Genomic DNA, 72,089 nt, shown 5'->3' with positions numbered 1-72,089 from the left:
GTCTTGTAGTTAAGAGATGGGGTAAAAAGTGAAGTGATGCCCATGAATAGTGAAAGGATGAGACAGTATTGAGACATGAATGCGGATGGCCTTAGTAGATTGTGAGATCCATATTTAGAATGACGTGTAGGTTACAATTGGTTTAAAACTTTCTATTTTTAGAATTAGTCTAATTTTAATGGACAATTCAAAATAGTACAATTGGTCTATATTTTGTGGGTGGATGTAGTATATCCTAGCCAGCTAGTTAATTGCTTGATACTAAGAATATATCGAAAAAGTGCGTACACTTTAGGAGGCAAGGCACTTGGAAGATTATTGGATGCATTGTGGAATCCAATGTTAATTCTCTGGAATTTCTTTTCGACAATAATTCACAAATCAAAACTTGTCACATGCAATTATAAATCTACTCCTAATTTCAATAATAGACACAATATTATTGCTTCATCTACTGCTTCTCAGTACAACTTTTTGAATGTGAAAAATATCAAATTTTCTTACTTAAGATTTTATCCCACTGATTACCCAACACAGTCACACTCTCTGCAGCATACACAATATCAGGTGTACTTCAACATGTTACTGCACATTTTCTTGGTTTCTAGTTTGGAGGCAGTGGGGCTCCACACCATTTTAACTTGCTATACCAAAAAATATAGAGATAGTAATTTATGAATTAAAGAATAGCACAATCTAATGTCAAAATTTCCCATAGTTCCTCCTGCCCATTTGGGATATTCTCATAAGAATAAAATCATTTACGATAATCTTAATAAAAAAATATAATAAAATCAAATCTAAGGTAGAATAAGTTAAGGGATATAAAGCCAAAATAATAAACGCTGTTGTAAAAAGATGATAAATTATCTCAACTTAGTAAATCAAAGGTACAAATAGTGGTACTGGGTCTGGAAGTGCAATTAACAATATATGATAAAAGATTAAATGATTTTTTTTAATTCCAATTTTGCACATACCAGATAAAGTCATAAAACTTGCTAATTTTATTTAGGAAGGGGACAATTTAATTTTGAATAATTAATTAAGTGAATATGATATGAAAAGGATGCATGAAATTGAGGCCCTGCCACCAACCACCGTGGGTCCTTTATTTTAGTTATCCAATATGCTATTATTATTATTATTTTCATTATCATTAAATAAATCCGTACATTATTTCACATTATTCCTCATACAACAATGTCGTCAATGACTGAAATTGTTTTTTTCCAATGCACTCACAATATCTAGCTACACTGACAAAGACTTAGCATAGGTTATTCCTCACCATTAGCTCCAAAAATAGTTAGTGTTCAACTGTTCAGATATATAAAATTTACTTTATGAAAAGTTATTTTATTAAAAAACGACTTTTATACAATTAAATTAAAAGCCACAATGATTTCTGAATTAAAAAAATGACACTCTTTATAACTGAGTATTTATTGATTTTAATAAAAATTGAAAAAAAGAAATTCATGATAAAATGGACGGGTCGGTTCATTTGATCACGTTCAAGCCTGCAGTGCGGCTCAACTAAATATCAGCTCTTTGTTCATACAACTATAAGATAAATGAGTTTTGAGCTATCTATCTTGTCAAACTGCATATAAAAATATTAAAACATGTTGAATTCATTTTCTTGCAAATTTGTATAATTAGATTCATATGAACAAATAATTTAAAATAAACATATAATGAGAAATTATATCCTTACTATATATTTTATTTGAGCATCATCCTTGTTCAATGCTTGTTTAACATTGTTTGTATTATTTTATATATTTAGTTTGATTTTAATATATTAAAATATTATTTAAAATTTTTAATTTTATAAAGTTCATAAAAATCTAGAATTAACTCGTTTTCTCTATAACTTTAAATAAATGAATAAAATGACAAATCGAACTTTTTATTTTTAGGAATTCTATAAATAAAAAATTTCGATAATACTTTTTTAAATTTTGTATATGAAACAGAACATAAAATGTTAAGCAGTCACATAAAGAGCTCACATCACATGATGTATATATGTATGATATCATTTCCCGAATAACACATACTTAATCGATGCCAAATTAAATAATATTCGGGATCCAATTAACATTGGAAAAGTTTAAGAAACAGTTTCACTCACCTGAATAGGTAAGTACGTAGGTACTTAAAGCATCCACAACGGTGTCCTTGTCGACGGACGTGCTCTTGCCGTCGGCAAGGACAAGCCCTGTCCGCCGTTGTGCTCTTGCTGACGGCAGGGCGCTGCTCTATGCATAGAGCACGTCCGTGCCAACGGCAAGAGCACAAGGCGTCGACGTGGCATGCTCTGATTGATCCGTTGGTTTATCATTTTTTATTATTTTTTTTTTAAAAAAATCTGAAAAATTCAGATTTAATAAAAAAAATTATTTTCCCACTTCCTAATAAAATATATCCATTTTTCCACAATTTTAATTTATTTTTTCATTATTTTTACCCCAAAATTCATACTTTCATCTATAAATACTCTCATTTCAAACACAAAAAAATGACACTATACCAAACAACTCTCTCAATCTCAATTTTTAGGATTTTAATTATGTAATTTTTAATTTTTAGGATTTTAATTATGTAATTTTTTATTTTTTTTATAATTTGTAATATTATTCCGGGTAATTTTAATATTGCGGAAATATTTTTATTTAAATTGAATAATAGAATGGTGGGACCCTTGAGCTTGTCCTTGCGGAAGAGCACAGATGTGGATGTTGTGCTCTTGCCTAAGAGCAGGGAGTAAAAGTGGGTCCGGGCCCACATCTGTGCTTGTTGGCAAGAGCACGGATGTGGATGCTCTTATGGCTTTAAATTCGACATGATAAATATAATTGAATTTGTGCCTCCTTTAGTACGTGACAGTTTAAGACCTAAAAAGAACTGTTAATTACCATAGGATATGACAATTTAATATATATAGTAGTATGTGACAATCTTATACAATTAATTTTAATTTAAAATAATTTTCTGGTCATTTTATAATGGAGTAGTATAAAATTAGGTTTGAGTAATTTCTTGTTTTCAGCCATAGAATCGAACAATTCATGGTAGTTTCTTTTATCTGAGTTTAATGTTTCACACGACTTCTCGCCATGACATGATATATATTCATCTTATAGTGATTAATTTCTCTCATATATGATGATACCAATATACTGATAAAGTGATAGTCTTAATTGTAAAATCATTTATGATATTCAAACTGTGGTGACAACAGTTTTATCAATATCAGTCAAAGATATATGCAACTATGTCTTATATCGTTACAAGGCTAGGGTTGATATTGCATAAGCATAAAAATATCAACGCATTTCTTACATTGTCATAGTTTATGATTGTTTTAGAGATGATTAACCCATGTTTTTATTGAATTAAGGTGTTTATTATATGTTTTCACCCATTTAGTTATCAATTAGATGAAATAATGAGTTTGTTGGAGTTTTGAAGTAAAAACATGTTAAAACGGGAAAAACGGAGCGAACGAGGCTGATTCCAGAGAAGAAACCCGGCCGGGTGTTTTCCATTTCCCAGAAAACCCGGTCGGGTGTTTTCCACGTGGTTACGGGCTCCAGAGAGGAGACCCGTCCGGGTGTTTCTCCATTTACAGATCACTTGGCCGGGTGTTTTGACTAATCCCTCATTTAACCCTGACTTTCACTCCGGATATAAAAGGGGGACTTCACACATTTGAACCCTAACTCCCACACTACCAAATCAAGAGCTGAAACAAGAGAATGAAGAGGATTTGAAGGCCAATGAACTTCTCCTCTCAAGAGATTGAAGGAGAAGACTCCCCACCATCAATCCCACCTATAGGGAGTTCTAGTTTATCTTTCTATTATGTTATTTTCCATTTCCTTTGTATTTCCTTTTGTTTTGACTTTGATCATGAGTAGCTAGATTTCTTTAGGGATTTGGTGAAGTTTTTATGGAATCCATGGGTTGAACCTAGATTTATGCTTATATATCTCATTGTGTTGGTTTTGTTGGTTATTGGGCTTTTATTATCCAATTGATTAGCTACCGATTTGATATATCTTGTTCTAATTGTTGACATTGAGAAATGCATGATTAGAATGATTAGGTAATCAACAACTCCGTTCCTTATATGTGATCGAGAGATGCATGAGCTAGAGAGGGCTTGGGTCCGTTGTTTTAGGGAGTCAATCTCGAAATGTATGGAGTAGACTCCTACACTAGAGATTGATCCACGTGTTAGATGCACCCGAGAGGGGGTCTAACCAATCTTCCCGACTTTCCTAGCCACACATGAGATCCAATAGATGAGCATGATTCCTAGGTGACACCCGTGATCCATACCGACGGATCCATATTCCTACCTTTCCCAATTTGTGTGAAAATCATCTTTTATTTGCTTTACTTAGTTAATTTTCCTTTATTGCTTATTTGTTCTTTGATCTTAGTTAACAAAATCAAAAACCCCTTTTATTAGTCTAGATAGTGTTCAAAGTTGCATCATAGTACTCAAACTAGCTTTTAGTCTTCGTGGATCGATAATTTTAGTTTGTCACGTGCTACTTATCTCGTACACTTGTGGGTGACACTTGTGATTGCAAAATTAGCATGAGTCAATTAGCGTAGTAGTATCTATATATCATCACAGTGTGAAACATACTTAGAAACGTATGCAATTAGGACATAGCTGGAATTCGTATAAATTTACCTTTAGTTAATTTGATATATGTTCAATAGGGGTGTGATCAATTGCTAATTCACTCCTTAGTTGCTAACTACAACTAATTTAAGACCATAGGAATTAAAAGATCTAATGGCATATAATTTGTCATGTGTAATTTCGTTTTTCATATTTTAATATTAAAAATATAAGATTAACACCACATTTAGGGTTTTGAATCGCAATGTCAATATAGTGTATTAAAGTTATCAACACAATGCATTGAATATGTCATCACAATTTAGTATTGACATTGTACACATATTATGTTGACATATTATGTTTTCTATATTGACATTAAGCTGTATGTTGAAATTATATAAAAATTTACAATTTTTTAAAAATTTTGACATCGGAACATATGCATGTAATATCTCGTTGGAATCTTTATAAAATTATCTTTAATTTGATATATGTTGTGTGAAAAAATAATTTAAATTGAGATAGTTATAATCGTTTAAAGTTTAGAGATAGTTTTTAAAAGTTAGTTATAACTACATTTTTGTCAATTGACATTAATACCTTTAATTGACATTTTTTATACGTTTTATTGATATTCGTGGTTGTATGATGGTGTGCCTTGTTTTAATAATCCAAAGCTTATTATTTAGTTATAGTTAGCAATTTAAAAGTGGGTTAGCAATATAACACATTCCGTTCAATAAATCATAATTTTAATAGAAAGAATCATGTAAAATCTAAAACTTTGAGATATTTCTTTGGTGAGATAAAATAGTCAATTTTAATTTATTACAATATCTTACATTTGCATAAATGGTGTTTTGTTACATAGTACTATAAATCAATTGTCCTATAAACTAACTACCACAAAATAAAAGAGGAAAAAAAGTCTTCCAATTACAAAATGTATGATGTATTTTTCTTTCTATTTCTTCACTGAAATATAATATCGCAAACTCAAATAAATGTTACAGTACAGCATATGTTGGTCCTTCAATATGACAGTAATGTTTACGTTGGGCATCCTTTCGAGCTCAAACTTACCTGGATATTAATTCTACCAATCAGCAAATTAAAGTTCATTTCTGTAATCTATGGCAAGAGTTTGAATTCGGTCTTTAACAAATTTGTTTCTAGATTTATATAAAATTGGCTTTGCAAAACATGCCAAAAAAAACATAAATTAGGGTTGGTGGGAATATGAAAAAACCTGAGTTTCAAAATACAAAAGAACATATATGTAAATCAGGATTGTCTCGATAGTCACAGATTTAATTCGACTTAATGAACATTAATTTTGTTTCATAATTTTTTAGTCAAGATATAGAGTACACAAGCAAATCGACTTAATGATTATTAAATGGTTGGATGATAGTAAAATTAAGTATATATACAATGGTTTATTTTTTAATTTACAATTTTAAGAATCACTAGATGAGAATGGTTTAATCGTTTTAATTTATTTGTTACTGTTACATATAAAATTTATCTCTATTTCATGATTTTTGAATCAAGATGTATAGTACGCAAAGAAATCGACGTAGTGATCGTCAATTAGTTGGATAACTTTACTAAAAAAAACTATATATACTTGTAATTGTTTTTATAATTTACAATTATTAGAATTATTTAATAATATAGTTGAACGTGAAAGACTATTATACTTTTAATATATTTTTCTATTTCATAACTTTTGAGTCTAGATGTAGAGTACACAAGAAAATCGATGTAATGACCATCAATTAGTTAGGTTAGAGTACTACGAAATTAAGTACTCCCTCCGCCCACATTAACGGTCATATTTTGTCATTTCGGTCCGTCCCACAATAAGTCATATTTCAGTTTTACCATAAATGGTAATTAGACCCCACATTCACCAACTTATTTCACTCACATTTTATTACTATAAAACTAATATGTATAAGTGAGACTCATATACCACTAACTTATTCAATCCACTTTTCTTTATATTTCTTAAAACTCGTACCATAACTAAACATGACCCATATTGTGAGACAGATGGAGTACTATATACAGTCATTTTTATCATATAAAATTTTAAAATTGTTGAATAATAAAATAGTTGGACGTGAATGATTATTATTGTTATTATTTTATTTTAATTTTTATATATTAATTTTATTTTTGTTTCATAATTTTGTGTCAAGATATTGATTACACAAAAAAATCGATTTAAAGATCATCAAGTTAGTTTGATGAAAGTACTATGAAATTAAGTGTATATACATATGGTTATGGTTGTTTTATAATTTCAATTTTAAAAATTATTTAATATTATAATAGTTGGATACGAATGATTGTTTTATTTTATTTTTTATTATTTTATATTCATTTCATGATTTTCTAGTCAAGATGTACAATACTCAAGATAATTGACGTAATGATACTTAATTAATTGGATGAAAATAATAATTAATTAAGTATATTTACTAAGTACTAGTTATTTTTATAATTTATAGCTTTTTACATCAGCATAGTACTCTCTATATATCATCACATTGTGAAACATATATCATTATAACACTAAACATTGAAACGTATGCAACTAGGATATTGTAAAAATTCTCATAAAATTCCCTCTAGCTTGATATATGTTTTGTGAAAAATAATTTTAGTAGAGAGAATCATGTGGAATTAAAAAGTTTATGATATTTCTTAGGTGAGAGAACGTCTGTCAGTTTTAAATTATTACATAAATAATTGCCCAATTTTTTTCATGGTAAAAAATATCCCTTTGATGAGACATTCGCAAGCTTTCTGTAATAATATTTGCAATATAAAACGTCTGACCTTTCATTTTGTTACATACTATAAATCAGTTGTCCTTAATTAGAAACTAGCTACCATAAAATAAAAGAGAAAAAAAGTCTTTCAATTACAAAAAGTAAATCTTTTTTTCATTTCCTCTTTGAGATATACTACTATATTGCAAACTCATTTAAATGTGACAGTAATGCAGTACTGCGTTGGTTATTCTTTCGAGCTCAATCTTACCTGGATATTAATTCTACCAATCGGCAAATTCAACTTCATTGTTGTTATCCATGCCAAGAATTTGAATTCAGTCTGTAACAAATTTAATTTGTTTCAAGATTTATATAAAATTGGCCTTAGAAACAATGCTAAAAAACATAAATTAGGGTTTATGGGAATATGAAAAACCCAACTTTCAAAATACAAAAGAACATAAATCAGGGATATTTCCATAGTCACGTATCTCTGTCACTGGAATTTAATTTATAGTGAAATTGATCTAAAGATGTGTTTTATCATCTATCTTTTTTTATTTTTTGATTAAGAACTTGTGAATAACCATTCATATAAATGATCTTGCAATTAGTGAATTTTCTCAAAAAAATAGTAGTTGATTGTTGTATTTAATTTGGAGTAGATAAAGAAACAAATCAACTTTTGTATATCATACATTTTCCGGTCCATGTATACCCATAATATTTTATTGATAACAATGATAAATGGAAGCTAACCTAGTTCTTATCAGATCTACAAGATGCTAAAATGTTATAAGTAATTATGTAATTAACATAATCCTAGCTATACATAAAGGAATTAATTGACTGCGCAATTTTTTCTCACATAATTATATGTAATTGAATTATGCGATTTGCTTTGGAGACAAAGATGTGTAATGATTATTTTCATGAAATGTAATTTTATTTTCATTCTCCTAGTCAATTTTGTTGTACAGACGTAGAAATTATTTATGAAATCCCACATATATTTCAAGGAATAGTATTCGAACTAAAATTTAAAATAGATACATACGTCAATTTTATATAAATGAAATATAATTAAGACGTCATAGTATAAAGCAATAGAGAATTTGAATTGCTCCAACGTCATATAGGTTTTCTCACCAGACTCCAAAATATTAATTTAACTGAACTAATATATATATATATAGTCCTCGAATTCTGCTTTTATAAACTAGTACTCCCTCCATCACAGCGTAAGTGAGATGTTTCATTTTCGCACCTATTTTGAAAAAATGATGATAAATAGTTAGAGTGAAGATAAAATTAAGTAAAAGAGAGAACAACGTAGAAGAGACTCTCTTCTATATTATTCTCTATCTTACTTAATTTTATCTCCATATTTATTTATTATAATTTTTTCAAAAGATGCCAAAAAAATGAAGCGTGTGGTTTAGGCTGGGATAGAAGGAGTATATTACTTTTACTTAAATGAATATCCATAATTATACTCAGTTATAATATTATGCAAATTTTACGAAACATAATAAAAGTTTAGTGACCCCAACACACAATTTTAACTAGTTGAATGCAACTGTAGTTCTTAATTAATTGGTTACATTAAATAATGCGTATATAGTTTCTTTTAATTAATTACTCAAACGAATGATAGTTTCTTCATTGACTTTATTATCACACTTAAATTTATCTTATTTTATACTACAATTAAATACCATCGAGACTTATTATTAATATCATTATTGTAGTTATTACTATATTAATTAAATTAAAATTCCCATGTCCATATATAAAATTTAAACAATATTAATTAGATTAGTACTACATAATATAAATGTTCTTGTATATGAAAATATCTTGTCACACACATGACGCATATATGATATATACATATATATGTATTGTGTAGAGAATATGAATTAGTTGAAGAGTTGAAAATGGAGATGGTCGATTTCTTAGTAAAAGATGAAAAAGGAAGTCTTTGAGGGACGATGTCATGTTTCTTTGCCACTAAATGCACCTCTCTTCAAAAGTTGGTTGCTCTTTCCGACAAAACTAGCCGTAACCGATCCAACCTTTTATTTCTTTCTCTACCAACTATATATCACCACTTTAATAAACCAACATTTTACTTTTTTCTTCTGCTTTTCTATTCAAGTAAGGTGCAATAAATTTTATTCGACGTTTGCTCATTCAAGAGTTTTCATAAATTCCAATCAGAAGAGAATGGAATATCAAATGTGGATCTGTAAATCAATTAACTACTTTGGATGGAAATTGTCAAATCCTGTCCTATTTGAAATCTTAATATACTATAACTAATCTTTAGTTTGGCAGGGGCAAATTATTCTGTTTTTGGGATGATAGTTATATTATGATGTATGGCGTCTAGCCTTATTAACAAAATGATTTTATAATAAAATATTGGATAACATAAGAAAAAAAGGACACATCACTTTATCATATCTCAACCACTCATGTATATATAATGACTCGCCATTTATATTATAAACAAACTTAATTACTTTAGAATTCCTCCGACGAAATGCACAAATAAAATATTTCTTCAGTCTTTGCAACATTAGGTATATTTATTTGATTATCAATATATTTATGTACACATTAGCTATATCTCATTTATAGTACACAATAAAGTATATTCTAAATGAATTATTAGGGGATCGATGCATTTGATTTAAGGGGATGATGTTTACTTGTAATAATCAAGTGGATATGTACAATTTACATCTTTCATTCCCTGATGTGACCACCCCATCTACAATATATACACAAATACATGTATATATTTGCAGTTAAAAGAAAAGAAAATAAATAAATGTAAAAGAAAAGAAAATAAATAAATAAACAGAAACTGCCTCATATTTAGCCAACAGGGCTCCATGTTTACTGTTAAAAATGTTGCAAGGAAATTTGTAGTGTTTGGACGAATTTTATCTGGATATGGACAACCTTGACTAACTGCGCATTTTATTTAATTATTTAAAAATCTTTTTTACTATGACTGCCAAAGACGAGCTGACGAAGGTATGTTTGTCTTCAAGTGATGATTAAAAGATACGAACACACTATATGGGACGTGGGCTCATCTTCTCTCTCTATGTATGTGTACATATACATGTATTTAGATGTTTTTGTACATGTGTATATAATTCTGCATGCATATTATAATTATAATTATTAATTATTCTATTTTGAATTCAATTCTTTTTCCATTTCACAGTTGGCTTAGGAGAGAGAGAGAGAATGAAAATGGTGTGGATATGATAGAAGACTCTGAGTAGCATCTTTTTCGAAATCCTCATATTTTCACTGAAAGCAAGGGAATGATAAAATTAGGGGAAAATCCATTTCACAACAGTCTCACATCTCTTCTATCTCTTAGCTTCAATTTTATATGTTGATTTATCGATTTTTGTAGCTATTATCTCTTCAATTCATCTCTGATAAATCTCGGATTTGGAGATTGGAAAGAAATTAAACCCTGAAAATCGAAAGCATGGCAGCTTCTTCTTCATCAGCTTTCCTTTCATTAAGAGATGAAAACGAGTCGCAGCAGCAGCAGCAGCAGCTTCCTCCTCCTAACAAGAGAAGGCGGAACCAGGCCGGAAATCCAAGCAAGTATCAAAACCCCCTTTCCTAAATCTGCATGAATATAAAAAAATTGAAATTAATTGTATTTATAACACGCAACAGATCCGGATGCGGAAGTAATTGCGCTGTCGCCGAAGACGCTGATGGCGACGAACCGGTTCGTGTGCGAGGTCTGCAACAAGGGCTTCCAGAGGGAGCAGAATCTGCAGCTGCACCGCCGCGGGCACAATCTGCCGTGGAAGCTGCGGCAGAAGAGCACCAAGGAGGTGAAGCGGAAGGTGTATCTGTGCCCCGAGCCGAGCTGCGTGCACCACGACCCGTCCCGGGCGCTCGGGGACCTCACTGGAGTAAAAAAGCACTACTCAAGGAAGCACGGCGAGAAGAAGTACAAGTGCGAGAAATGCTCGAAGAAATACGCCGTCAATTCCGATTGGAAAGCTCATTCGAAAACCTGCGGCACAAGAGAGTATCGATGCGACTGCGGCACCCTTTTCTCAAGGTTCCTTTTCTATTTTTTGCATTTATTTCAGATTTAGTTCTTAGATTTAAAAAAAAATTTGGATGCACAGTTACTAAAAATGCTTTTTTCTCTCTCTCTCTCTCCATCCATCCTTACACACAAACACAGAGATACAAGCACTTGGATTCCTATTTTTATTAGTTTTGGAATTTTGCTTTGTTTTTCGCTAGTATTTCGTTTTGTTCTTTGGAGCTTTGCCTGTCGAAAAAATGGCTCCACGTGAATTCTCTCTGGAAAACGCCATGACCTAAGAGTTTTTTTTTTTTTTTTTCAAAACCCTCTCACCTCTTTCTCTCTCTATCTTTGGAACATCCGTCCTAAAACTATTACTGAAACCCCTTCTTATCCGACAAATTGATGATCTTGACCTCCTCTATAAATGCCCCTTATAAGGCCTTTTTAATTAAGGAATGATTGGTCAATTTCTAATGTGGTATCAGAGTAGGTTCAAGTCAATAATGAGTTTCTTTGTTGCAAGTGTGGAAGTCTGATCATTATTCCAGCCCACATTGCTAATGGTAATGATACTCTTTCTTGTCCCACATCGACAAAATGGTGATTCTAACTTGAGCGACCCGATTTCTTAACACGGAGAGAATTAAATTTACTCAAGATGATTTGGTATTTTTACCACTTGGAGTTCACGTGGTAGCCATAAAAATGTTTTTAAGATACCAGGTTTGTTCTCTTGTGGGTTAGATAGATGTTATTACCTCTGTACTTATTGCAGGTATCCATTTTCATGATAATGTTTTTTTGAGTGTCCAACATCCATTCCCACCTATCACTTCTCAATTATTTGAACAACACTGCCTATCCATGTTCTCCTTGTTGGGGGACTGTTTTCATTTCAAAACTTTACCAATTAATTTTCTTATTCATGGTGGTAAGCTATGTGATTTCTTTATTTATATCTAGCTCTTATATAAATATAGGTTCATTGTTTTGGTTGACATGTGAAAGAGGGTTTTTGCCATATTAGAGGGCACTGTTCTTGATGAATGCAGTTGATCAAGTGTTTGCAAAAGTGTTCATTTTTGTGATTTGATGCAATGATGAATTCTTCCACCTAACATTTTCAATTATCTATACATATGCCCTTGTCTCTTTTCTCCAAATTACCTTGTGCATTCCCTCCTTCAAATATATCTACCAACTACTATTATTTCTATTCGGTAAGATTCCTTTGCTCACGATTACACAACAAAATAGTCCATATTTTTATTGTTTTGGCTAACCCCATTTCCATAACCACCTAATTCTCTTCCAGTTTCTAGATGTATTGCAATTTTATACAAATAACACAACATTCATTACTATATCCTATACAAATACCACTTGCTGTCTTATAACACAATTGATATTGAGAAGTAATAAACCATAACTTATTCATATACATGTTGCAGGCGCGACAGTTTCATCACTCACCGAGCCTTCTGCGACGCGCTGGCTCAGGAGAGTGCGCGGAACCTGAACCCGCCCAGCATCGGAGGCCACCTCTTAGGGCTCTCCCAACAAGATAAGATGAACCAAGGAGCCCTATCAAGTCATGACATACTTAGATTGGGCAGGCCCAGCCCCCGATACGAAACCCTAGTCAGCCCGGGAGGCTTCAACCCTTCTCCGCGGCCCTCATTCGTCCACCCGAATCACGACCACGATCATCAAAATCAACCTTCCTATAATTCCATGTTTCCCAACAAATCATCACTGCAAGGCCTCATGCACCTTCCCCAACTCCACATGAACAACACCTCCCCCAACTCCTCCACCGGCCTCTTCAACCTCAGCTTCTTCCCCGGGAACACCAACAACGCCGCCTCCACCATGGAAGGCGGCCCCCACAACTCCACTTCCGGAGAAGATTCCACCCTCTTCTCATCAGGTACAAACAAGGGTTAAACCCTATATGATGAAAACTAGTACTCTTTTTTGGACGTCCCATCTAAATTGAATCATTTCCTTTTCTAAGCAGACTAGTACTCGCTCCGTCCCACAAAATTTGTCACATATATCCGTCCGTCCCACAAAATTTGTCACAATTCACCTTTTATCATTTTTTGCAGTGAACCCCACATTCCACTAACTCATTCTCACTCTCATTTTATTATAAAACTAATATTAGTACTTTAAAGTAGAAGTCATATTCCTTTAACTTTTTCAACCTACTTTCCATTACATTTCTTAAAACTTGTGCCGGTCAAAATGTGACAAAATTGAAGGGACGGAGGAAGTATATAACCCAATTACTCTCTCGTACTTTATTGTTTTTCACTTCTCTACTTTAGTTTTTCTAAACATCAATTTCTTAAATCTCGTGACTGAGCAGGTAACCTCATGAGCATTGCGATCCCATCGCTGTACAGCACCTCGCAAGGCATGCAAAGCCCCAGCGGAGGAGCTCAGATGTCGGCGACGGCGCTTCTCCAGAAAGCGGCCCAGATGGGCTCCAACACCAGCAACAACGGCGGCGCGTCTTCGTCACTGCTGAAGAGCTTCGGGAAGTCGCCCGACCACCACAGCTTCGGGGATGGAAGCATATACAATGGAGGAGGAAACCATATGCAGGAGTTGATGAACTCCATTGCGGCGGCGGGAGTGGGCCCGGGGGCGGCGCCTATGTTCGAGCAGGTGGAGTACAGAGGGTTCCATGGAGGGAACAGCAATGGATTGAGCAGCTTGGAGCAAGCGGGGAGGCTGACCAGGGATTTTCTTGGAGTTGGAGAGATTGTGAGAAGTGTGAGAGAACAACAACAAAGTGGGATGGATCATCTCGGAAAACAAACACAGCCTTTTGGAGAGGGGAGTTTTCACTGAATAATCCTGACTTTAGACTGCGAATTGATCGTTTTACAGGTACCTACGTTCCACTAACTTTTTTATAATCATATTAATACATAAAAATACGACCTACATTCCACTATCCTTTTCAATCTACTTTTCTTTACATTTCTTAAAATTCGTATCTGGTCAAAGAGGGACACATATTAAGGGACGAAGGTAGTAGCAATGCGTTTTTAAAGAATTTAATAGTTATATGTGCATGCATTACATAAACCAAAAAGTTACTATAAAATAAAAAGTAAGTCTAATGTAAAACCTCATTCTTCTACTCCTAGTTTTTGAGTTGAAAAATAATGGTAACTTTGGTGTGCATGCAGGAGATCAAGCGGATTGATTGAAGAAGATGGCTAGCCCCTAGCATGTGTGTATATGGATCCAAATCAAAAAGAAAAAGAAAAAGTTTTTTTTTTTGCTTCTGCTCTTATAGTTATGTTAGGTGAACTAGAAGAACTGAAACTTGTTATTTTAAATTTTGTAGTTTGACAATTTTTGTTCTTTTGAATCAACATTTTTTTAGACAAACGAAATAGATCAAAAAAACAATGCAGAAGTTCAAACGCACATTTCGAGTGAAATTAGTTCTATGAATGAGGTAGCAGGCTTATGATTTTTTGCTAGAAGCATAGCGGCTAGAAAAATTATGTAAGAAAAATCTGAAGTTGCAAATAATTTTTCAAGGGATTATTTGAATGTGGTTTAATTTGGTGTATAACTTAGGTTTATAATGAGGGACTCTACACATCATATCTCTATACTCTCATACGAATGTCAAATTGTATTCAAATCAAACTAATATTTACTGTATAATTTAAAATTATAAGTATATTACTGAAACCCGTTAATGTATAGTTTAAAATTCAAATAATTTACTCCTATATGATAAGAAAACTAATATATAGTAAAAAAAGGCATTTGAACTATTATTTTAATTTAAAATAAATAATTTTTGATACTACTAGCCAACAACTTGTTTATTTAAAAATAATACTCCGTACTATAGTAGTGAAGTCATTTTGTCATTTTAGCACGTTCCAAAGTAGTGGAATCATTTTTCCTTTTTAGTAGAAGTCAACACATTTATTCTCACTTACTTTACTCTCTCTTACTTTATTTTCTCTTCATCTCTCAACCTTTTTCACTTTCTACTTTATTTTCCTTTATTTAATTCACTTAACACAATTTTTTTAAATCGTGTGCCGAAAAAAATGTCTCCACTACCGCGGAATAGAGGGAGTACTATATAAATATATATACATTGAACTTTTGAAATACAAGAAATTGAAAATTTAGCAAAATATTAACATGTCGCACGTCTAGTGTATGTTGTTGGAATATAGAAAATATGTTGGAGGATTAATTTGGCTTGGAGGAAATATTTAGGAGAATAATTTTGGTAGAATATATGAGAAATATATTGATGTGGGGAATACTCTTTTTTATACACACTACACTTATATTTTTTTTGTGCTCACTGATACATCCTTCAGCAAAGGCCTTGCCTATATATAAGAAAATAAGTCGGTTATTCTACCGACATAAATTTTGCTAGAGTGTTCTAGCACTAGATTTTTTACCCTAGTACAATATTTAATATGCCTAATTACTTTGACATGCTATACTAGGTCGGTGGAATGAGCTAGAGATGTCTAGCAAAATATCTATTCCTCTTTGTTTCTCTTGGCTCTTCTAGAAGGTGGAGACATCAATCAAGTTTATTTATTTCAACACCCCCCCCTTAAACTTGATTTGTCATTCCGAGCAACATTCTTATCTTGATAAAATCTTTGAATTTGAGGGGCTTTGTGAAGATATCAGCGACTTGATCTTGTGATTTCACATACTCGACTTGAATCTCCCGATTCGCAACACATTCTCTGATGTAGTGGAAGCGAGTGTCAATGTGCTTGCTACGGTTGTGGAATACTGGATTCTTGGAGAGTGCAATCGCCGACTTGTTATCTACACAAATAGTTGTTGGCTCCTTTTGTGACCACCCGAGGTCCGCCAATAAGCTTCTGAGCCAAACCGCATGACAAACACTGAAGGTGGCGGCCACATATTCGGCTTCGCATGTTGATAGTGTGACAATTGGCTGTTTCTTAGACATCCAAGTGAAGGCAGTGTCTCCCATATAGAACACATATCCACTTGTACTCTTTCGGTCATCATTGTCTCCAGCCCAATCACTATCGCTATAGCCAACAAGCTTGTAATCATTAGTGTGTGAATAAAATAGACCATAGTCGATCGTACCTTTGAGATAGCGGAGTATCCTCTTTGCTGCCTTAAAGTGGGAAGTAGTTGGATTTTCCATGTAGCGACTTACGAGCCCAGTAGCGTACAATATATCTGGCCTTGTGCAAGTTAAGTACCGTAGGCTTCCAACCAAGCTCTTGTATAGTGTCGGATCCACCTTTTCTCCTTTGTCGTTCTTAGATAGCTTGACCCCGCACTCCACTGGCGTGTTGATTGGCTTGTAATCCTCCATTTTGAATTTCTTCAGAATCTCCTTTGCATAGTGTTCTTGTGTGATGAATACTCCATCTTCAAGTTGCTTTACTTCCACACCGAGGTAGTATGCCATCAGCCCAATGTCCGTCATCTCGAATTCGTCAGTCATGGCCTTCTTGAATTCCTCGAACATGCTTGGATTGTTTTTGCTGTGAAAATGAGATCATCCACATACAAGCACACTATTAAAATATCATTTCCTTTCCTTTTCACATAGAGCGCATGTTCATGTGGGCATTTGGTGAAGCCGTTATCTTCAAGATACTTGTCGATCCTGCTATTCCACGCCCTTGGTGTTTGCTTTTGCCCGTACAAAGCTTTCTTCAATTTCAGAACTTTGTCTTCTTGGCCATTCACCACGTAACCATCAGGTTGTTTGATGTAGACTTCTTTATCAAGGAATCCATTCAAGAAAGCCGACTTTACATCCATTTGATAGATCTTCCATCTATTTTGGGCTGCAAGAGAGAGTATTAGTCTAATAGTTTCTAAGCGAGCGACAGGAGCAAATACCTCATCATAGTCGATTCCAGCTCTTTGACTATATCCTTTTGCGACGAGTCTTGCTTTATATCTTTCAACTTCACCATTGAAATTCTTCTTAATTTTATACACCCACTTAACTCCAATGGCCTTGTGTTCCTTTGGTAGTGTCACCAACTCCCACGTATCATTCTTCTCTATAGCCTTAATCTCTTCATCCATTGCGACTCGCCAATTTTCACTTTCTGCAGCTTCTTCATAGTTGACTGGTTCACAATCAGCAAATAAGCAGAACAAGGTAAGATCTTCTAACCTTTCAGTGTCGTCATACACTTCAGCCAAATTTCGTGCGCGTTGTGTGGCTCTTTCGTTCAAGAAAGATGCCCGCGAGCCTCCAACAGATGTAGCAGGAGATGCAGGTGGAGTTGTTTGTTCTTGTTGCTCCTCTCTTATTTGCTCGTCTATTCTTGGATCTCCAAATGGAGGTATGGAAGTGGTGTCATTGTCCGAGCTGAAATCCCATACACCTTCTTCATCGAACTCCACGTCTCGGCTAATCATTGTTTTCTGCGAAGTTGGATCATATAGCTTATAGCCTTTAGTGTTAGAGTCGTACCCGATGAAGATGAATGGCTTGCTTTTGTCATCGAGTTTACTCCTCGTTTGATCTGGTACATGCGCATAAGCTTTGCTCCCGAACACTCTCAAGTGAGCGATCCCTGGCTTTCTTCCACTCCAAGCTTCTTGAGGAGTCATTCCCCACACACTTCTAGTTGGAGACCGATTAGACAGGTATACAGCGCACGCCACTGCTTCTGCCCATAGCTCCTTGGGCAAATTCTTCGTCTTTAGCATACTCCGAGTCATCTCAATGATAGTCCTGTTCTTTCGTTCGGCCACTCCATTCTGCTGGGGGGATCTTGGAACCGTCAATTGCCGCCGAATTCCTCTTTCTTTGCAAAATTCTTGAAACTCCCCGGATGTGAATTCTCCACCTCGATCGGTCCTCAATGCTTTGATATCTAGACCGCTTTCTTTCTCTACGGCAACCTTGAACTTCTTGAAAGCATCAAATGCTTCTGATTTCTGCTTCAAGAAATATACCCACGTTTTTCTTGAAAAATCATCGATAAATAGTAGGAAATAATTATTTTTACCGAGGGAGCTTGACTTGATTGGTCCATACACGTCTGCGTGGATTAACTCCAATGGCTTCTGAGCTCTCGAACTCGACTCCTTTGGGAACGGCTTTCTGAAGTGCTTCCCAACTAAGCATCCTTCACAGAGTTGATCGAGGTGCTTGATGGACGGTAATCCTCGTACCATTTCTTTATTTGATAGCAATTTTAAGCTACCAAAATTCAGGTGCCCAAATCGGAGATGCCACAACCAAGACTTATCTTTGTAGCACGCTTGAAGACACTTCACCACATCATTTTGCACATTTAATAAAAACATTCTATTCTTGGACATTGGCACTTTGGCGATCAAATTATTTTTGCCATCTCTTATTGAAAGGCTATAATCTTTCATATGAATATTATAACCTTTCTCTAAGAGTTGTCCAAGACTCAATATATTATTTCTCATATTGGGCACGTAATATACGTTAGAAATGAAATCATGAGCTTCATTCTTCAGCCGAATTAGAATCTTGCCTTTTCCTTTAACTGGAATTTTAGATTCATCACCAAATGAGACATTGCCACTTACTGATTCATCAAGCTCCACGAACATGCTCTTGTTCCCGCACATATGGTTGCTCGCTTCTGTGTCGAGGTACCACATATCATCTTTTCTTCCAACTTCTCCTTTATAGGCTAGAAGAACACATCCATTTTCTTCATTCGTATTCTCCACGTAATTGGCCTTCTCTTCAACTTTTGATTTTGTGTCTCTGCACTCGGAAGCATAGTGCCCATATCTATGACAATTGTAACACTTTATTGAAGATTTATCGTACCTCGACTGTGGGGAACTCCTTCCTCGTCCCTTATTTGGGAACTCTTTTCTTTCTTCATTGTTCGGAAAATATCCTCGTCCACGTCCACGAGCATATCCTCGGCCACGACCACGATCTTGTCTTTGTCCGCGACCTCTTCCTTGTCGACCACCACCATTGCCCGAACTTTCTTCTTTCTCCTTTGAGCTCACTTGCAACTTTAAAAGTTGCTCCACAATTTCATGTTTCTTCTTTTGTTTCTCCTCATATGCTTGTAGCGATCCCAATAAGTGATCGATACTCATTTTCTCTAAATCTTTTGTTTCTTCAATTGTAACTACTATATGCTCAAAATTAGGAGTTAGAGAACGCAATATTTTTTCCATGATTCTAACATCCTCTAATTTTTCACCCTTTCTTTTCATTTGATTTGACACCGCTAAGACTCTTGAAAAATAATCCGAAATTGACTCGGACTCTTTCATATGCAAAGATTCAAATTATCCTCTTAAAGTTTGGAGACGTACCTTCTTCACTCTCTCTGCTCCAGTACATGAGATTTGGAGCTTTCCCCACACTTCTTTGGCAGTGCTTGCACTCGAAATCTTCTCAAAATCGTCGTCCCCTAGAGCTTGATAGATGAGATAGAGAGCCTTCTTGTCTCTCTTTCTCGCATCTCGCAATCTATCCATTTGTTGTTGGGATAGAGTGGTCTCATCTTGCGGCTCCTCATAGCCACTCTCCACGATCTCCCAAACGTCATGGGCTCCCAATAACGCTTTCATCTTAATACTCCAATTATCGAAACTGCTCTTATTGAGCATGTGGACTTGAAATGATGGCAAGTTAGCCATACTATAGGTAGGAACTTATGGCTCTGGTACCACTTTGTTGGAATATAGAAAATATGTTGGAGGATTAATTTGGCTTGGAGGAAATATTTAGGAGAATAATTTTGGTAGAATATATGAGAAATATATTGATGTGGGGAATACTCTTTTTTATACACACTACACTTATATTTTTTTTTTTGTGCTCACTGATACATCCTTCAGCAAAGGCCTTGCCTATATATAAGAAAATAAGTCGGTTATTCTACCGACATAAATTTTGCTAGAGTGTTCTAGCACTAGATTTTTTACCCTATTACAATATTTAATATGCCTAATTACTTTGACATGCTATACTAGGTCGGTGGAATGAGCTAGAGATGTCTAGCAAAATATCTATTCCTCTTTGTTTCTCTTGGCTCTTCTAGAAGGTGGAGACATCAATCAAGTTTATTTATTTCAACATATGTGTCACATCTGGGCTCTAATTGGCCGAGAAATTCGAGTAGAACGCAAGCAAGAGTTGCGGTGTTTTCAACTGGAGAGCCGACGACACTCTCCACAACGAGTGGCCTCCCGCCACACCTCTATCCCTTGCCATTTCTTTATTCTCATATTTTTCTACTGTCATACCACAACTTTCACAATGAAATGCTCTATTTTCATGCCTCTTCCCACACTTCTCACATTAATTTACACTATTCATTATTTTAGTGGCAAAATTATGAAGGAACAACATTGAACGTGGAATTACTTCATCAAAACAAAAGAAGTTCGTCAATGCTGTAAAATATTGGTGCATTTTCGTCCGGGATCGGATCCATTTTTCTTGTGAGATAAATTTTGTGAGAGATCATTAAAGAATGATAGTATGAATTATGTTTAGGGGAAAACGTGGGAAATTAGAAAAGGCAAGCCTTTGGCCTTTCATCTAGTTTAACCTCTAATTGGTTTATGATGTCCCTTAATACTAAGACCTTTGAGGTGGTTTCCCCTATCTTATAAGTAGATGGATTTGAGAGATGAGAAAAGACAACAACAAAGCATTTATCTCTTATCTCTTTTAGCTCTCAAGCATTCTAGTTTACATTTAGGAGCATACATTGCTTGGTTCTTTCCTCCAATAGAAGTTCGCCAGTGCCTACGAGTTTGAGGTGCTTCAACTCGATAAGAGGAAAGTTGTTTCATCTTTGTGGACGTTGCGTCAGTCCGTGAGCACTAGTCGGGGCGTATCTCATCTTGCGGGGAGAGAGATACCTCGACTCGACGATAATAGTTTGCATCTTGTCACTTTCATTGTATCTACTTTGTTATATTTAGATTCTAGTTTTTGGTTCTTTTGTAATAGCAAGAGTTTGCCAGTGACAGTCTACAATATTACGAGATACGCTGTTAAGGATGAAGTTCCTTAACTCGTAGATTTTGCGTCGAACGTCGCGGGAGCTTTTGCCCGTCGATCAGTCCGGCGTCAAAATTATGATTTTGTGCGTTTTGCACGTTTGAAAGGAAAGAGAGTAAGAGAAAATAAAATAGAAGGATAATTGATATTTCTTGAATGAATAATATGAATAACAATGTCCACTATTTATAATAGTGAATACTAACTTAATGAGCAAGATAAAAGATATGAAAAAGATATGCAAATCCATAATTAACTAACTAAATAATAATAATAATAATAATCATCGTATCAACTCCCCCATGGTTGAAATCCACCTTGTCCTCAAGGTGGGAACCATGAAGCAACGATGAGCGTAGAGGAATCCTCCTGGGTCAAACATACACCGAATAGTTGAGCGTCTCCCTGGATCATCTCCATCAAAAATCACAAAGGGATGACCCTTATGGACACGATAATTCAGTTCTAAAATCTTCTGAATGCGTCCATGAATTCTCAAGCATAGAGTGTCATTTTGCGGAGGAATCAACCGGGCATCGGCATCGAGTGATGTTAATCGATGATTCATATTTGCAACATTCTTAACATGTGATGAATCACTCAATAATTCCATTGACGTGTTGTACCTCATGGAAATACCCAAATCAACCTTAGCCGAAAGAACCTTGATTGGAAAATCATTCAGTTGCAGCGAGCACTCAAACTGCCCTTGAACTTGTTCCTCCTCGCGCTTGTGATCCTGACTAGGTTTCGTCTCATTCTCAGCCTTTTCAACTCCACAAAAACCAGCATAAGAATCAAGAATCCTCTCGGTGGAATAATCAAATCCATCCTCAATGGAGCCATCCTCCTCGTCTATCACCTCAATCGGAGGCAATTCTTCTGTCCGAACCTCTTCCATGATCAGCATCTCTACGTCACTGGAATCAGAGATAGGTTCACCGAAAATCTGAAATTGGGCATGCTCCGGCGGACACGGCAAATGTTGGATTTCAACAAACCCATTGGCAGGGGTTGAGATCGGGACAACAACAGTGGGCAGCGGCGTGGCTGTCGGTGGACACCAGCAGGACGGTGAGTGTTGCGGGGGTGGTTGTGGCCAGTCGAGTGGGGGCTTCCTGGTGCAGCGCTGCTGTCCAACGGGCTGGTAGTTTTGGTGGGGTAGGTTTGCGGCGGCGCCTGCTGTCAGCGGTAGTTGTTGATAGTCGATGGGCTGGTGGTCGTGGTGCAATTGGTCTCTGTCCGGCTTGTATGGAGGCAGCGGTGGATTCTGAGGTCCGTCATAAGGACTTCGCAGCAACGCGTGCGAATTCATGTAGGTGTAGGGCGGCTGCGGGGCTGCGGGAGGGTTGAACTGGTGGCGGTAAAGCTCAGGATCATACGCCGATACAAGACCATAGGTCGGGACTTGCTGGTTGGGACGGGGCTGGACGTAGTTCCACGGTTGTCCGTTAGGTGGGTTTGGTGGGGGTCGCAGCAGTGGGCGGCTGATTGGAGGCGGCGGCTGGTAGCAGGTGATCTGGAATTGCTGCTGTGCGATGGTGTACAACGGGGGGCCACCCGGTGGGTCCGGTTCGGGTTGCAACGGAGGGAGCGTTGCTGCTACCTTGCGCTTATGCTCAACCAATCGGGTCTCGAGTCGGGTGAGACGAGCGTGGATATACTCCCACGTTGCTGCTGTTGAATTCAGTTGCAAGCCTTCGGATGCTTGCGATATCTCTGGCCATGAATGAAGATTGACTTCGGCCATGAGTTCGAGAATGAAAGCACCACTTGTTAAGGATGAAGTTCCTTAACTCGTAGATTTTGCGTCGAACGTCGCGGGAGCTTTTGCCCGTCGATCAATCCGGCGTCAAAATTATGATTTTGTGCGTTTTGCACGTTTGAAAGGAAAGAGAGTAAGAGAAAATAAAATAGAAGGATAATTGATATTTCTTGAATGAATAATATGAATAACAATGTCCACTATTTATAATAGTGAATACTAACTTAATGAGCAAGATAAAAGATATGAAAAAGATATGCAAATCCATAATTAACTAACTAACTAAATAATAATAATAATAATCATCGTATCATACGCCTAATGCCCCGGCTAGTGCTCACAGATTGGCACAACGTCCGTCCTCAAAGATGAAACGACTTTCCTCCTATCTAGTTGAAGCACCTCAAATTCGTAGGGACAGGTGAACTTGAATTGGAGGTGAGAACCGAGAACTAGAATGCTTGAAAACTAGAAGAGATAAGAGATAAATGCTTGTTTGTTGTCTTTTCTCATCTCTCAAGCCCACCTATTTATAGGATAGGGGAGACCACCTCAAAGTTCTTAGCATTAAGGGACATCATAAACTAACCGGAGGTTACACTAGATGAGGTGCCAAAGACCTTTTTTAATTTCCCACGTTTTTTCCTACGATATACTTGTGTTTATTGAGTTTTGAATTTGAATAAAAAGAATTAATTATTCCCCTGAGGTTACACTAGATGAGGTGCCAAAGACCTTTCTTAATTTCCCACGTTTTTTTTCCTACGATATACTTGTGTTTAGTGAGTTTTGAATTTGAATAAAAAGAATTAATTATTCACCTCCGAAACCACCCCCACCCAGATGTATGGTGCGGCAGCTCACTCAACGTAGCGCCCATGCCTCTATGGGCTTTTCGCCCGTTACACTGTTGATGCTCAAAGGTGTCACTTGTTTCCCTCCATATTCGTTAGTAACAACTCATATCTAAGTATTTACGAGTAAATATAAATTAATGCGTAGTTATTGAAAAACTAATAACTCCGCACAAACCAATAGATTAATCATCTCAATAAATGTAATACACCAAAATAGAAAGTCAAATACAATGGTGTCCTGAATCAAATTGCCACTACCACCAATTTTTTAAGTGAAGCGATAATAGATTGACTTAACCCCTATATATTGCAACATGGAGTAGTTTTTAAATTTAATATTGTATATACCAAAAAACAATTATTTTATTCTTAATAAACAAATTAAGCCGTTGGCTTCTTCGCAATACCAATTATGCAAAGGTCTTTATTATTAATATAAAGATCAAGTGAGTACCTTTAATTTTTTTCTCGAAAGCTTTTAAGATTTAGATAATGTAGTCATCTGCTCATCTCGTTAATCGGATATATGAGATTGTATATAGCTGATTTAGAAACGAGTTTTATATCAACTTGTCCTTTCGTATAGATTTGTGGTATTACTTCCTTTAACTTAATTTTAATGAGTTACAAAAAGTTTCATACACAAGTTTACCTATTTTTATAGGGAGTGTTATGTTGTTAACTCAATATTTAATTATTAATTTTAATTAAATAATAGTCATTAGATATTCAATTCAAGGGTCTAGATCATCAACTTCGGAATATCAATACGATAAAAAAACGTCAATAAGGATATTAAGGTCAATTTACAACAAATTAGTTATAACTAAGTTTTGGAAAATATCACATAACTTTAAAACGCATATAACTTTCTCGATTTAAATTATTTTTTCGCACAACATATATCAAATTAAAGATAATTTCATAAGGATTCTAATGAGATCTCAGTTGCATATGTTCTGATGTCAAAAATTTAATGAAATTTTTTAATTTTTTCGTACAACAACAAATGTCAATATAATATATAAAATATGTCAATATAATACATGTAGAATGTCATTCTTAAAGCAATGTGTTGACATTCTCAAAGCATTGTGTTGATATTTTCAAAACACTATATTGACATTTTCATCTTAAACCCTAATTTGGTTTTAGATTTAATTAATAAAAATGAAAATCACACGTGATAAATTTTAGACCACCAGATTTCTAAAATCCTATGATTTTAAATTAATTGTAGTTAGCCATTAAAGAGTGAGTTAGCAATTGATCACATCCCTATTTTTTATATCTCATAAAAATTAATTAATTGATCTACTTTGGTCGTGTTTCTTGATTTTCTTCAATAGTTCATTCAAATTGTGCATTACGCTTTTGGGAAATATAAAGGAAAAAATGTAAGAGAAAAAAAAAGAAAATAAAACTATTACTTCAAATTTTTATAAATATTTTAACAATATTAATTTTTTAGTACAAGATGTTGGAGACATAACTTAAATTTAGCATATTTCATTGTATTACTCTTCACATTAAATCCGCTAAACTAGAACTATCCTTAATTGCATGCTACCAAAATAACATTAGGTTATATTAGTCCATACATTAGGTTATATTTAAATTAAGTTTATGGAAAAGTGACATAAGGGCATTAAGGCATAGAGACATTATATCTCTAAATTAATCACTACCCTACATTTTTATAGAGTTGAACATTGGCCGCCGGTGAGGCTACTTCAGATCATTAATGTTTCTATCTATTCTTTTAGGGGAGCAGATCCTCTAAATGCTGTGCATAAAACGCAGAAAATAACAAATGAAACGCATGAATAGTCCTTCTCCGCTAATTACATTACCCTATAACAGAGCACTAATTCAATATTCAAACACCACTACCACGATCACCCCACTTCTCCGCATAATTTTACCCATACAATATGCTAATATATATTTATAAAACTAATCAATATTTTTGTCATTAATTATTGTTTTTGTTTTTCATTAATATTTTTAGTTGATTTCAGTAAAGCTGATTTTGATTGAGACTAAATAAGTATATAAATTATTGATATTCCAGGTGAATAAAATTTCGTTATAATAATGATTCCTTTATGATAATAATATAATTTTATATACTACGATAATATTTAGTTTTATCACAATTACACCCAATAATATTTAGTTTTTTCACATTTATACCCATTTGCTATAACTCTGATTAATAAAAATTCATTTTTAGTAATTCATGACAAAAAAGCGAACCAATTTTATATAAATATATTTTAATATTATATTTCACTTTCTGCTATATAAAACAATGCAAATTCATCCTTAACAACCGGTGACTAAAAATGTTGCTATAAATAGTATCAATGCAAATTCATTTTTAATAATTAATGACGAAAAATGTTGGATACAACTTTATAATTGTACTACAATATATTGTGTGTGAGAGAATGGATCGGTGAGGTGGAGGTAGTGGTGTTTGAACAAAATTAATTAGTACTGTTATAGGGTAATTAGCGGAGAAGGCCTATCTATGCGTTTCATTTGTTATTTTCTGCGTTTTATGCACAACATTTGGTGTTGTGAATTGTAACACAGCAAAAGATCTGCTCCTATTCTTTTACTAATAAAGACAAAATTAATTAGTACTGTTATTGGGTAATTAGTAAGAGACGTTTCATTTTCTACACTTGTTTTGAAAAAAATAATACCCCTTCCGTCTCTCTGTAGTAGAGACGTTAGTAACTGAGAAAGAGTAAAGTAAGAGAGAAAATAAATTTAACTATTTATTGTATTATTTTTTCAAAATGAGTGTAGAAAATAAAACGCCTCTATTAAGACGGAACGGAGGAAGTACTATTTTGCATGCTTAGATCGCTGAAATATTATTAAATTACCAATCATGCTGTGAATATTTCGTACTCATAATTATGTTTATTTCTATTTAGGCTCCTTCGAAGAAACTTCCTTAAGAAAATGTCGGTGACCACAATCTTATTTAATTTTATTAAGAAAAGAAAGGCACGCAAATTATAATTCCACGTGTCATCTGGAAATATAATTCTCTTAAAATTTATGTTCATTTTGTTTATAAAAATATTAAATAAATTACAAAATGTTGAATATAGGAAAATCGTTTGGAGCTATGAACCCCCACCGACAGCCCAAACCATGATCATTGGATTGATCCAGAGATGATGGGCCTAGCCCACAAAGCAAGCCCAGCTTTGCTTAACCTAGCTTCGCTTGGTTAAATCAACAAATCAGTTTCAAACTTCTTTTCCTTTCACAAACAACATTTTATAATCATTTTTGTAGAGAAAAGATTCCGTCATTTTTTATGTCCTTCAATATTAGTCATTTTGTACTTTCAAACTTTTGACAAAAATATTCATTCTAACAGGACAAATATATTCATTCTAACAGAGCTACTTAGCTATATCAAAGTGTAAGAAAACGTTAAAAATCAATTCAAAATGAAGACAAATATTTTCCATTGGACAATTTTAAAATCACTTTTCTTCTTTCGTCTTTTTTGAAAAATCAATGCACTGTTTTTTGTCAATATCGAAGAATATAACGACTTTGAAAATTAAATAAGTATTGAGTGAACGAGGTTTCCTCGTGCCCATAGTTTAAACTTTTATACGGAGTATATGAAAAAGTTGCGTTACAAAAAAAAGGTAGTAGTTTATTATGCAAAGGAAATTAATCTAGTGATTCAACAGATTTAGCTTTTAAAAGTGTATCAACTTTTATTTTGGAGCTTTAAAAGAATTGTAAATTATTCTATGTACAAAGAATAATATGCAATAAATGATATGGCTTTACTTTTGATATCTTTGTGAATTACTACTGTTTAATTGATAGCCAAATTATACCAAAATAAAGTAATAATTCAACTCCCTTGATTAGTAACCTAGTATTAATTGACTAATATGCTAAATAATTTTGAAAATATCATCACAATAAATAAGTTTTGAACACTGACTTTATTAGTGAAAGCAAATTTCCCCAAAAGGAGAGATGAAGATGAAGGTGGGCCTAACTCAAAGAGATAGAGACGAATAAATTAATGTTTAATTTTTGAAAATGGTATTGTATTTCTCTTGGAATTGTCAAAGGTTGTTTTGTATCATATGGCATTGTTTCAGTTATATAGTCAGCACAGCATCTATACAGCTTGCAGTGTTAGTAGTGTTAGTGTTAGTGTTAGTGTAAGTGTGTGTAGTGTGTGTTAAGCAACAGTAGGAAGATTCAGCTATGGAGAAGGCATCACTTCCACTTAAGGCATGGTGGATAAGCTTACTGCTTCTGCTTACCATCACTCTTACCGTTCGTGCTGATAGACGGAATCTGCTCGCTAATGGCCTCGCCGCTACTCCCCCTATGGGGTAAGCTAGCTACAATATTAAGCATTATGTTGAACTGTTATGACAGTAGCATTGCATGCACTAGCTTATAAATTTGTTTATGTTTTTCAGGTGGAGTAGTTGGAACCATTTTGGCTGTTTTATCGATGAGAAAATTATTAGAGAAACTGGTATGTGTTTCTTGATTTATCGTTCTTCCACGCTGTTTTTTGTTGTTCTAACACTAAGGGAATGTAACCTTCTATGTTTATCTATCAGCTGATGCTCTTGTCTCGACTGGCCTAGCAAAGCTCGGATATAAATTCGTTAACATCGGTAGGTTTTAAGGTTCAGTGTTTCGTATTCTCACGGCTCATTGCCTTTGCTGCTCAATTATCTGATTCAGAAACTCTGTCTTCAGATGATTGCTGGGCTGAAATCTCTCGAGACGAAAAGGTTCACAACTTTTTGAGTGTTTTCTAGTACTAATTCTGCGGCTTTCTTGTTTACTTACGGAATTGTGTTTCAGGGTAGCCTAGTGCCTAAGAACTCCACATTTCCTTCTGGTGTTAAGGCTTTGGCCGACTACGTCCATAGCAAGGGACTTAAGTTGGGAATATACTCTGATGCTGGGTAATTTCAATTTCTTAAAATGATTTGTGTGTGTGTGTGTGTGTGTGTTGTTATATAAGTGCATCTGATGCAAATGCAATTTCCTGCAGCTATTTCACATGTAGCAAGAAAATGCCTGGTTCACTTGGGCATGAGGAGCATGATGCCAAAACCTTTGCTAAATGGGTAAAAAACACAATTTTGGTTTTTTGTTATGGCGATTTCTGTGGGACGTTGAGTTCTTTGAGCTTTCTTGTCTATACAGAAATGTAAATAAGTTCCCTATTTCATTCAGGGCATAGATTATCTGAAGTATGATAACTGTAACAACGACGGATCAAAGCCAACAGTCAGGTAACGAAAGCACTTCACACATAGCACACGTCATCTTTCGCGTGCTTTTGCATCCTTGCTGAATGTTGTTGGTTGTCCTTGTCTAGATATCCAGTCATGACAAGAGCTCTCATGAACGCTGGCCACCCTATCTTTTTCTCATTGTGTGAATGGTATATTTCTTAATTATATCTCTTCTATCATATCAGTTCTGCTTCCTTGCAAAGCTTAAAATTCTCCTATCATTGAACTAGGGGAGACATGCACCCGGCCTTGTGGGGTGCGAGCATGGGAAACAGTTGGAGAACCACAAACGACATTGCTGATAACTGGGATAGGTATGATTATTGTCTCTTTAATGTTGTTTGATTCTCTGATATTGTTCTTTACATATTCTGATTCTCCTACAGCATGATCTCTCGAGCAGACCAGAACGAGGTCTATGCAGAATATGCCAGACCGGGTGGCTGGAACGGTTAGTACATACATACATTATACACAACCTATAGATTATGTTTGTTTGAAAATGGCTTTCTTGTCTACAGATCCTGACATGCTTGAGGTTGGCAATGGAGGAATGACCAAAGATGAGTACATAATCCATTTCAGTCTATGGGCTATTTCCAAGGTATTTTTTCTCAATCTAAGATGAGTTTTTTTCTCCGTGGTAATTTCCATACCGATGTCTCATGTTTGTTCTATCGTTCCTAGGCACCACTTCTCGTTGGTTGTGATGTGAGAAACGTGACGAAAGAAACAATGGAAATTATAGCAAATAAGGAAGTGATAGGCGTTAACCAAGGTAATAAAAGTCATTAACCTTAGTTCACAAACCTCTGTTGGGCAAGTTTATGCAGATGGTGCCAATGTTTGCAGATAAGCTAGGTGTTCAAGGGAAGAAGGTCAGAATGGAGGGAGATCTAGAGGTACATTCTTGTTTGCATACAGAAACGAGCCGCGTGTTTGGAAGCTCGTAAAATTTGTATGTTTGATAGGTATGGGCAGGGCCTCTTTCGGGGTACAGAGTAGCGGTGGTGTTGCTCAACCGGGGGCCTCAGCAGCATAGGGAGATGACTGCTCGTTGGGACGACATCGGTATCCCTCCAGGCAGCACTGTGATGGCAAGAGACCTGTGGCAGCACAAGACATTGAAGCAGAGATTTGTGGATGTATTGACAGCAACAGTGGATTCTCATGCATGCAAGATGTACATACTCAAGCCCATATCTTGAGAGATGGATGTCTTAAATAATGGAGTATGCCATTTGTGTGTGAGGGGCTTTGAATAAGGGCTTTCCAGAAACATTTGTTGAAACTAGTAATTCATTTGGCATGTTGGATCACTATCTTTACTTTGGTGACCTAGTTTTTAAATCTAAGAGCTATTTCAAATGAAAATATGAATTTTATTCATTTTTTATAGGACTCTAGGGCTATATGGACTAGAACCGTAGACATTCTCGGTAAAACAAACCAAACTTTTTTTTTATCAAAATGATGTGAACTGTTTCAAAGACCCAACATGCATTTTTTTTGCATTGGGCTCTTTCATTAACTGATAGAAATATCAGCCAATCAATCATATTTTTTTCTTGACAGAAAAAATAAGGAGATGGCTCCATGTTTTGACCAACTGTTTTTACTTTTTATCAATGTTTTAAAAACCGGACCGGACCGGTCGGACCGCTAACCGGTAGGTAGTCCGGTCCGGTACACCCCTTTAAACCACCATTGCATGGAACCGCCGTGAACCGGTGGAACCGTGAACCGGAAACCAGTTTTCTATTTTTTTTCAAAATTTTTTAAAATTTGTTGTTGGTAGAGGTTAAACTCATGATCTCTCTTCTAGTTAAGAAGACCTCTACCACTCCACCACATGGGCTCATTGAACAATTTGAACATTAAATATTTTTATACATTAACCATTAATTTTATCTAAAAAACTAATAATTCATTTTAATTTTATTATTCTTTAATATAATTGTTAATTATAATATATATAATTATCATCCTTTATATTTTAATGATGCTCTGCTTACCACCTATATTATTATTAGTACCATATAAGATTCATTATTTACTAGTATAAATAAATTTGTTATATTACATACTTAATTTATATACCCTAGCTATTGACATTAATGAATAATCTTATCTAAACTAATTAATAAGTACTTAATTCGTACTTAATTATATATTATTTTACGAAATAAATTTTCTTAAATTAATATAAACATTATCTATTTTAATACATGAAATATTAAATTTTTTATCTAGACTAACTAATATTAAATATATATATATATCTGAATATATTTACTAAATTTTAATATTATTTATACATCACTAATTATCTATAAGGTTTAATGTTTTGTGATATATTATTAATTGTAAATCATTTACTAAATTTAATATATTTTTATATATATTTGCAACAGTAAAACGGTTAGACCGGTGGTTCGACCGGTTGGACCGGTTGAACCGTGAACCAGTAACGTCGTCGGTTCGCTTGCCGGTCCGGTTTTTAAAACATTGCTTTTTATGTTTTGATAAGTAGAAAGGCGGTAGGAACTAGAATAAATAGTACAGCAGCAATAAATGCAAGAATAATTACTTTCATATTTTCATGAGTTTTTTACTTTGCAATAACTCAGGATTTAATTCCCTAGAGATGATAAATATATCGTCTGTAAATTCAATGAATGAATTATCTCTTGATGATTTATATAAACTAGATTAAAGGAGTATGTCATTCTAAGATTAGGATTCATTTATTGTCTCAAATATTCACTAAAGGTTATTTTTAGTCCTAAACATATGACGATTTTATGATTTTGATCTAGAACATTATCTTTTGAATTATTGCATCCTCAACAAAGGAAAACGGTCCGGACTTGATCCATTATGGACGAAGCTGTAAAAAATATACTAAATCCGGACCATTTTCATTTGTTGGGGATGCAATAATTCAAAAGATAATGTTCTGAACCAAAATCATAAAATTGTCTTTGTTTAAGACCAAAAATAACCTTTAGTCTAGTACGAATGCTGAACTACATTTATTTTATGAGCCAAGGTCACAATGAGTTGTGGACAGAAGTGAGAAAAACAACCCATGAATTTCATATAACATCTCCATATCTTCGTAGGATACAACAAAATATCGACCAATAAAGCACTATTTATATAGAAGATTGGTAAAAGTAATTGCTCGAGGATACAGCAGATCTTTCTTAGTGGTAACCGCAAAAATAGATGTCAAAACACTGGCATTACCAAAACACTCTTACATCATACAAAGAAACTAGCTATGTGCCCTTTCAATTGGAGCATAGCTCATTCCATAACAAAGAGCTACACTACCTTAAACAGCAATCACGTTTGTACAACTCTCTCTAAACTACAATCAATTCATCAACTTCACTCGAGAATACCAAGTTGACAATCAGGTTAAGACAACAAAGCAGTAAGAATGGATCTGCTTCCACTGATGAGGCTTCAGCCACTAATTGTTTTGAGTGGCAGCCACAAGGGTTGTCCATGCCTAACTTTAAGTTAAGATAAAGAATCGGGTCAGTAATCCCACTGAGCACGAATTTACACGAGTTGCCAGCACTTTCATCTTTCAAGCATACCAAATGACGGCACTTCCACGGATCCAGAATCTGCAGTCCCCATAAAGCAAAACCGTATGCACCTGTCAGTATAGTGCCCATATGTTGTGAACATTAGACACTCAAGAAATTTCCTGCAGCGCCAGATTCAGTTCCTGTGCTGACTTGCCAATATTACCTCCTCTTCTGCAAAACAAAACATCAGATAGAAATTGGGATATTGCACCAATCTGAAGCAGTATTTTCATTAAAAATACCTTGAAAGAGCAGGAAGGGAGCATTTTAATTTCTCAAGTTCCACATAGCAGAGATTGCAGCGCTCAATCCTTAAGCCAAATAAAGCAATGGTAAGATAGTATTAAGATAATAATCACAATAATATATGCAAATAATAGTAGCAATAGAACAGTAATTTGCAAGAATAAGCTAAAGGGAGTTGTGAAGAAGAAACAGCCAGACCTTTGCTCCGCCTCGATGTCTATACCAACAGGTGCATGCGCCGACAGTGAAGAGTAAATCACAGAACCAAATACTCTCACCAATTTTATGAGCAAATCCAATGCAATATCTTGATGCCTACAGGATTAAAAGTTGTCAGTTTTAACAAGACCATCCGCAGGAGTCTATGTTCTTATTCACAAGAACAATTGTACGGTGGTGTTCGGTTTCCTAGATAAAATAGTAGAAAGATATAATCTAGGATTAAGTTATGAGATTATTTAGTAGGAGGGGGTTGGCTATGACTAATTATCACAAGACTATGAATCTAGGATTAAGTCATGAGATGCAATCTCATGAACCAAACATAATACTACAATTTTAATTATGGGATATAATCTTGCAAACCGAACACCCCCTACGAAGATTAAATTTTCAAGAAATGTCATCATAACCTTGTAGCCCCAAGTGTAAAAGAGCCTGAAAGTTTATCTCTTATTAACAGTAGGGAATAAAGTTTTTAAACCATAGGTTAGTATTTTTTCTCTACTAGTCAGATGTAGATATCATAATAAATAAATGAATACATAAATAAATAATTTTCTTATTTATATAAATAAATGAAGGGACAGAAGAACAAAATGATATAATGTGGTTTGGCTAGGATAAAAAACATAAAGCGAACTACACTTCCGATTTCCACATAAAAGTGAGCTTCGATTTGTATAAGCCGTGAGGTAAGGTAGAGGTGGTAAATGCGAAAGAAGAAATCACTCCAAATTCCAAAATCAAATCAATAAAATCATAATATATATTGGGAATCATTATGGTCTTCTAATTTCTCAAATAATTAATCTCGAGTTTCAAAAATATAACCCTGAAACAAAGAAATGATGCCATATCTAGAAAAACTAAAGAGGATCCAGTGGATAAGCGTGCAATGTTACAGTTTTATTTGTTTTGTCTTCCTAGACTTCGACACAAGAAAAGGAATTTTCCAAACCCCCCTTCTTGTGTCGAAAGAGTAATCTGTTTGTCAAGGTTGACAGCACCAAGGAAACAAGGGAAATTGTACATTTGTACTTGGCTCATTCTTGCTTAGTACCTACTCTATCATGAAGATTCATAAGTCAATAAGTCATAACACTAATACCATGCTTTTCTATCCTTCAAATGGTAAGAAACATAGAAAAGGTTTGCTTGCATTTTGCAGAAACTACCATCTGGTGGCATTCCAATTAGTAGACAGATCCGATGAAATATACTAGTTTTACCATTTTGGGTCGTCCCTTAAAATTAGACTAGTTCTAAATAAGGAAAGTTTTGAACAACTAAACCCTCCTTCTCTCTTACTTTACCAATTACGTATCAGAACCAATGCTGTTTGAAGATGTGCTATATTTATGGGACGGAAAGAGTATTACTTTATTTAATTATTTTCTGTCATTTCAACAAACAACAGAAATCAGTTGCTGATACTCTTTGAGGTATATTACTGACAAGTCAGAGCATCAGAGAACAAGATTAAGATGAAGTCAGAGTGCTAAAAATTAATATGGATCTGCTCACCTGTCAATATCACTTTCCACGAGTCCCGTCAGGAGTGGCAAAAGACATGAACAAATATCTAATGTGACAACATCAGTTTTTTCTGCCAAAAGGCTCATGACATCAGCAAGCACCTGCAACACAAGGAGAGGGATTAGAAAGAGAAATAAGATGAGTAATCTGGCAATTGCATAACAGCCGAAAAAGTCGCATTATTCGTCCCACAATCATAAATGGAAGTATAGTACTCACACTTTGGTCACCCATTTTGCTTATTGCACTAAGAGCCCCTCTAATATCATGTCTCCGCCAGTAGTTAAGGACAACCTGGGGATGAAGAAAACCAAGCATGATTAACAATTATATAGAACTTTTCAACTGCTAACCTACAATAATCTCAACATGACAAGGTAGTAAATATGCATTACTATAAACAGTGGCACAGTCTATGTGAGGTAATCTCAAGCAGATGATTCAAAAAAGTTCAAGCCTTGAGCTGAAATAGTGCATAATTAGTGATCTAAGTTGCTAGAATCCATGCAAGGTAGTCTTTGGCAGAAAAATCAAGAAGTAATCAATGTGCTAACCACTGAGATGTCACATGAGCTTCTAGAGGACTAAAAATTACCATTTGTTTATCTATGGTTCTATGAGTTTTAATGTAATGTGACAGCTTAACAGCCTCATAGATTGCGTCTGATCATATATTATGAACAAGCATATTATATTCCATAGTCATGCATCACTAATACAAAATATGGGAAATCTCTACTTGAAACTATTAGGAAATGCAGCAGTATTATGAGGCCTAAAATAAAAAGTAAGATAATAATGCAACAAAATACCTGCAGTTTTCCTAATCGAGATCTCATTGAGCCAACAAACTGATCATGTCGTTCTATTAAATCAGCAATAGTATCTTCATCGCTGGCTGAGACCGACTCGTTTTCATAAGGTGAAGGATAGCTTCTCTGTTATGGAAGATGTGAATGAATGTCACAGTCAATTATAGAAAATCTTGATAATTAAGCATCTCAAGCTGCTTATGTAAGTATATTAAGAGAGTGAATTACAGAATTCTGTATAGAGCCATCAAGAGCTGAACCTAGATGGACTAAGGAAGTTCTTTCAAGAGTTTTTATGGTTAAAAATGTTTCGCATAGCCCCAGAATGCACATGTCAAGCATGAAAAGTGAGACTTTAGGTCAGTGACTCAGTGCATCTGCAAAACTAAGGTACTACTCCTTCCATCCCTTAAAAATAGACCACATTTGCCATTTTGGGATGTCCCTTAAAAATAGACTAATTCTATTTAAGGAATTTTTATTCTCTCTATTGAGGTGGGTCCCATTCTCCACTAACAATATTCTAATCACTTTTTCTTTCTATCTCTCTTACTTTACCAATTGTGCATTAAAACTCGTGCCTTTTCAAATGTTGTCTATTTTTCAGGGACGGAGGGAGTATAAAATAGGTGGTGATCACAGTTACAGGAGACCGAGATTACAAGCTGTGAAATTAGATATTGACAACAACATGGTAATATTAACATGTGGGAACAAAACCAGTTTAATTAGCAGAACATCAATATATTCGGTAATTGGGAAACTGATCAGCAAAAATGTCTGAATGTCAATTAGCTCCCAATTCTTATAAGAACAAAGAAAGCGACAAAGCAAAACACAGCTCCTGCCTCCTATCAAGATCACGATCAGATAAAAAGAATAAGTGTTCTTGGTTTTAAACAGAAATTGATAAACAAACCATATGGGTGCCAAAGATCCATAGGAAAAGTGAGTGTACTTACAGCATTTAATCTCCCAGAGATATTTCCAGAAGCAAGACCAGGACGGTAAGAATTTCTTCCTTTCTGTTCCCAGTTTGAGAGAATCAGATGTGTTCTACCTAGTTTTACATAAGAGTAATGAGTTAGTGTTCATAATGCAGCAGAACCCTGATACATAAGTATTATCAAGCTGTTAGTAAAGCACGCACTACATAATGTAGTAATGTAGTTATACCTCCTCTTTGACCTTCTACATGAGATGCCTCCGTACTCATATTATTTCCTCGAAATTCATCTGTGATCAAAAAGCTATATCAGTGTAGCCAAGAACATTAGGAAGGTACAGACTCCTTGAAGAAGTTTCTTCAACGTATACCATAAAGTAAAATCAGATCCATTTCTTATTTTCAACCATTGAATCATAATTACTGCGCTAACAGTTGACATAAAAGCACTGGACTCATTAAAATGGTTTTTCTTCTGCTACAATTATAGATCAGCTTCAATCTGAGACATTACTGCAGCTAAAAAACGCAGCCTCTCGAACTAGAATTGTGTTTCAGATTGCGTAAAATGCTTAAGAGCTTTTAGATTTTGCAAATGATAGCAGATTCTTATCCAACAGATTCGGAAATACAAAAGTTAGCTACTGCGTGTGGAACATCTACAAACCCACCAAAATAGGCCTCCTTCACCATAATTCATTTTCATTATCCAAGGAATCAATATAAATCTAATAATATGTGAACCACTCAACCAGTGTTGCTTCTTTGTAAATCTACTCTTAAAAACTTATTCTCATCTCACTAAACGTCCACATTAGAGTTCACTAAGATCCTAGCTACAGGAGGAAATGCTACTCCAGAACAGGAAAAATTTGACATGAATGTAGAAATCACTCAAAAATGATAAGAAACAAAATGTGAAAGGAACACATACAACTTTCATGTTGATATCTGACAAGGGTATCAATAGCAGCATTTGTATCAATTCTTCTTGAAATCATAGGTTTATCATCTCTGGCTTTTCTGTCTGCAACAAGTCCACTAATTGAGTTCTTGACTGATGTACTAAAAGTTGTATCCGGGGCATTCGAATCCATAGACTTTGGGGGCTCATTATCAGACTGAGTAGGAACATTTGTTCTTTCCAAAACATCTCTGGTGTTGATAATTTTACGAACATCAGAAGTTTTGGATAAATGTAAAGGTGCAGCCTTAACTGGACCATCTTCTTTTCTAAATTCTGTAACTTGCTCAGCTCTAGGATTATTTCTTGGCACAATCACAGGTATTACATCAGATCTGTTGAATAAGATATTCGCTACTGATTGGGGCTTTGCAGCTTGCCGCTTTGGATTTGTTGCACTGGAAACTGCTGGTGCATTAATCTGCATTGTCTTTGGAACAACACTGATATTTGACTTTTGATGAGTGCTCAGAGTAGCTTCAATCAGTTGGTAAAAAAACATCTAGTTAACTCAAAACTGAAATACAAATTTTTTTTGTTTGGGGGGGGGGGGGGGGTTACAGATCACAATATAAGGCTTACATGCACTTGATTTAGAATCCTTATCTGAATTCTGTGGGACAGAGAGCCTCGTGAGAGATCTGGTTTCCTTCACCGGATCAGCATTATTTGAAATAGAAAGCCTGCCCAAATTTGCCTTCACATTATCGTCTGATGAACCACTAGAATTCGATTTTGCATCAGTATCACCAGTTATTCGAGCAGTTTTTCCAATTGCATATGGTTCAGTCCGCTGGCATCATCACAAGAGAGAGTAACACTCAGGTGTTTGGCCATCAAACAAGATAAGGTTGAATGAATAGTATAAACTATGACTTTTTTACTCATACCGAAATGTCTACAACCCAAACTCCAACACAACTCTGATTATAAGAACATCCTAGAAGCTTTCCTTCATGGACATTCATGTCTGATAATTTAGACCAGCCCACGTCTACAGTATCATGACTTCTTATTGGTTCCCACGAGAAAACCTACAACCAAGGAAGAAAAGAAAATAAACAAAAAAAATATTAGATGCGCCAGATAGAAGCCTTATATACACCTTGGAAATAAGTAAAACGTCAAGATCTTACTTTCAAATTCTCATGCAAGCCGCAAAGCAGTGTTCTCCCATCAGGATTGAAGGTCATACAGCGTACTCCGGAGGTCTGGATTTGTAACAATTAAACAATAATTACTCAAAGCTCAGTCAAGAATAATAATGCCTGGTCTAAGTTACAGACCAAAGGTAGGGGAGATAAGTAGTCAGTAGATAAGCTGCAAAGAAAATTGAGAGAGGAAACGGTGATTGTAAATTCAAAAACCTCAGGTGTAGTTGATCCAATCAGCTCAAAAGTTTCAAGATCCCAGAATTTTACAGTTTTATCAGCTGAGCCTGCCAGAGAGTTAAATTAAAAAAAATGGCAAATTCAGAGATATAGCAATCGTAAAGATATCAGTGGAAAAACTGAAGAGTAAAAAGTTTAGTAAACCATATATCCTTACAGCATATATGGTGAAATATAGATAAGAAAATGCAGATGTTGATCAAACTAAAAAAAGCTCGACCACTCTGAGTGCACAGACTGCAGGTCCATAGCATAATACAACTAAAAAGAAAAGCAATAAAACAAATTCCAACTTTTCATTCAATAAACAGTATTAGAGTACATTCTGGTTAGGAATGCGGAAGGCCGGAACCACAAATCGAACCCTAATGCAAACCACTATAAATACTTGTAAAGTTTCAAGGTAGTGGTGTGAAACGTAATTTATAAGAGTGACAGTAATCTTGCCTTAGAACCAACTTCATAAACCTGTGGAAATGTGAACCCAGAGTTTATCCATGATTCAGTCAAGGATTAAGGTCAAAGCAAGAAGTGGACTTCAAGTGCAGTCTTTTGGGAAGATGTATGTGTCTATAATTATGTAATGGCAACTTGGTTTCCATCATTTTACCACACCTCTTCTAGGCATCACAAAGCTATTGCTCTTTAGCACCTCCCTTGTTAATTCCTCTTGTAATCCTACCATTTCTTGGGATGTTCTTTTTTCTTTACAATTCAAGAAGTGTATATGAGATTCATCTGGTGTCTTTACTCATCATTTCTTCCTAAAAAAATTCCCTGAACATTCCTACCCTTCCTATACCTTTGTTTACATCCACTTGGAAGGTCTCAGTACTTAAAAGTTACAAGGTCTGATTCTTCTCATGGTTGTTTTCTTAGATTAGTTGCTTGACAGCAATGTATTACAAATGGATATCCACTTTTTACTTTAATTTAAATTATAAATGGATATCCACTTTTTACTTTAATTTAAATAAAATTTTATGTTTCTCAAAGAAAGAGAATACACAAACAAGCTAACTAAACAAATGGATTGTGCTTAGGAGCTATCCCAGCATTGTGTATTGCAAATAAAACATTTTGCAATATGCAAATCTTAATCCCATCTGAATACATGTTCCTCTTTTTTATTTTTAGATTCTCAGTTTTATATCCTTTGTTTCTTTCTTCAATTAGATACTGACAATAAACTTTAATTAATTATGATCATTCCCTCTTAGGGCATGAGGGATAGATGAAAATATAGAGTAGATCCACTACCCAAATATGCATTACCATAACATTCTGAAGAATCACATCAAGAAACATTACGAAACCACAATGTCTTGCAAAACATTAGATGAGTATATCAATGAAATACATATAACGTTTAACGATAAAGAAAAAGGAAATGTATAAGCATAAAGAAAATAAATAACTTTCTGTGAGATACTTATTTTAGTTTTTACTTCATTAATTTTGCTTATCCTAAACAAAAATGCTAATGATGGTTCACCTGAAATATTGCACACAAAGCTCACAACAGAAACAAGAAAAGGGTAGATCCACTACCCAAATATGCATTACCATAACATTCTGAAGAATCACATCAAGAAACATTATGAAACCACAATGACTTGCAAAACTTTAGATGAGTATATCAGTGAAATACATATAACGTTTAACGATAAAGAAAAAAGAAATGTATAAGCATAAAGAAAATAAATAACTTTCTGTGAGATACTTATTTTATTTTTTACTTCATTTATTTTGCTTATCCTAAACAAAAATGTTAATGATGGTTCACCTGAAATATTGCACACAAAGCTCACAACAGAAACAAGAAAAGGGTACATAAACTTGATAGAATCAGTTGCAGTTTGGACTATCAATATTGCTACATTCTTAGTAATCGGGTTTTTCATTCTCTAGAGTCTAGATTCTAGAGGGCTTAAAGGGGCAGTTATTGCACTTGTTCCATCCATTATAGCATATGAGAATATCAAGACATTGCAGACATCTTATGAGTTATGACCACATAAGTTTAGCAAATGTAACAACGCAGAGATACCTGTTGCCAGCAAAAACTCATGCGGATGGAAATCGATGGATTGAACTTGGCCTTCATGACATTTAAAATCATGCAAAAGCTTTCCAGCAGTTAAATCCCATAGCTGCATTGTAGAACCAGAAAATAATTAGAGAGGATGAGCTAAATTTTGTATAAAGTGCAGTATTGCAGCACAAAACCTTTATGGCTTTAATATTAGAATGTCACAAAAAAAATCAAAAAGGGGAATAAAATGGAAATTAAATTTAGTAAAACCTTAAAGTAATTAAGTTGAAAATAGATAATGATTGTCTTCGCACATAGAAACCATTTAATTGATGCATGTGTTGATAACGTCAGTTTCAAAAACAGAAAGCAAAACAAGACAGCAATAGAATGAGATAAATTGATATTATTTAAATATTAACATGATAAAAGAAGAAACAAGATGTTTGAGTTCTATGCTAGATCAACTACGAAGAGAAAGGTGAAAGTATTGAGGGTTCAAAATGAAATGAAAAAATTTGACCTTCACAGTGTTGTCCTCTCCACCAGAAACAACCCACCGCCCGTCGGGAGTAAACCTAATCGCGTTAACTCCGCGAGTATGACCCTTGTAAGTGTGTATACACCCCTTCCTTCTGAGATCCCATATTTTGAGATTTGTGTCCAGGGAACCAGATGCAAAGAACTCTCCAGAGGGATGAAAGTCCAAGGATATGCAATTGGAGCGGTGACCAGTGAGGGTGCGTATGACTATAGGAGATATGAAAAAAGTCAAACAGATTAATAGAGGAAAGTCAATGGTTTCCCATGATTGTTTAACTATGCTGATAAATTGCACAGTAGTCTATTCAAAAGCTTACTCTTAGCCTCCTCCAAATCCCAAAGCTTAACAGTACCACTAGCTGCTCCAGCAGCAACCAAAACCTCCGATGAATCAAAGCTAACTGAATCTACTCCACTGGAATGGCCGGACAAACTCTAAAGCATTGGAAGTTCAGATCAGCAATCATGTAAAGACATAGGAACTATGCAACAGAAGCACTTAAAACTGAACCACCCAATTATTTACAAGAGAATGTTGTGCTAAATTTCAGAATTTAAATTGAAAAGGGAATCTTCCATTAAATAAATAGAATCCTAGACCCTAGGCCAATCCCCAAAAGGCCTGCAAGAGATTGCAGCTACGACTCTAACAAGGCTCACTTGGGATATGAGAGAATTACCAATCTTGTCTAGCTCATTCAAAAGGCAAGAAGAAGAAAAATAAATAAATAAATAAATAAATAATGCAAAACTGAAAGTTTAACTGACCAGTATGGCATTCGGCTTGCCAATAGCCCAGAGATTGACCTTGTGATCTTCTCCTCCAGTCACAAGAACCCTTGATGATTTCCTTCCAATCTTTAGGCAGTTTACACTTACAGAATGAGCTACAAATTCCTCTGCGACAAGTTGTTGTTAAGGCATTCAAACAAAAATGTAGCTTACTCTTTAACTTCATCTTAATGATTTATGCAGTATCTGGAGAAAGGACAATGCCATATGTGGTTTATGATAATGACTCCTTGAAAATGAATTTGCTCTTTCAGGAAAGAGCCGTAAGTCAACATAAAGCTCATTACTATTAGTGTTATCAAACTTGTGGAGTATAAAGTACAGCATCAAATGCTTCTTTATTTTTAATGAAAAAATGAAATAGTTCCAAAATTAATGCTCAACTCTATCAATGCTCAGATTCAGTTAATAAAAAATTATGCATGGTTATACATATATAGCATATAAAGCTTGGACTGCACTGCAGTAAAATCAGTAAGTTTGACATTAACCAGCATAACTTATACTATGATCCACTAAATCTCTACTAGTCAGATGACTATCACATGATTTGATTTCACATAAACCTTTACATGTGATGGGAGATAAAGACACGGGTCTTTTGAAAAGTAACATAAGGTCAATCAAGTCTAACTCATAGAATTTATTCCATTTTATTCTCCATTTAACATCGTATCAGTCTTATGCCAGTTTCACCTAATCCTTAGCATCAAACATGTAAATAGATAGATAATAAGAAACACGGTGAAGAAGCGGCAGTATTATAAGCTAAAATTATGGAGATTTTGCACGAATCTTGAATATGATCTTTTATCGTTCTAAAAAAAACGCAGCAAAATGTGGAAAAGCAAAGAATAAGAAAACATTCGGAATAACACAAAAGATCCAATCAAATAATGATGTAGGGCACTGCATTTCAGTTTTCTTACTCAAATTCCGTATACATTACTCTGCAGGGTAACAGGAAAAAAGGAAATGAACTATAAACTTCGCAGAAAGGATACGTAGCTTGTAAGCACGTTTGGTGGTGGTAGTCATTTCCTAACTTTGAAAGTGGAAATCAAAATGCGAAAAAACCCTAGCACAACCTCCGCCTCACCGGCGAAATTCGGAGACAGTGCGGCAGATCCCAGGAGAAAAACGCCAGACCACATCCGCAACCATCCAATAAAGCGTAAATTTAATTGCTCATGTCGTGTTCGACGAAATGACTGAGTCAGTTTCCAATTCCACTTCCTCTTCCTTATGTGTGGGGACGAAAAGAATAGAACTGAAGACGGTGATTCGAGCAGCGGAATAGAAGAAAACAAACAATTTGAGGGATATCTGCAAAGTGTCAATGTACCTCCAGTCCCCAAAACAATTACACTCTGTGTGTGAGTTTGAGAGAGAGAGAGAGAGAGAGTAAAGGGTTGTTTTCCAGATCCCAGCTTGGTGATTACTGTGGATTGAAACCTCGCAGCTTCAGCAATGGAAGATCGCTTTCAAAGTGTTTTGCAGTGGAATAAATTTGAAATGAGAGAGGGAGTGTTGGTGAAATTTTTGGTTTGGGGATTTGAAGTTTGAACGGTGAACCAACCAAACAGATTTAGATGCTCTTTTTCTACTCTATTTTTTAAATCCAAATGCATTCGCAATTATTAAATCTCATCATTTATTATGTGTAAAACTTAAATTATTACTTAACATAGTCCTACTACATAAGTAGAAAATTAAATGATGAATATACCTAAATATTCAAGTCTTTTTTCTATTATATTACTAATATTACTACATAAAAATTGTGAATATATTTTTATAAATAACATATTTGTTTGTATCTTTAAAAAAAGTGACAATTCTTGTCAATTAAAATAATTGTTATAAAAATGATAATTGATCTAAACAAAAATTAAATAGGGTTGGATTGGATTTGGTCAAGTTTGACCCATGCAAAGGGCCGGCCAGTCAATATTGGTTTGAAAATTTACTGATTTGAATTTTATCACTACACTTAATAAATAATTAAAATGTGGAGTAACAATATGTAATAAAATATTTATAACACGTTTGCCTTCTCATAACTTATTTATTAATTTTATTTTTACATATCATGTACTCCTACTATTAAACTAAAAGTTTATCATCTTTTATTTAAGATGCATATCATATAGCATCTTAAAAGAAATTATAAAATATAGGAAAAATGTGTGCTGAGTGCTAGAAATGAGGAAAATAGAAAATTTAAAGACCTCGTCTCATTTATTAAAACTATGTCTATTGCCATGAGTATTCAATTTGAAATCATAATTCTTTTCACAAAATTCCAACTTTGACCTTCCAATCATTTTTATTTACAAAGTCAGCTTTATAATACTAGAGTAAAACAATTTTATTATAGTATTCCCTTTGTCCCACTACAAGTGATGCGTTTCTTTTCGACCGTTGTTTTGCGAATAATAATAATAAATAGTTAGAGTGGAGAGAAAGTAAAGTAAGAGAGAGAATAATATAGAGGAGAGTCGTATATACGTTATTTTCTTACTTACTTTACTTTATCTTCATTCTTATCATTTTTTGCAAAACAACTCCGAATGAGAAAGTAAAGTAAGAGAGAGAATAATATAAAGGAGAGTCGTATATACATTATTTTCGTACTTACTTTACTTTATCTTAATTCTTATCAGTTTTTGCAAAACAACTCCGAATTGCAGCGCCTCACTTATAGTGGGACAGAGCTTTTAGAGGTTGCAATTACATTAATAGTTTTTTTTATATTTATAACATTCTCAAATATTTCTCAAATGGCCTCTCTGCAGTGTTCTACATAAAGTCGAGGAGTGTGTTATGTTTCAGTATACAAAACACAAAAATTCATTGCACATGTTAAATGTTACTCGAGCAACAAAAATTGGAGGTACCATAGGTCCATTGTTACAACAAAAAAGGGTCAACATGTCAAATGACAGTTTTAGATAATAAAAATTAAACGCGAACCTACAATTTAAACAAACGTAATGTGATTACTAAGTCCCTAGAAGTCAGATATAGTTATCCGTAATATTTTAATGTAGTCGGCATTTGTCGTCGGTGGAAAATATTCAACAATTATCTAAATTCATGATATTATATGTTAAGTTCAAAGTTCATTGGAAAAAATAAATTTTTAAAAAGTTGAATAATATTAGGCACCAATATCCTTTTTTCCCGAAGCGGGTAAAACCGGGAGAAATTTCACCATTAACCCCCAAAAAGTTGAGAAGTGGGACAAAGAACGTGAATGCATAAGCATGAATTCTCTTGAAGAATAATGGGGAAACACAATAAACATGTGTAACCAAAATCCTGGTCCATGCAGATTTTCATGAAACCATGGAATGGTTAGAGCAATCATCTAACATCTATTGACTGATTATTACTCTTTGATTTATGTATCAACCCCAACACACCAAATGTTACAGAACATGCTTATGCTCGGAGTAGGGAGAGCATTGTCGCGGGCCTAGAGGACGAGGTGAACGTTGACACGAGGGAGACGAGCCACAAAGAGCCAGAGCGGAGCATCGCGAAGGATCGTTCGCGAAGACAGAGACGCCCACCGAACAGGCTGGCCGACTACGCCAAGCCTTGACCGAGAATTATCAATTACAGAATTATTTTAGTTATTTCCTTTCTTTTATTATTTTATGGTTTAGGGATTTATTTTCCTATTTTAATTATTTTTGCGTCGAGCAGATTATAAGCTCCTTTCCGGGTTTTCTTAGTTGATTCTTTCCCGGATCGTAGGTCGAATCAACCCTAGGGTCCTAAATATAAATATGCGTGTATCTTATTTCATTCTGGAGGAAATAGAATAACTTCACGCAGCTTTATCCTTTTTTTCAATATCAAACCCTAATTCTTGTCGTGGTTGATCGACGGGCAAGCGTTCCCGCGACTTCACGGAGGAATTGATCTCGGTTAGGGAGTAAATCCATAACAAGTGGTGCCTTCATTGACGATCTCACTATTCGATGATGAATCGCAACGTGTAACGCACGGATTCGTTGAGCGTTTCTGCCGCAGGAGCTATTCACGGTGTGGATACCTTGCCTACGTCGAGCGGGTCTGTGGATACGCCGTCGTTGGCCCTTGAGCATATCCTAGCGTCGATCGCACGCATCGAGGCACGTCTGGAAGTGACGGAATGCCGAACGGCCATCGCGCAACCGCCACCGAGGCCTGACCCGTCGTTTCAAGATTGGCAGCGGGGAAGATTTGACTCTGGATTTCAGCGGTCGCTGTTGACGGCAGCAACATCGGTTGCGGCACAGCCGCAATTAAGGTTCGGCGGCCAGCCATCTCGTGGCCCCCACCACCCAGCCATGTCGGAGACGGACCCTTGGGAGCGTCAAGGGTACAGCAGCAACGGGAATCGGCCAAAGGCGCCGACTGCATGGGACAACCCAACCTTTCGCCAGGAGGTTCACGATGGTAGGAACTTGCCGGCGTGGGAAGGGCCTTGGGGCAGAAACGACGGGGTCGGTTATTCCGAACCCCCCCCCCGTTATGATCAGCCTCGTTCGGAGAAACCTCGGTATGAGAAGATGAAGCTGATGCGCTTCGATGGAACCGAAGTAGTAAACTGGATTTCGAGAGTAAAATATTACTTCGATCATATGGGGACGCCGGAGGACCACAGATTACATTATGTGGTCATGATGTTTGAGGGGCAAGCTTCTGAATGGATCTTTAATTATCGTGAGAATAATCCAGATGCGAATTGGGGAGATTTCTTGGAGGATGTGCGTCGGCGTTTTGATCCTCAATGTTTCCAGAACTTTATTGACCTCATTGCGAAGCTATGTCAGACAGGTTCGTTGGCGGAGTACAACGCGTCCTTTGAGACGATGCTAAATCGAGTCCGAGGGGTCCTGGAATACATTCTTCTACCAATCTACATCGAGGGCCTGTCGCAACCAATTAAAAAGCAAGTTCGCCAGTAGCACCCGACGTCGGTGGCAGCGGCGATGGCATTAGCCGTGGAGAATGATAGTTGCTTGGAGAAGCCTCTTACTACATCGGGTTTTCAACGCCGCAGTGGGGGACGCTTTGAACAGCGACAGGTGGGGCAGCCTCAACAGATGAAGCCGCCAACCCAGGCGCAACAGGCCCCTCGGCCTCCTCAACATAAATTTTCTGAGTACGCTAAGTTACCCGTGATCAGGTTGCCGGTGGCCGAGAAGGCGGAGTGGTCGAAATTGGGGCTTTGTTGGTTTTGCCCGGAAAAGTGGGTTCCCGGTCACAACTGTCGTGGCAAATTTTTGGTGTACATGGGCATGGAGGACGAATCTGAGGACGACGTTCAGGATGACGAGGAGACCGTGCTAGGGAATCAGTTGGTGACAGCAGATTTATCGCATATCTTTGAGATGGATGGGAGACAAAAGGAGGATGATATCGAACTTGCCGGCATGATTGGCGTCGCGGAGGTGCAGATTTTGGTTGACACAGGAAGCTCGCACGACTTTCTGCACACCGCATAGCGGAGAGCCTGGCGCTTCCTCTCCAGAAGGTGCGGCAGTTCAGGGTCTATGTGGGTAATGGTGAGTCTCTACTGTGCTGTCAGAATCGTCAGGACCTCATTCAAGTGGCGAACATGTGACGGCAGAGTTGGACTATAGATGAGGATGTCGTCGAAGAAAACGATCACAAACTGGCGGAGGAACGGACGAAACAATGTATTCATGGCGGCCTGAAAGGTGGATGGTGCGTTCGTCAGACCGAATGGCATGACCAAGAACTCAAAATGGCCATCGTGTGTGTGAAAGGCTGTCTTATAGATGTCCTCGCCGCACATCCTGATCTGGTGATAACCAGAACGCAGGTCAATCTTCGAGAAGAATCTAGCCGACCCTAATTCATCAAACAGCTCATCCGGCGGGGTTGCTGCAACCATTACCGATTCCTTCTCAGGTTTGGGAGGATGCCTCGATGGATTTTATCACGAGCCTTCCACAATCAAGAGGGTTTACTACGGTCTTGGTAGCAGTAGATCGCTTAACAAAGTATGCTCACTTCGCGCCCTTGCCAAGTAATTACAATGCTTTGAGGGTGGCTTCGGTGTTCATCGATACAGTGGTTAAGCATCACGGCTTTCCAAAGACCTTGGTGTCAGATAGAGAGCCAGTTTTCTTGAATGCGGTGTGGGAGGATATGCTGCGCCTTAGTGGTACAAAACTCCATTTTTCAACCGCCTATCACCCGCAGTCGGATGGGCAGACGGAGGTGCGGAACCGTGGCTTGGAGCAGTATCTGCGGGCTTTTGTGGCGGATAAACCGTCAAAATGGGTGAACTTTCTACCTTGGGCGGAACTGGCGCTGAATTGCTTTCATCATGAAGGCTTAGGGACATCGCCGTTTATGGCCTTGTACGGTCGCGACCCTCCTACACTGATCGCGGCACAGCCGTCAGCGACTACACCTCTAGACGTGGCGATGATGATAAGGCAACGGGGAGAATTGATTGTTATGCTTAGGAGGAACTTGGAGCGTGCACAACAGCGGATGCGGGATGCCGCTAATAAACATCGTCGTGAGGTGGAATTTGAAGTAGGGGAGATGGTGTTGTTAAAGCTGCAGTTATACAGGCAACACTACGTTGCGAGACCGCTATCGACGAAGCTGACAAGACGATTTTATGGCCCATTCGAGGTGTTGGAGCACATTGGCCAGGTTGTGTATCGGCTTAAGCTGCCGGAAGGGAGTAGGGTGCACGATGTGTTTCATGTGAGCTTGCTTAAACCGTTTGTGGCCAGTGAGAACAACAAGGCGGCGTGCCTGCCGTCTTCCTTCGTGCATGGCAGGCCAGTGGTTAGCTCTTCTCGGGTTCTGGAGCACCGAACGGTGTGGCACGATGGCGCTGTGGTGGAAGAGCTGTTGCTGGAGTGGGGTGATGACATCGACCAGCCGACGTGGGAGCCACGGGACGTTGTACGGAGGCATTTTCCCGAGTTGCTCCTTGAGGACAAGTTCGCTCCTAAGGAGGGGGGAATTGTTACAGAACATGCTTATGCTCGGAGTAGGGAGAGCATTGCCGCAGGCCTAGAGGACGAGGTGAACGTTGACACGAGGGAGACGAGCCACAAAGAGGCAGAGCGGAGCATCTCGAAGGATCGTTCGCGAAGACAGAGACGCCCACCGAACAGGCTGGCCGACTACGCCAAGCCTTGACCGAGAATTATCAATTACATAATTATTTTAGTTATTTCCTTTCTTTTATTATTTTATGGTTTAGGGACTTATTTTGCTATTTTAATTATTTTTGCGTCAAGCGGATTATAAGCTCCTTTCCGGGTTTTCTTCGTTGATTCTTTCCCGGATCGTAGGTCGAATCAACCCTAGGCCCTAGATATAAATATGCGTGTATCTTATTTCATTCTGGAGGAAATAGAATAACTTCACGCAGCTTTTATCCTTTTTTTCAATATCAAACCCTAATTCTTGTCATGGTTGATCGACGGGCAAGCGTTCCCGCGACTTCACGGAGGAATTGATTTCGGTTAGGGAATAAATCCTTAACACCAAAACTCTCAACTATTTACACCACCATTCCCATATCCATCATGCTATGCAACCATCCCACAAAATCTATATCTATATATATATATTTCGCTGATCGATTCTGTCGAAGAAGAATACACATCATGGTCGGGTTGATCAGAGGTTAAGAGACCAATCATAATCCTGGTAGGCTATGTTGGCAGAACCCCCATCACTAAGGAGATGCGTCAAAAGACCTGCCTTACTTGCATCCAAGTAGTTGATGATCCAATTAGGCAGTTGTTTCTCTTGACAGAAATCAGCACTGTACCTGCGATGCTCAAAAGTTGAGACGTTGTCGTATGATTATAATGCACAGACTTGTATAGTTTAGTTATAGCACTCACCACTTGATAATACGGGGGAGGTAGACTCTCCTCTTGGCTAAGTCTACCTGCACGCCGTCCTCCCTCTCAAAATACTCTCTTGCAGCCTTCTTCAGTTCAGATTCGATGCCCTCGCATCTGAAGAACCTGATCCGTGGGCTTCCTCTCGTTGCATTCCACATCCCGAAATGAATCAGTTCAATGACTTTGCCAAAACTTAACTGCAGAAACGGTGTCATGCTCGGATAGTTAGTCAATCGTGCATTACATAGTTGGACAAATAAACGACGAATTTCATTACCTCCAGGCGCTTGTCGCCATTGCTAAAGGGCTTTATCAACGAGAATGGTGGTCTCCGGTTGCTCCTCAGAATGCCGTTTCTGATTGAATTCAAAGAGTATGGGTGGCCCCCAATTACATACATGAAATCGGAAAAGAAGGGCCTCCGGTCAATCATTCCTCCAGGGTGACCGATTCTGATAACAGCATGAATGGCCATACTGTTGTGCAGATTCAAAAAGAATGCTAGCTTCTCATCGTGGGAAAGAGTAAGGAGGTCTATTCTCTGTAGATCTTCCACCACATTTACATATCTGCATTTCAGAATAGTATTCAAATTCTATTTACTGAAGCAACAAGATCAAGGTTCAAAACCATCAATACCTCCTGAACTCTTCACTGTTGCTGATTCCAAGGTAATCAAGTTTAAGCCGATCATCAGAGGCGTAGGACTCGACTATGGCTGACATTATGCAAGTGAGGCTTCGGCTCACTGCAGCCGCGTCCTTGGGCTTGGAATCATTTACCACCCCTCTGAAGTTGTAGCAATTTGGTATGAAGGACTCATGCTCTAGGAAGCGATAGAAGTGATTTCCATCCTCGAATTCATTATCACTGCATCAACATATTAATTTTATATTCCCCGGCTCTATATTTGCAGCATCTTTTTCCAAATTCATGAAAATGGCTCTTACCCGAAGACATGATGAATAAAATGTCTTCTCGCAAGTTGCTTCCCTATCTCAACGGCCTGAGAAAGTATTTAGGTGTTAACAAAGAAATATGGAGAGTTGGAGAATATATATCAAAGCTAGTCAGTCTATCACAATGCTCTTTGCAGCAAAGTATGTGAGCAGTTCCTACACCTTTTCTGTAATACCTAAATTAGTTTCCATATTTAATTTCAGTACAAGTTTGCTACATCTTCTACCGGGCATGTATTTTGGAGTTATATGATAGAAATTATCTAAAATATGTGTTTTTATCATACATTATTTGTTTATCTTCTCTGTCTAATTGTTCCTAACTAACAATAATATTTTTGAATATATGCAATAAAAATGATACTACTCAATTAAGCTCTGTCCCGACTCCTGAGTCATAATCACAGGAAAATTACAGAGACTCATGCATGTGTGATAAAGTTATGAATTTTCAAGCAAAAAGATATTGGAAATGAAGTAAAAAAAAGCATGCAGGCACTACAGAGAATCCAACGAGTCAGTCTCTGAACCATTCACTTTTCGAAATAGCTAGGGGCGTGTGAAATAAACACATGAAATTAATACTTAATCCAAAAGTCAACTTACCCTACTGCTATAATTAAGAGGGAAAAAATCTTCTACTACTATAAAATAACTATTGCGACATCACACAATTATGAAGCCTCTCCAACTTTTAATCGACGCCTATCTTGCCAAAATTATCGGCATTAACGAAGATGCGAATATGGAATTGAACGTCATAACCGACCCACATAATTCAATTGTAATGACCATTATATCGAAAGTTGACATGCAAAACACCACCTACCAAGTAAGAATTAATTATCAATATGCAACCTACATTAGTATCATATCCGTTTTTGTTTGACGAAATCAAAATGTTTATCAATATAACAAATAAATTAGTGCAGTCATTTACAGTGTTGTTAGGGTCGAGGGTCGCACCGGATCGATAAGGTGAAAATTCGGGTCGCGGGTCGACGAGTCGACTGGGTCGAGAGACCCACTAATCTAGGCTAATTTTTTTGCCTTTTAATATTAAATCAAATAAATATATTACTCTAATGTTTATAATATATCAAATAATATAAATATAGACGTAATTCATGTGAATAGAGATAAAGTGAAAAATAGAAATTATCAAAATATCAAAACAATTCATAAGTCATAAGTATAACACAAAATAAATAATTGAAACCATTGTCTGAAAATGTCAAAGAAAATATTTATGAAATGTGCGTCATTTTGTATGTAGTATTAACTTATAATAAAATAGGAGTGGAATGTGAAATCTATTTTAAAAATTAGTAAAAAATAAATGAATATGTATTAGTAGACAAACCTATATAAGATTAATAAATAATTTGATTAATACAATAGATTATTATATAAATAAAATAATAAAACTTTAAATAGTACAATTTGAATCTCGAAAGTTTATATAGTAGAAGAACAAATATTAATTTATTCCTAAAATAATATACTCATTTTCCACCATTAAATTATACTCCATGTTTGGATTGACAATATATCCATGTAAATATATTGGATTCAATTTAACTAATCAAAAATTTGGTAAAATAATATTTTTATTGCTGCCTAAAAAGTGTGATAAACTATGTCAATTTTTTATATTTTCCTAATCCCACTAAACAAATGAATAGTGACAAACGATGTCTATTCCCAAGGCTCATAATTATACTCCTCTCTCCTCTCTCCTCTCCATCATCTTCCTTCATCACTTCCTTCAATCTCTGTAAAATTTATACGCAAAAACACTGTAGTCGAAACGCTCGACCCACCCGAAACGCTCGACCCCACCGACCCAACCGACCCAGCGCGACCCATGCATCTCGATCAACCCACCCATGTTGGGGCGGTGATGGTCTCGACCTGGGCGACCCGGGCGACCCGAGCGACCCGAACGCCAAATTAACAACACTGGTCATTTATCATAATCCTCGTTCCAAAGAGCTAAAGAAAACTTATGGACTAAAAACATGGAGTAAAAAATAATGAACCCCTAATTAGTAGACTACTAGACATAAAAAAAATCAACCATGTGTGCACCATTTTTTTTTATAATTTTTATATATTCTCTAACAAAACTAGTAAGAATAGGTAAAGAGTGTAATCATTGATCCCCTTGTGGCCTTGATTATTAGCGAGATCACCCACATTGAACAGTTCTATAAGTTGCTTTCAACTATCCATATCCGGTAAACTACTCTCATCGGTCTGGATACTCATATACGAAAGATCACCAAAAACAATACTCCATTTTGATCATATTAAAAATTACTACTAATTTATTAATACCCAGTCTTAATTTCATTAAGCTCTCGACTCTTAAATTTTGCCATGAACTGCGTATTAGAAGTCATTACTACTACATTATTTTTCAGGTTATGCCTACAAGAACTAATTTAATATGTCGTGGTCGACACTAAGATTATAAAAAATTTAGGGGGAAATTGTATAATCGAAAAGGTAGCCGATGTTGTACTACCAATAAACAACTCACGAATTTGTTTCAGAATTATTCGAAACAAAGCACATGAGCGATTTATTTGGACCGGTTTTGATGCATCGATAAAGGTGGGTAAAAACAAATTGATCAGTTTAAAAGTGTATGCCCATTCACGAAAATATTATGAGGAAAAACAAAGGCATCCACAGATTTCCCTAAAAATAGAAATCAAAACAGCAATAGATGTAACGTAGGAACTAGAAACCAATGTTTGGAATTTGAATCGTAAAATTAATTAATAAATAAGAGGGAGAAAGTACTGTACCTTTTTCCGGCCGCATTCCAATTGGTGGATGAGCTCCTCCACGAGCTCCGCGCCGGAGAAGCAATTCTTCACGAATTTCATCTTCGTTATGCGATCCTGGATCGGCACTCTCTGCCGCACCACCTTCACAATCTCCGCCATCTCATCCATCACCGCCACCTCGCCTTCCTCATCGAATCCGTACACCGGCGGCGCCGGCGCGTCATCGGGGCACTTCGTCCCCAGAATCTCCTCCAATTTAGCCTCCAGCATCCCGCCGTTCCGAAGCGAGTTCAGCGCCGCCAGTCCTCCGATCAACTTCTCGTTGAAGAACAACTGCGGCACAGAGTCGCCGCCGGTCCTCTCTCTCAACTCCCTCTCCCTCCCCGGGTACACGTCGATATTGATCTCCACGTAACTCAGATCCCTCTCCCGCAGAAACGACCGCACGGCGGTGCAGTCACGGCAATTCGACCTCGAGAAGAAGCTGATTCTCACGTTCAGCTCCTTCGTCCCCTGCTTCAGCCTCTTCACCACCTTAACTCCGACCAGATCGAATTCCTTCACCAGAAGATCTTCTTCTTCTTCGCCGTTTCCGTCCTTCGTCAGCGACGATATGCGCTTCAGCGCCTCCGATACGCTGTTGCTCTTCTCCCGGAAGAATTTTCCGATGGCGGAGGCCGGCGAATCGAACTTTTCCGGAAAAGAGAACGACTTCTTCAGTAGCCCCGGCGGCGCATCCGGCTTCGGAAGCAGCAAGTGCGGCCGGATGATCGTTCCGTTCCGGTGTGAATCCGATAGGTCTCCGGTAGGGTTAGGTGAATTCGCATTGATTGCGTCGGCATCAAATTCGATTTGGATGTTTTGATTGGGGAAATCGACGGCAATTGGTAGAGGATTTTCCATAGTGAATGAGGTGTGAAAATGGAGTTGAAATGGAAGAGGGAGAAAGCGGAGTGGCGGTTATGTTGGTGGGAGAGCACTATATTTATATAGTACATTTCATTGTAATTCAATTTCTCTCAAATTAACATTTCATTTTTTTTGTGTTTCGAATGTTATTTTATTTTTTATTTACGTATTAATATTGAATATGTAAATTCATGTGTAATAATGTCAATATCTTGGATGATTAGACTAAATAATGTAGAATATATTGGTTCAAATTTCAAACCCCTACTCCCTAATTAAATTGATTAAATAGTATAATTGAAAATGTTCGAATATTATTTTAGCTAACCTAAAATTATGTTGACATAACAATTACGGGAACACGAGAGCCATTAAGTCTCATTAGTTTATGGTATGGATACGAGGCTGCAGAATAATTAATAGTATGTATATATATATATAGAAAAAATAAAAACAATATTTTTTCAAAGATCAGTATCGGTTCAACTTCTAAACGAAAGGCTATTTGACAATGTTTAAGAAACCTTCAAACGCAATCTCGTAATAAATTGGAATCTGGAAAAGTCAGTGATATTTGTTTTATGAGTAATTATATATTGACGATATTCTGTATAATCATATTTTTAGAATAAATGGATGCGATTGTTTGTACCAAAAGTGTTCGATTATAACATAAATATTTGAGCTATATTGAGATAATTCAGTAAGAAGTTTGATTGACATAATTATCTAACATCATCACTAAGAAACAAAAGAATACATAAAAAAAAGTAGTAGTACTACCAAAATGGGAAACGCTGATAAACGATTCGTATTAAATTTATTCGCAAGTAATGTATCACAAATTGCATTTTCTTAATTTTCAAAAGCTGTCTTCTAGTTGAACCCGTTGCATCTACTACCTCCTCCGTCAGAAAGTTTGTCCCATTTTTCCATTTCCGTCCATCCCCCAAAGTTTGTCTCATTTCACTTTTTACCATTTTTTGTAATTGACCCATATTTCACTAACTCATTTTTACTCACATTTTATTATAAGAGGGAACATCTTTTTAGGTTCACGAACTTTGCTAAAGTATCATTTTAGGTCCGTTAACTTTGAAAATATCATTTTAGGTTCATCAACTACAAGTTTCATTTGAGGTATTTTGAACTTTTTTCGGACGAAAATGCCCTTAAGGCATTCAAATGGCAACTTGGACAATTCTTTCTCCATTCATCTTGACGGCAAATTTTTATATTTAAATTCAATTTGGATGGTAATTGATCTCCATTCTGAAATTCATATAAATAATACTCCAAATGACAATCCAAATTAATATAGCTATCTAATTACAAAATAAATAAACTAAATATAATTCACAAATCACCTATAGTAAGTTCTTAAAATTCAGTTTAGATTGAAAAAATAAAATAAAGTATCAAGTCTCAATTCACTATCCCTAAATAATTGGTCATCTAATAATTGAAAAATTAACACATATATTTTAAGGCAAATTTTAATTATATTTAAATTCAATTTGGATGGTAATTGAATCAAATAGAAGTAAAAAAAATTGTTGGACTCTAGGTCTTTGACGCAAGATGAGTGGCGAAAGAATTGTCCAAATTGCCCTTTGAAGGCCTTAAGGGTATTTTCGTCCGGAAAAAGTTCAAAATACCTCAAATGATATTAACTTGTAGTTGACGGACCTAAAATGATATTTTCAAAGTTCACGGTCCTAAAATGATAATTTGGCAAAGTTCATGAACCTAGAAAGATGTTCCATCTTATTATAAAACTAATATATAAAAGTAGGACCCACAATCCACTAACTTTTTCAACTCACTTTCCATTACATTTCTTAAAACTCGTGTTGAATCAAAGTGGGACAATATTTAGGGGACCGATGTAGTATTTAATTTATTTTTGATTAATTCATTTCACAATTTCATCCAAAAATAGAGAGAATTCATCAACCGGGTTCATATACTTTTGAGCTCATTAGATAGCCGGTTACTTTGCTCTTGTACACTAAAGTAGAAATTATATTTCAATTCTAACCTCATTAATAATTGAGAGATGATGATGAAACGATAAAGGAGAGGTCAAATGAAAGGATGAATGAGTAAGTAAAATGGAATCAAAGAGTCAAATGAAAGGATGAGACTGAAAGATGTGATAGAGTTAGATTATTATAAATATAAATACTAAAATTTAATTTGTTACCAAAACAAAAAAAATGGCAAAACCCATTTAATTCGTCACAATCCCATTCCACCCCCAAGTACATCGAATCGAGCATAAATACATATTTTCAAAATATATAAAATGTTCACATAATTGTAAATTATGGAGTAGAATTTAATACTTCTATATAATCTTTATTTCCGTATGAGAGAATTTCATTTTAACTTCTTAAACTTTGTCCGTTACATATTCCCACCATACTTTTCTAAAATTTTATATAATATCATTGTATATTTTTTTATCATCTAAAGGTTGGGAGACTTTAGGCTTGTCAATGCGACTTTTCATGATAGATAGTCTCTTTCCTATCTAAGTTGTGAGTAGTAATTTATTTCCTTAAGGAAGCGGGTAAACCCTAATCCCTAAGGAACCGGGTAAGAGATCCTTAGTGATGTTGCGATCACTATTTTACCCTCAATGCAAATTAGTTGGACTCTTTTGTTCAATTAAAATATACCAGAAGTATAATATGACAAAAAAATATTTCTTCTTACAATAGGGAAATAAGATTATATACATATGAGTAGCTCGAAGCATGCTTTGTAACGCCCACCATTTTCATTTCTCAAGTCTTTTGGAAAACCGACTTATTAGTATTTTTACTTCGCGCCTAGTCCCTTTTACTATGCGGTGTGATCGAGCTTTATGTATGAAGTACGTTCGAGTGGTGAATGAAAATAATTCTACTACAATATTTAATTTTCTTATAGTCCGTTTGTGAAGTCCGAGTTACAAATGAAAGTTCAAAGACATTTTTACATCGAGTTCAATACTAGAATGAAAAAATAATAATACAACTTCTAACATCATGAGGACTGTGCCACGACGCGCATGCTTGTCCCGGGCACCCCCTTTCACGCCCTCCGGATCTTGCTCGGTAACCACGTCTTGCGCTCCCGCTACCTGTACGAAAGAATAGAACACGTGTTAAATACACTTTTTGACATCAATTCGAGATAAGACGTTTGACGAAAACGCATCACATCAAGCATGTTTACCAAACGACCGTCATACTTACTAGCCGTCATTTTGATTGACGAAATATAAGATTCTTGCCAATTTTGGTATATTGAATGATTGATTTGCCAACTTGTCTCATTTGACAAAAAGTCCATAACCTTCGGACAACATATTTCCCTCATGAATCAAGGTTCTAACCATGTAAACTCATGTATCATTTTTCCCTATAGATACTACACCACTTCATCCTCTACCTCTTTTGTCCCACCATAAACCACCATCAAATTATTCAAAGTGAGGATTCTCAAATGAGTGCTTGAAAAAGAGGAGTCAAGTCTCTATGCACTACCTTTCTTTTCTCTTTTCTCTTTTCCTCAAGGTAATTTCTCCCAATAATTATTTTGCTTCAAAGCCATTTTCGTACCACATCCAAAGCATGAACATTAGGAAATTCCCATGTCAACCACCATATTTTTTATGCTCTTTTCTCTTTGTTTTACACATCGATCATGCATATAGTTTTGAGGATAGATTCTGCCTCAACTAAAGAAACTAAGACAAAGAAATCAATTAAGCAATGCCCAAGTTCTTAGACAAACCTAGTAGGAAAGCTTATCTTGAGGGGGAAGAAGCTGCCGGATTCCGGTGAAACGCCGGCGACGGTGACGGAAGGGCGATATGTATAAAATATGAAAATCAAAGAGAATGTGTCAATATACCCAAATCTGAAAATAGTAAATTGAAATGGTGAGGTTTAAAACATTAAAACTAAAGAAAACAGAAAGGGAAGATAAGAAAAGAAATCCATATCCTTATCGGACGGAAATCTATGGCGGTGGCGGCACTGGCGTTGCCGCAAGAAGGCAGCGGCAGCGTTTTTTTTTTGCCATCTACACAAGGCAGGCGGTGGCCAAGTGGCGGCGACTGTACGCCGGCAGTGAGGCCGAGAGTGAGGGAGGGTGTGAGAGAAGAGAGGGAGAGAGAGAGGGAGAGGGATGGTTGAATGGAGAGTTTGAGAGAGGGAGTGATGCTGAGGAGGGGTCAGCCACGACCGGCGGCCGGCGTCGCTCGCCGGCGACTCCATGGCCGGCCGAGAGGAGTGAGACCGAGAAAGAGAGGGAAACCAAGAGAGTGTGAAAGAGAAATAAAGGATAAAAGAGAAGGGGGAAGAGGGGCGGCGGTGCTGGAGGCCATCCGGCGCCGTCGTGACCGGCGGTGGCCGCCTCCGGCAAAACTAAGAGAGAGAGAGATTTTGAGGGAGGGGAGAGACGTTGAGTTGCATAAGTATTGTTCATCTTTTAATTTCTTTTTGGGCTAATGAGTGGACTTTTTTTATTCAAGTTTTGGGCCTCATTAATTATAGTTTTAGGCTCCCTCTTTGGGTCAAATGTTATTTAATTAGTTGGACTACTTTTGAGGGAGTGAAGTAAGAATATTGGGCTCATCAATGAAAATGATATAGGCTTCTTTTTATCTTACTTGGACTTAATTAAAGAATGAGTTCAAGGACTGATTTTTGTTGTATTTTGATGATTTATGGTTTGTTTGTTAATTAAGTTGTCTGGGGTGATTAAATAAGTAAGCTTATGATTAATTATTTTCTTTCTAGTTGAATATCTAGATTTAATTAATACTTTACCCCTTAATTAATTTCTTAAAGATAGAAATCTACGAGCTTAATGAGTTCTCTCCCACTAGTCATCTTTTACTTTTAAAGTCTTTCTAAAAATAGAGAGCCATAAGTTTGATGGAATGAAGTTTCCTTGAGCGAACCTCGAACATAAGATGCATATTCCATATAGGATCATTGCATGTTATGCACCTTTGATGCACTTTTTATTAGCACTATAAATACCTGCAAGTATACAGAGTAGGAATAGTATAGCTAAAGGTCAGTATCAGATATCGATCACGGGGAAAACAATCACAAATTGGCTACCTCCTACTAAAACTCAATTACTATTTGGAAAACTGAAAGATTTTGAGAATTTTGAAGACAAAGAACAATTTGAAAGCAATAAACAACTAGATGCAAATAAATCACGGAGATAAAAGTATAGAGATAAGGTAATTCCAGGGATGTGCGTAGGGATGTCAATCGGGCCGGCCTTACTCGGGTTGCGGGTCAATCGGGTACGGACTAATCGGGTTGTGAATTCTTTCGGGTTGTAAAAGTTCAACCCTAACCCTAAAAGTTTGGGTTTCGGGCTAGCCCAGCGGGTTAATCGGGTCGCTACCAATAAGATTAACATGCGATTAATCCAATAAATAATGATGAAAATTAGTTATATTCATAAAATGTAAAACATTTAATTATAATAAATTTGAGATATATGGTCAAACTCAATCATAAACATAGTCAAATACTAATATTTGAGATATTTCGTGAAATTTTAATGCATGTTTTAGAAATTTAATTATTTTTAAGTGAATTTGAAGTTTTTAATTTATTTATCAATTATTATATTAATAAAAATTCAATATATAATTTGTATATTTAATATAAAATTGAAAGTTATTTTTTTAGTTATCTATATTATAAAATTAATCAATGAAGTGTCGAATTAGGAGTAAAAAATAGAATAATAGAAAATTTATCGGGTTTTCGGGCCAGTCCATCGGGTTTTCAGGTCTAGCCCTAACGGGTCGCGGGTTAATCGGGTGCGGGCTAATCGGGTTTTGATTTTATCGGGCTAGAAATTTCTAGCCCTAACCCTATAAATTTGACGGGCTATTCGGGTCAGCCCACAGGATGCAGGCTACATTGACATCCCTAGATGTGCGTTCACAGTTATTGTTATACAAGTTCCAACTACAATACCCTAGTACAGTTCTTACTTTGATAGGACGAGTCACCTAGTTTATGCTCATGCGATACAAACGTTGATTACTAACATTAGGGTTGTCAATCCTAAATATGTAACTCCTAAAAGCTCTTAATACCTTTGAAAAGTCATCACTCTCAATTAACAGTGTCGTTTTAAAGGAAGCTAATTGTAGTGTCTACTAAGTGGATCTAACTCGCCAACCTCCTCTCACGATTATGTAGCAAGTTATATTAAATCATCCAAGATTGTGTCACTCAATCATGAAACATCATCATTCACTTAGAGAAGAAACAAAGTAAAAACAAAACGGATATTAAATAGAAAAGGAATTGTATAACCAAAGTCGTTACTAACACATCCCTAGAATCCTATGAATTTAGTTACACATGATGTAATAATCTAAAGACATAGATTGAAGGGAAAACAATTGGAACAAAAAACTAAAGCAAATAAAAGCCAAAGGTTGAATCCTTGTAGCTTTGATGCTCTTGAATCATTCTTCAACTCCTTGCACAATGAAGTACTCTAACTTTTAATCTCTAGAAAATATGTTACAAAAAGAGGATACTAATAATGAAGCTTGAGGGGGTATTTATAGGGGAAAAATCGCCCCTCTCAAATAAGGAAAATGGTTGCAAAATATGGTAAATCTTGTTGACGAAATTAGGGCAAATCTGCTCGCCGCGCATTAATCCGAAGCTTCTGACTCTTTGGTGGCGGTCGCCACACACTTCCCAGCAGTCGCCGGGCGTGTCTTCATTCCATGCACAAATTTCGAAATGAGCCGCTATAGAAATGGCGGCCGCTGAGCGCCGGCGGTCGCCGGCAGTGTTGCGGCGATCGCTGGACGCTACATGAAACTCCAGATTTCCTACTTCGCGTTTTGACTCCTTTTTTATGCTCAAATCTGCACATTTCTCACAAAACATGTCAAAATACCAAAATAGAAAAAATATGCAAATAATGGACATGTAATGCAACTTTGACATTAAAAACAGACCAAATAATGGCCTGAAAACCATGCAAAATCTGAACGTATCAACCTTATGTATGTTCTTACGACTAATGGAATCAATACCCTCTTTCAAGAAGGGCGTGTCCGCGGAGTTTGATTTCCAAGGTCGAGCTTGTGTAGAGTTTTACTTGGAAGCTTTGTGGTGGGATTTATATTCATCACATTAAGTGTGGATAAAATTATCAAATATCTATGAATGATTTTTTTTTGATAAAATCGCACTTACTTTTTTTTAAAAATGTTTATCATGCCATAATTTATTTATTTTATGATGCCTATCTGTTTTGACAATGCCAAATGAATGAATGAATGAATGAATCGAATTCAAACAACAAAATAGGACCAAGATCCTATTCGAGTTAGTGTACACAAAGGAATGGACAGTGAGTCATCGTAAGGGTTGGCCAGTCAATGTGATCGTAAAAGGTGGCCACCTTTCCGACACACAATGAACTATCAGATATAGCGGATTACGATAATAAACTTAGTCTGATTAGACAAACTTTGTGAAAATGAACTTAGTAAGCTCGGGCCTTTAAGAAAAGCCCTCTGTGTGTGTTACTGTGATGACATGATAATGATTTTCTTATATATGTGTAACTTTTGGCAATGTGTTCATTGAGTACCCCGTACTAAGCCTTGCATATATTTCTAAATGTGCAGGTTGAACAGTGATGAAATGGTGGCTAAGTGGTGTTGGTGGTCATCTCATCTCTTTTGTATGATTCTCGTGGCAAATGTCTTCACACATATGTCCACGTGTTTACAACTTCTTCCGCTGTGCACTATTCTAGTATTTTGTACTAGAATGGGTCATAAGGATAATGATTAGTAACAAGTGACTTATGTTGTCTTTGGAAATTTCATGATCTTTTGTTGTCTTGTGAGCCTCATTTGTGTTATTAAGAAGTACTTGTTTGTCTTATTAATATTTCTTTCATCCTCTTTCTATCCCTTTTTCTTATTCCCCTCCACTAGTCACGATTTACCGAGCAATGCTATCCTTAGCAAGGCGCAGTCGTGACATGCTTTTAGTACCAAGCACAATAGTACTCGATATCCAATTTTACCAGATGTTTAGAATATACATGAAAACTTGATTATTGTTTAGGATTTATATAATTAGGTTCATAGTATCTTTCTCGTAATTGGTTAATATATTTCCTACCCTCCTTTCATTCTTTGAGTCTTCGTATTCGTAACACCGCCACCTATACAAAAGGAGATTGAGAGACGTGGTTGCACAAGGAGTGGTGAACAAAGTCCGATTGTGAGTCTGTACGTAATTAAGGAATAGATAAAAAGATTCTATATCTTTTTTAGCTTGCAATATAATAGACTCGCAACGGTCAGCCCGATGGGGTGCTAGCCTGTCTCGTTGGGAGGGGACAACGTCAGACTGTCGTTGCAGGTCACTCGTTCCAATGGGCCACTCACTTTGATGGGTTGAGCCCGATTTTTGGGACAATGCACCGAGGGTACGTGGATCTTTGTTATTGAACATCCTTGTTACACTTTCTAATATCATTGTTATAATTTCTTTTTTAGATGGCTATTGCGTCTGTGTTTCTTCTCTATGTGTTTCCAGCCACACCTTACAGACTTGGACTAAGAACACGTGGAGAGACAGCTGCATCTACAGCTGTGCCGGTACCATGGCTTGAGACAGAAATGGAGCTTCCACAATTAGGGCTAGAACATCCGCTTACTGAGCTAAAGCAGCCTCTTCATGAGATTCCATAACCAGGGCCAAAGACAACAATAGACCTCATGTGAAGGAAGATTAAAATTATGCCAGAGACGAAGAACCCTCCTCTTACTACCAAAGATGATTTTTATCTCGGAATTTTAAAATGAAATTTTCCATTAAAACTTTATCATTTAAATGACCAAGTATGCGAGTACGTTGACAAAATAGAGTTATATATTGTGAGTATGTACGTTTTTTGTTAGACCACTTGGAGGTTTAAATTCGCGACTCAAACTTTATCATGGAATGACTATGTTAGTATGTTGATAAAATTGAGGGTATTCTATTCTGCTTTAATTTTATGGTAAATTGCTTGTAAAGTCATGAACTTTCACAATAGTTTAGATTTTTCCGTGAACTTTAAATGTTGCATAAAAAGTCATGAACTTTACCGAACTGTGTAAATTTCCTATCCGACCCGACCCGATAGATTTTCGGCAAAAACTTATCCTACGTGGCATGCCAGAGGCGTGACTTGGCAAATCGTCGGCATTGTATAAAACAACGCCGTTTTTGCATTTTGCGGAAAGCCACCGCCGGGATCTAACCCTGGCTCGCCGGAATTGTCCTAGAGCTAGACTGCATCATGTAATTCCCCACCTAATTTTGCACCGCTGAGCGTAGATCCTCATCCGACGCCCTCTTCCGCCTCGCGCTCCCTCTCCGTCATGTGATTTCTGCTTATTCTGAAAGCTCGCTGCATTATCCAGTGAAGACAATCCGCCTCCGAGGAAGAAAATCATCCTCTGCGAAGAATCCCCAAAATTCTACCCAAAATAGGCGCCGCTGCTCAAGCTCAAATGCTACAGCGCAGAGAACTCAAGCTCAAATGTGACGGCGACGCTACTCAAGCTCACGAAAATATTCAGCGAGGTGAAATTCGCCGCAATCGTCCCGGTGCCAGTGGAGGCGATCACTGACGGCTCAGCCTGCTGCAGCAGCCACTCAATCATCTCGCTGTCCGATTTTGGAGATGTTGGGAATTGAAGAGAAGAAGGTTGTGGTGGCCGGCAGTCATTGTTTGTTATTTTAAGAAGAATTAAAAAAAATGTCATGTCATCACACAATTAGCCTCCACATCAACTTCCATGTTAGCTTAAATATACACATCAGCACACTACTTAGCTGGAAAACCCGACTTGGGAAATCATAGCACGATGGCAAAGTTTATGACTTTTTATGCAACATTTAAAGTTTACGGGAAAAACCAAACTATTGTAAAAGTTCACGACTTTAGAGGCAATTTACCCTTTATTTTATTAGTAAGGTAATGTTTATTTACTTCAAATGTCTAATTGTTTTTTTCCTTTTTGTTACGTTAAACTTTCTAATAAAAATGTTTCTTTTTTACGACGGGCCCTCTCTGTCGGAACTACATGATGCCATAGGAAGCCTAGGAGGACACCTCCTTTTGCCCCATGTGAAGAGCTCGAATCCACAACATAAAAAAGGAAACGACAAGTATCCGTTAGAATCACGAAGACCGTGTAGTAGTCTTAAGCACCGTGTTTGTATATATTATGTGAAGCTTTCGAGAACTTTTAAGGTGTTAAAATTGTTGTTCGTACTAATAAATCGAATATAACAGGGTCATAAGCCTAGATGTAGGTGATGCTCGTTGCTCGTTTCAACAGGAAGCGAGCAACGAATACGAAAGGATCTGCATAAGATCTACAAGTTGTTTTGAAGGTCAAGAAAGCAAAGAGATACTGCACAATCTAATCAAGATTCAATTAATGAGCTCCAAGAGCTTTGGGCCGACGGGCATGCTTCCCACAAGCTCCGAGAGCTTGGTGCCAACAGATATGTTGTAGCGCGTGGCGAGCAAAGACATGTGTTGTTGGAACCGATGATGATGCTCGGGGCATGGCGTACATGGCGCTTATGCTCCGATTCGGGATAGTGATCGTAGGTTTCTCATTCTTTTGCATTTTTCTAGATTCTCCTGCCATTAGTCGGGTCGGGTAGAAGAGACCTATTCAACACGAGAAACCTGTAAGGAATTGAGACAAAACGTAGAGACACAAACATGACCTTTCATTCTCAACTGAGCGGTCGATGCGCACAACCCAGCGGTCACTGGGCGTGTTCTTCTTTTTAGCTCTAATTTTTCGAAGCGGACCGCTACATGGACAGCGGTCGATGGCTATCTATCTCTCGATCTCTCTCTTCTCCCCCTCCCTATCACTCTCTTTCTGGTTCTATATTTTATTTTTCATGTTCTATAAATCTGATTTTATTCTCTAAGTCTCTTATTTTTAATGTTAAAAAATTGGGATTTTATTCTCTAATTTTGATATAGCAGGTTCTAAATGTTGTGATTTATGTAGTGTAACGTATTGTAATAAAATAGTACTATTTATCTATTGTGGTGTATAGATAGATAGTCACATGACCATACACCAATCAGATTCCAATGGTAGACTATAGTACCTATTGTGTGCATTATAAACACTTAAAAAATGTTATAAAAAATACAACAACAATTACAAAAAGTAAATACACAACCTGCATCAACTTCCCGCCGAAAAGGACAACATGGTAATTTCTGAGGAAGTTTCACAAACTCACTAGATATATATAGATTAGTTCTACATTCATCTGAGTCAAGTTTTACAATGATTTCTCTCTATCATGCATCAATAATCATGTCACAATTATTGTATAAACACATAAGATAAACTAATCAAAGTTATCACCGATCAGAGATTGACAATAGTCAAGGTAACGGCCAATTAGTCGAACAAAAGCTCAAGAAAAATCAAGTGCAACGAGTTCTGAACATTAAACATAAAAAGAACTACATAAAAATCAATTACTATGAATCCTCAAAATGCTATTGTTTAGCAATGCATAGACAGATGAACTAAACCAATAATTAAAGTACAAGACATGAAATGAACAAACAAAATCCAAGGTTGAATCTTGAAGTCTTCATGCTCCTCTTCTCTTGCTTCAATCTCCAAGAATAATGAAAGAATTAGGTTATGGAGTAGGGAGGAGCCTTGGAGGCTCCCCAAAGGGAGGCTATGAATAGTTCAATTTATGAGTTAGGTTATGTGGTATTTATATGCTTGAAATTTTTTTGGAGAAGGTAAATTTCGTGTTCCATATGTTAAGGAAAAAAATTGGCTTCACAAATTTCCGCCTAAATTCAACGCTTGACAACATTGTACGACCTTCGTAGAATGACCATAGTTTTCTCCAAAGAACTCCAATTGAGAAGATCAATGTTCCAGCGCAAAGATCTTTCGTAGACGAAGAGAATGGTATGTAGCACACCATAATCGGAATTGCCAAAAAAATGGGATTGAATTGAGGCTGCTTGCCCAGCGGGCCTATGGAAAGAGTCAGAACTCATTGTGCTCGTTTCAGCGACCTCTAGCTTGGGTCTAGCAAGCCGCTGGGTTGCGCTTCTTCTCCAGCTTCCAGATTTGACCTTTTTATGCCTCTTTTCAGCTCTATTTTGCACATTTTCCACAAACCATGTCAAAATACCAAAATTGATAAAATATGCGCATAATGGATATGTAATGCAACTTTGATACTCAAAACGGACCAAATAATGACCTTAAAATAGTGCAAAATCCAAACGTATCACCGACACGAACTCGAAATGAATTTTTTACATTTTTAACGGGTCGACTCGATAAGGACAAGAACCTAATAAGCTTTGACCCAAACCCATTAATTTCATGTGAGTTCGTGTCGGGTTATCGTGTTGTGCCAAAAATTGTCAGCCCTAACTAAAAGGTAACACACGTTGAATTAGTTAAGAGCTTGGAATTGTGCATCGGATCTTCGAATTCTACTTTTTCTCCAAATTATCTTTTCTCATCTTGTTTATTTGTGTTTGTTCATTTATTTAAATTTTCATAGTTACTCGAATGGTTGAATTAAAACAAAAATCCCTTTGATTGTTTAGATAGTAGTCAAAGTTGGATTTTGGTACTTAAGTTGATACAAAATTATCTTTGTGGGATACGATACTCTTACTTGATATCTGCTGCACTAGCCCCGTACACTTGCGGGCATTACTTGTGTTAAAATAAGTTGAGCTAAGTAGCTGGAGTGCAGGGCAGCAAAAGGACACAGAGAGACGTAGTTGCGCAAGGAGTGGTGAAGAAAGTCCGATTGTGCGTCTGTTTTACTTAATTAAGGAATAGATAAAAAGATTAAAAGGAGATTCTAGATCTTTTCCAGCTTGCAATATAGTAAGAGACTCGCAACGGTCAGCCTGATGGGGTGTTGGCCCTTCCCGTTGGGGGGGACATTGTCAGATTGTCATTGCAGGTCATTCGTTCCAATGGGCCACTCGCTTTGAGGGGTTGAGCCCAATTTTTTTGGACGATGCGCCGGGGGTACGCGGCGCCCAATGATGGCCACTAGCCGCCCTACAAGTGAACGTCCTTTTAGTCGTTGGAATTCTGGATTTTTTTATATCAAAAATTTTTGGAAAATATTAAATAACAACAAAAATTTTTCACTTCTCCAGATATAGTCATTTTATTATTTTTATTTTTATCTATTAACCGTCAATTCATTCCAAAATCAAATAATAAATACCCTATTCATCACCTATTTTTTCACATAAAAATACTATCTCACTCAGTTTTCTCTCTAAAAATATTTATTTGAATTCTCAATACAAGTATGGCTAATCCAGGAAATCGCTCAGTTGATTGCACAAGCGGAGCGAGAACAAGAGTATTACCAATAATATTACGACAAGCTTGCCGTAAGCAGAGTGACAACCTTGTAATTTTAGGATTTCAATTATAAAATTATGATTTTAACAATAAAATGTCATTTTTATAATTTAAATACAAAATAAAGTATTGAGATCATATAAAGAGAAACGATTAAATGATAAATGATTGCGTATATTACCTCTTAAATAAAGGGATTGAAGTAAAAAATGAGGCTATCAATAGTTAAAAGAGTTAACTGATAACTAATCTATACATTATTATACATATATAAAAGGTGAGTTTTGGGCGCTTTTGAATAACTATTTTATGCAAGGGATGTAAATATAATTATATTTGTAACTCTTTGAATTGTTGATACGCTCGGATTTTGCATTATATTAAGGCCATTTTGAGGTCCATTTTTAGTTTCAAAGTTGCATTACATGTCCATGATTTGCATATTTTATCTATTTTGGTATTTTGACGTGTTTTGTAAGAAATGTGCAAAATAGAGCTAAAAAAAGGCATAAAAAGGTCAAAGTTCGGAAGCTGGAGCAGAAGGCAACCCAGCGGACCATTGGCACACGCCAGCGGTCGTTGAAAATCACTCCAGAACGTTCTGACTCTCTCCAGCACCCGGTGGGCATGTTCGCGCATGACAGCCTTTGTTCAAACTCATTTTTCTGGCGATTCTGAAGTCCGATCAGGGCGTGCTATCTATCATTCTCTTCATCTTTGAAAGAGCTTCACGTTGGTACCTTGATCATCTCAATCTGAGTTCTGTGGAGAAAGTTATGGTCATTCTACCAAAATCGCACAAAGCTGTCAAGTGCAGAATTTTAGGCGGAAATTCAAGGAAGGAAAGAAGACATTACCTTGTGAAGCCAAATCTTGTCCTTAACCTACGAGGTACGAAAATTCCTTAATTACTATTACTTGGAGGAAACTTTTTACCAAGTTTAAATCATTTTCCAGCCTATACATACCCCATAACCTAATTCATAATATTCACCAATTCATAGCCCTCAAAATGGGAGCCTTCATGGCTCCTCCTCCAACCCTAATCCTTCGTCTAGATCCTCTTTTTGCCAATTAATTCCAGAGCATAAATTTGAGAGTTCTTCATAGTGCAAGAGGTTGAAGAATGAATCAAGAGATCATCAAAAAGCTACAAGGAATCAAACTTTGGGTTTTATTTGCTTTAGTTTTTATTTTCATTATGACTTCTGTAGCACCCCGGAAAATTTCGACTTTATTTTATTTTATTTTATTTTATTTATTTGATGGCTTATTTTCGTTTTATTAATGTGGATGTTGATTTGGAAATGCATTTTTGGAAATTGATTTCTATGTGGTTGTGTTAACGATTGGAAATTAATGGTTGAGAGTTATGTGGAATAATATGATATGTTTTCCAATGGGGGATTTAATTAAATAGGATCATGCATATTTGTGCTAGCCACTTTATTCGAATTCTTTTCGGCCTTTCTATTTATTGGAAGTAATATCTTCTTTCTTGGATTTAATTAATTGTTTTGGGATATTTATCCAAATTAAATCCAAAACCAAAATATTCCTAATTTATTCTCCAAGATTTTTGACCTTTGCCCCATTCCTTGGAATTTTCGAATTTCTCTTATAATTGAGAGAATAAATTACTTTGTAGATTTAATTGGTACTTTGATTCTTTCCATCTTTAAGACCCTTAAATTTTCGTCCCTTATACCTTTCAATTACCTTGTGAGATTAATTTATTTGTTACCTATTTTGTGGGAGTCTTTTCCTACAAGAAACTACCAAATTTAAATCCTATTCCTATTTTAATTGTGGATTTAAATATTCCTTTGCTTACTCCCTAAGTACACGCCTATTTTTTGCCTATTTCTTTTAATTGTGAAGCTTATTCATTGACATCTATTTTATTCCTCCATAATTTAATTATTTTATTTAAGTGTGGGATTAATCCTTGAATATAAAAGGGGAGAAACCCTAACCTTACTTCATTCTACACGCCTTCCTCCTCCCTCTCTCCCTCCCACGCGTTTTCTCCTTTCCTCTCTTCATCCTCTCCAAAATTCCTTCCAATCCTTGTTCTTGCATCCATTGGAGTTTGATTTTCAAGAGTTCCCGACGAATCGCATCAATCTTTGCTTCTACCGTTTGGTTTTCGATCCAAGAAGGTATAATTAAAATTTTTCCTCATCTTCTCCATTGAAACCTTGTTCTTGATTCCTTCATGCATATAGTGAGTGTAGGAATCTTAGATCGCATAATTAATCGGTGGGAATTTGTGTTTGTATGAGAACAATTGTGAATATGCGATTTTGAATGAATATGAGTGAAGTTTGAATGAATCATTTGTGAATGATGTGTGATTATATGAGAACTTGATTGTGAGAACCTTTTGAAGCATGATTGTGTGTTGGAAGCATGAAAAATTTGTGTTTGGATGAATGAGGAAGAAACCCTAATTACGAAATTGTGAAGCCTGAAACTGTGGTGTTCGGACAGTGGATTCCGACGTGTGTTTGACTGACCAAACAATCGAATTTTGACACGATATTTTAACTGAGTAAACTTCAAGATGTTTTCTATGTTGTGTGTGAATTTCAGCCCCTTTTAACAAAATATGAATTTTTAATAAATTTTTGAAGTTAACTGCATAATTCTGTCAGAAACTTGTATTCTCGCCCATAAAGTTTCATTTTCTTTTTGACCGACCAAATGGCCTCCTTTTAATGTGAAATTTTGAACTAGATGAAATTTGAAGTGTCTTCTGAGTTGCGTGAAAATTTCAGCCTCATTGGACATCGGATGGATTTTTGGTGATTTTTTCAAACCAACCGCGCAGTTCTGCCAGATTTGTTGTTATGTGGAAATATCACTTGTTGCCAAGTTTGAGTGAATTATATGATGCATATATGATTTAGGAATGTATCTTATGACGTGGTTATGTGTTATACGTTGATGTATGCTAGGGTGTTGTTTCGTTATGGTTGTGAACGTTTGGGATGGGTAAATTAAAGAGACGATGAAAGGAATGTTAGGGCATGCATGATAATTGTTGTGATGGAAGGCTGATGGTGCTATATATTTATGGTGTTGATAAAGGTTGTTGTGCGTACGCGGGTACGAAGAGCAAGTGTTTCAATAAAGTTGTGAACAATGTTTTGTAAGTAATCGAGGTGGGTTTTCTTTACTAAACTCTTTTACGTTTCAAAAGTATGATTGTGGAGCTGTAAGGGTGGTTTAAAGTGTTATGTCATGCCGTGATTGTTTTGATGTTGAGATTGTTGCCTGATGCCTAGTTCGTTTGAGCTTGCTCCGTTAGGCTATAGGGCTATGTTGAGATTGTGCTTGATGCCTAGTTTGTGAGTTCGCTCCATTAGGCTATAGGGCTATGATAAACGAATTCGGGTCTGA

At 36.2% G+C, this 72,089-nt stretch overlaps 4 protein-coding genes across 5 annotated transcripts; 2 read left to right on the top strand and 2 right to left on the bottom strand.

The window, feature by feature from the left end:
- The first annotated feature begins 10,949 nt into the window (after nt 1-10,949).
- Nucleotides 10,950-14,938, top strand: LOC121758064 (protein indeterminate-domain 5, chloroplastic-like). Of its 2 annotated transcripts, none has more exons than XM_042153503.1 (5): nt 10,950-11,075; nt 11,155-11,551; nt 12,979-13,457; nt 13,902-14,428; nt 14,734-14,938. In XM_042153503.1, exons 1-4 carry the CDS (start codon nt 10,958-10,960, stop codon nt 14,387-14,389), a joined length of 1,482 nt encoding a protein of 493 aa, XP_042009437.1. In that variant the 5' UTR covers nt 10,950-10,957; the 3' UTR covers nt 14,390-14,428; nt 14,734-14,938. The 2 variants fall into 2 exon arrangements, with proteins under 2 accessions (XP_042009437.1, XP_042009438.1); XM_042153504.1 differs by having other exon boundaries at nt 10,951-11,079.
- A 13,416-nt stretch (nt 14,939-28,354) lies between these two features.
- Nucleotides 28,355-30,921, top strand: LOC121759716 (alpha-galactosidase 1-like). Its single transcript, XM_042155392.1, has 14 exons — nt 28,355-28,600; nt 28,691-28,749; nt 28,838-28,894; nt 28,980-29,014; nt 29,088-29,191; nt 29,281-29,356; nt 29,466-29,524; nt 29,611-29,676; nt 29,758-29,841; nt 29,914-29,978; nt 30,049-30,131; nt 30,215-30,305; nt 30,380-30,429; nt 30,499-30,921. The coding sequence occupies exons 1-14, from the start codon at nt 28,470-28,472 to the stop codon at nt 30,733-30,735; spliced, it is 1,197 nt and encodes a 398-aa protein (XP_042011326.1). The 5' UTR covers nt 28,355-28,469; the 3' UTR covers nt 30,736-30,921.
- Nucleotides 30,922-32,664: 1,743 nt separating this feature from the next.
- On the bottom strand, nt 32,665-44,188 carry LOC121758950 (katanin p80 WD40 repeat-containing subunit B1 homolog KTN80.4-like). The gene is made up of 18 exons (XM_042154408.1): nt 43,624-44,188; nt 42,596-42,726; nt 42,145-42,262; nt 41,808-42,034; nt 41,300-41,402; nt 39,226-39,296; nt 38,995-39,069; nt 38,749-38,892; nt 38,441-38,651; nt 37,829-38,335; nt 37,125-37,184; nt 36,911-37,008; nt 35,949-36,074; nt 35,356-35,430; nt 35,125-35,237; nt 33,577-33,693; nt 33,375-33,443; nt 32,665-33,303 (listed from the first exon to the last, which is right to left on the bottom strand). Exons 1-18 carry the CDS (start codon nt 43,655-43,657, stop codon nt 33,240-33,242), a joined length of 2,343 nt encoding a protein of 780 aa, XP_042010342.1. The 5' UTR covers nt 43,658-44,188; the 3' UTR covers nt 32,665-33,239.
- Nucleotides 44,189-50,117: 5,929 nt separating this feature from the next.
- LOC121757338 lies at nt 50,118-55,232 on the bottom strand. Its single transcript, XM_042152884.1, has 6 exons — nt 54,305-55,232; nt 51,480-51,535; nt 51,169-51,399; nt 50,807-51,098; nt 50,527-50,726; nt 50,118-50,450 (listed from the first exon to the last, which is right to left on the bottom strand). Exons 1-6 carry the CDS (start codon nt 55,187-55,189, stop codon nt 50,297-50,299), a joined length of 1,818 nt encoding a protein of 605 aa, XP_042008818.1. The 5' UTR covers nt 55,190-55,232; the 3' UTR covers nt 50,118-50,296.
- Between the last annotated feature and the right edge of the window lie 16,857 nt (nt 55,233-72,089).

Source organism: Salvia splendens, chromosome 12, assembly GCF_004379255.2.
Source record: "Salvia splendens isolate huo1 chromosome 12, SspV2, whole genome shotgun sequence".
In the NCBI taxonomy this organism is placed as follows: domain Eukaryota; kingdom Viridiplantae; phylum Streptophyta; class Magnoliopsida; order Lamiales; family Lamiaceae; genus Salvia; species Salvia splendens.
Note: the sequence above shows the minus strand (reverse complement) of the source record. Positions and strands in the feature narration are given on the sequence as shown.

Bases quoted from the DNA above. Each gene is read 5' to 3' on its own strand.
- LOC121758064 (XM_042153503.1), top strand. From the start codon at position 10,958: ATGGCAGCTTCTTCTTCATCAGCTTTCCTTTCATTAAGAGATGAAAAC. The intron at 11,076-11,154 runs GCAAGTATCAAA...AACACGCAACAG, and splicing joins GAACCAGGCCGGAAATCCAA to ATCCGGATGCGGAAGTAATT. The intron at 11,552-12,978 runs GTTCCTTTTCTA...TACATGTTGCAG, and splicing joins TGCGGCACCCTTTTCTCAAG to GCGCGACAGTTTCATCACTC.
- LOC121759716 (XM_042155392.1), top strand. From the start codon at position 28,470: ATGGAGAAGGCATCACTTCCACTTAAGGCATGGTGGATAAGCTTACTG. The intron at 29,015-29,087 runs GTTCACAACTTT...ATTGTGTTTCAG, and splicing joins AAATCTCTCGAGACGAAAAG to GGTAGCCTAGTGCCTAAGAA. The intron at 29,525-29,610 runs GTAACGAAAGCA...GTCCTTGTCTAG, and splicing joins GGATCAAAGCCAACAGTCAG to ATATCCAGTCATGACAAGAG.
- LOC121758950 (XM_042154408.1), bottom strand. From the start codon at position 43,657: ATGACTACCACCACCAAACGTGCTTACAAGCTAC. The intron at 42,727-43,623 runs GTATCCTTTCTG...AACTTGTCGCAG, and splicing joins CAAACGTGCTTACAAGCTAC to AGGAATTTGTAGCTCATTCT. The intron at 39,070-39,225 runs GTTTTTGAATTT...TTACAAATCCAG, and splicing joins TTGGATCAACTACACCTGAG to ACCTCCGGAGTACGCTGTAT.
- LOC121757338 (XM_042152884.1), bottom strand. From the start codon at position 55,189: ATGGAAAATCCTCTACCAATTGCCGTCGATTTCCCCAATCAAAACATC. The intron at 51,400-51,479 runs GTAAGAGCCATT...ATGTTGATGCAG, and splicing joins TTTATTCATCATGTCTTCGG to TGATAATGAATTCGAGGATG. The intron at 50,727-50,806 runs GTAATGAAATTC...CCGTTTCTGCAG, and splicing joins ATGGCGACAAGCGCCTGGAG to TTAAGTTTTGGCAAAGTCAT.